The sequence below is a fragment of the Pempheris klunzingeri genome, chromosome 7 (genome assembly GCF_042242105.1).
Source record: "Pempheris klunzingeri isolate RE-2024b chromosome 7, fPemKlu1.hap1, whole genome shotgun sequence".
Classification (NCBI taxonomy): Eukaryota; Metazoa; Chordata; class Actinopteri; order Acropomatiformes; family Pempheridae; genus Pempheris; species Pempheris klunzingeri.
In genome coordinates this window covers 1330139-1402227 of record NC_092018.1, presented here as the reverse complement: position 1 = coordinate 1402227, position 72089 = coordinate 1330139, and the positions used below count along the sequence as shown (strand labels likewise).

At 44.6% G+C, this 72089-nt stretch overlaps 3 protein-coding genes across 3 annotated transcripts in view; 2 read left to right on the top strand and 1 right to left on the bottom strand.

The window, feature by feature from the left end:
• Nucleotides 1–22849, top strand: part of cfap299 (cilia and flagella associated protein 299) — an 80745-nt gene extending 57896 nt beyond the window's left edge. Inside the window, exons 4-6 of the mRNA XM_070833901.1 lie at nt 7854–7996; nt 20133–20262; nt 22757–22849. Coding sequence (XP_070690002.1) covers nt 7854–7996; nt 20133–20262; nt 22757–22849 — 366 coding nt within the window. The remainder of the gene's footprint in view (nt 1–7853; nt 7997–20132; nt 20263–22756) is intronic.
• An 8939-nt stretch (nt 22850–31788) lies between these two features.
• Nucleotides 31789–37385, top strand: bmp3 (bone morphogenetic protein 3). The gene is made up of 3 exons (XM_070834369.1): nt 31789–32065; nt 33037–33962; nt 37194–37385. Exons 1-3 carry the CDS (start codon nt 31789–31791, stop codon nt 37383–37385), a joined length of 1395 nt encoding a protein of 464 aa, XP_070690470.1.
• A 6353-nt stretch (nt 37386–43738) lies between these two features.
• Nucleotides 43739–71763, bottom strand: prkg2 (protein kinase cGMP-dependent 2). The gene is made up of 18 exons (XM_070834458.1): nt 71240–71763; nt 66877–67043; nt 63267–63380; nt 59151–59256; nt 57850–57913; nt 53284–53361; nt 51777–51871; nt 50534–50602; nt 49495–49593; nt 49259–49409; nt 48322–48458; nt 47034–47123; nt 46701–46842; nt 45709–45872; nt 45464–45586; nt 44598–44660; nt 44242–44308; nt 43739–43838 (listed from the first exon to the last, which is right to left on the bottom strand). Exons 1-18 carry the CDS (start codon nt 71761–71763, stop codon nt 43743–43745), a joined length of 2349 nt encoding a protein of 782 aa, XP_070690559.1. The 3' UTR covers nt 43739–43742.
• Between the last annotated feature and the right edge of the window lie 326 nt (nt 71764–72089).

Below are 72089 nucleotides of genomic sequence, written 5' to 3'. Positions count from 1 at the left end.
AAGGATTAAAGACACACGTTTAGGGTGAAAATACATTACATCTTAGTATGTCTCCTCTAAAACCAAGTCTTAACCCTCACGGTGCAGGTAAATCCTCACAACACAGGTGTCAAATCAGGATTATAATACACAATGATCATGTGTTGGTTAAAGGACAGAGTACCATAAAAGGAGGTTAAGAATAGCTCACTGTAGTCTGAGGAACAAAATACAGGATATTTCAGGCCCCCCAGAACAATAAATAAAATATAAAATATAAAAACATAAAAATAAGTAGTTCAAAGTAGTCCTTGTTTTTTCTCCTGGAGATCCAAGTCCTGGAATTTAATGAATTATTATTTAATAAAGTCCTGGAAAATCAGGGAAATAACAATGTGTTTGTCCATCACACCAATATTCTTCTTCATGTTACTCATTATTTATCTCTTCAGGTTGTTTTGGCGTCCGCCCGTCTCTCGTCCTCAGCTCCCGCTCTAACGTCGGCGATCTAACGGCCGCCGAATCGAGACAAAGTTAGCAAGGAGTCAGGAAAACTTCAAACTTCAGTACAGTCTGTTACAAAATGAGAAGACGACAGAAACGCTGAAGAATGAATGAATTGGATCTAAAGGGGGTTTAACAGGTTGTATTTATAGGTCACGGTTAGAGATAAAACGCTTTAGTCATGGAAAGTCAGGGAATTTTAAGTGGGAGCCCTGAAAACATCATGTGGACCCCAGGAACACTATCCACTGGTGTTGTTACAGCAGCTAACGGGGATCTGAACACACACACACACACACACACACACACACACACACACACACACCTCTCAGGATATCCAGAAAGGGGACATGGGTAAAGCCTGCCAGAAAAAGGGCTCCCACCTAAAAACATTCCTGCAGTACAGGCCATGTTTTCCTTACCCCAACAAATTTACACAGTTGTTAGTGATGGCCTGGGATTCCTCCTAAAGCACAGCCCACCAATAATAAACAGTTTGGCAGCTGACACCGCAAGACACCTGCACAGCTCCCTGACACTGCAGGATTGTTCCCAGGGACCGGGGGGGCAGAGGTGGGCAGGAGGGGGGCTGACAGACAGGTTGGTGGTGTTGGTGAGTGTGTGTGTGTGTGTGTGTGTGTGTGTGTGTGTGTGTGTGTGTGAGGGGGGGGCAGTGAAACTAAAGGTGTCACTGACCTGATGCCTTTTCTGCTGCCCCCACTTCACTGTCTCACTCTGTAATGTCTGGATTTATGATAAATATAAAGGAGAACTCCACTATTCTTGAGCCTGGCATGATTTATACTGACATGATCCGCTGCAGTTACAGGCTAACACTGTCCCATCATGCAACTGTTCTATGAGTCTCAGTGTCTCCTCATCCTGGTGAAGAGACACTAAAACCTTTAAATTAAGAACCAGCAGACTTTAATAGGCGTGTCTGTTGTTTAATAAATGTGTGTCCACATGCATATAATGTACAAACGTGTTCAGTTTATATCTGACCCATCTGATCGATTGATTGATTAATGTTTACATAACGTAAGTTGTGGTCAAGCTAACCGGAGCTAACAGCAGTCTAGCTATTGGAGTGTGGAGTTGTCTTTGTAAATTATTACCCAGGTAGCTCAAATCCAAGTCCAAGTCTGAGTGACTGGTAGGTAGTAAAAGTGTTGGAACTGGTCCAGTAGATCACCTCAGCCAGCAGACACCAAACGGGCTGCAATGGCTGCAACGTGATCCTTTGGGACAACTGCACCTGATCACAGTAGGTCCACTAAAAGAGCTTGTTTGATCCACTGACAGGCTCAGAGTGTTATTCTAAGTGTGTGACAGCATCATGGAAAGGATCCCTACAGAGAGAGACCTGGAAGATCCTTTTGGTTTAACCACAAACAGCACACACACCAGACTACATTCACTAAAACAGGGATTTTAGAGAACAGGACACAGGAGCTGCTGCTCTGCTGCTGCCTCCATCAGATAGTAAATTCCTGTTGTTGTGTGACTCTTGGTCAGTTTGGATCCAAAACAATATTTGTGTAACACACAATAACACAAACAAACCAACTGATCGATGCAGCTATAGACCAGCTGCTACCGTGTTCTGCGGGCTAAAATTTATATTTTTATCAAAGGAGTTTGGTGGCTTTGAAGAAAGTAATATAACAGCTGTTTCTGGTTAAACAAAAAATTTCAGAGTGTTATCCTAAGTGTGTGACAGCATCGTGGAAAGGATCCCTACAAAGAGAGACCTGGAAGATCCTTTTGGTTTAACCACAAACAGCCGTTATATCGCTCTTACTGAACACAGGAGCTGCTGCCTCGACCTGTTGGTGTGTTTGTGTTATTCTGTGGATCCAGACTGAAACACCACAGTCACACAATGAAATGTAGACTTCTACACTCGTAAAACCTTTTGTAAAAATAAGAACTTTTAATTCTTGGTGCTAAAGACACATTTTATTTGTACAAACAGCATGAAAAGCTTCAGCCCTGGAGGTCAGTTCACACTCTGTCTGCGTCATACACACACCACATAAACAAACAAACACCTACAGTCACACACACACACACACACACACACACTCCTCATGCCACAGGATGTCAGGTGGTCCGGCCATTGTGTCCCCACCTGTAGGACATTGTCAAAGCACAAAGGAGGGGCGCAGTACGTGTCAGCCTGCTGTCAGCTCCTGTTTGACTTGAATTTGTAAATCCCTCTCTCTTTCAGCCGCGGGGCTTTGAAAGATTAGCCGAAGGTCTGCGGAGTAATTCACATCTGTGCGGGTTTCACTTATTGTCGGATCCCTCCGCCGCTTTCACACACCACAATAATTATGATTGTCAACACCGATCGAGTTTCACAGCTTGCTTCAGCGCACGTAAACACGCTCATGGTGGGTTTTCTGAGGGCGGGGCGCCCACGTGGATTTGAGTGGCTTTGTTGTGTTTATGAACTGCACGGACGATGGATTTATGGTCTTCTGTTCTTTACCGGTTTATGTAACCTTCATCTTCAGGTCACCGGTGTTTTCCTGAAATCTCAACTCTGTTTAAAAAGAAAAAAAGAGAGTTTCAAAGGGGAGAAAAGGGACTATTGGGTGTCACAGAGCCAGAATCTGTACCTGGGACCTGTGCAGCGCTCAGCTTCTCAGGCACCGAGCAGACCGCCGTAAAGCGGGGGCCTCTCGCTCGCTGCCCTGTGAGGTCACAGCACCTGTTCCTGCTAATTGCTGGCAGGTGACGTAAGGCCTCCACTTGTTTTCCATGGTGTAAGGTGGAGGTCCCCCCGGCTCCCACCCGGGCTCCGAGGTCGGAGAGTCATGTAGGCTCGGTGGTTCCCTCCCCGGTTCTCTGGGGGTGACGTTTACCCGTCAAAAGCGAGGAAGCACAACAGAACCCAGAATCACGGGTTTTTATTTAGTTTCCTGCTTCCACATGTAGGATCGTCTCTCTTATGGTCACTGAAAAACCATGAAGAGGAAGTTTGTCCTGCCTTTCTTTGATAGAGACGGTGAGACTGACCGTGACGTCCTGCCGTCATACGCTGTTAACCACCTCGCTCCAGGACCCTGAAGTTTAAAAAAGAGATTTTTCACTTTCAAGCCATGAGAACAAAGGAACTTAAACACAACCATTAAAATATGGAAAAGGATTTGAAGGGATTAATAGTAAAACGTGTGCATGTAGATAAAAATACACTCTACAATAAAAAGTATTTAACGACAGTAGAAATTCATCCACCATCAGTTTCATCGCAGTAACTTTGTGTTTCGTTTCTCGGCATCGTTGTGTTACACTTTAGATTTTTATCATTTTAGCACTGATGTGATTATTTGGCAGGTATTTAATCAGCTGGAGCCAAACCAAAGGCAGACAGTCTGTTTTATTAGAAATAAAAAGGTTTTACAATTGATTTTCCAGACAGTTTACTGATCAGAGTCTCTTTTGATCTCATTATCGTGGTCAGTTTAGTGTTATCATACTGATAAAACTGATACGCACACATATTGCAGATAAATAAATACTGTTAAATACTCAGACTTTAACCATTAACAGTGATTTTGACCTCGTCCTTTACCTCTGTGGTCCACTGACTGTACTGCTGAGTGAAATAAAGTGTTATCTTTATCTATCTAATCTGCATGCATCAGTTTTGTGATTTTAGTGATTTTATCTACTGTGATTCTTTTCCTGACATTTCTAACATTTTGTTTTAGCGTTAAATATCTTTTTGGGGGAGTTTTTCTTCCAGCAGATCGAGGGTACAAGGACAGACGGAGCTGTTCACTGCACAGACTGTAGAAATGTGTGATTTTGGGCTTTAGAAATAAAATTTGACTTGACTTGAGACTCTAGAAGTTGAGACGCAGAACAACCAGCTGATCTATATAAATCAGGGGTCACCAACCTTTTAGAAACTGAGAGCTACTTCATGGTACTGAGTCAGACGAAGGGCTACCAGTTTGTCACACTGCTCTGAAATAACTAATGAGCTCAGTTTGCCTTTAGTTATATATTATTATTAATGATTAATGATTCTCATCTATGTGAAGACACTGATCACGTTAGTGATTTTTCACAATAATTATCAACAATGACTTAACAAGGTGGGAAACAGATAAAATCAATATTACACATTTAATTTCTATTAATCTCAGCAACTGTTTAAATTTTCAGATGATCACTTCTACAACATTTCATAGAACAAATGTTCCATTTTCACTGCCCACTGACAAAGAGCCTTTAAACACATCATCAACTATGTTTGTAAAAGTTATCAATTATTTAATGTTTAAGAAAAATCAACTTTCATATTTTTAAATAAATCTTACCACATTTTAAATTAATGAACAAATCTGCGGTATTTTTAACAAAATTATATCTGTTTACATTTCATGAAGACACTTTTGAATTGAACACAATTAAAAATCAATATTTTTATTTACCGTTGCCATGACACCGCCATGTTGCCCCTGACAACATCTGGTATCTGTTTGAAAATGTGGAGCTCTAAACGAGGCTTCGGCTGCTTGTTGGGATTTTTCCTCCGGCCTGGTGAAAACAGACTGCTGCTTACCCAAAGCTGCCTTCAGCTCACGGGCTGTTTCTGCCCGTAGCTTCCCGGTGGGCAGTTAGCATGCTAGTTAGCATGGCAGTTAGCATGGCAGTTAGCATGCTAGCTCTGTGACCCGTAGTGAAGTGTCTCTCCACATTGTGCCGCTTTGTCGTCGCCCCGCAAATGAGACACACGCAGTTTTCTTTCACAGTAGTAACAAAGAACTCTTCCTCCCATTCACTGTGAAAATGATGAGCTTTCTTTCTTTTTTCTGCCATGTTTTTTGGGTTAGAAACCGCATTCAGCTCCATCATCTCCGCTGCGCCCGCTAGCTTACTCTGCACGAGCGCCACAGTCTTGTCATGCGCACAACACTGAACTTTGAACTTTGACCTTTGAACTTTGACCTGGAAGAGGTCAAAGTTCACCTAAAACTATCTAAACTAATTCTTTTATTTTTAAGATATTGTCATTTTCAAATCTATATAAATGCAAGTGATTAAAAAAAGAATAGCAACAGAAAAAAATAAATTTTAGACGCAGCTCACTGGTGAGTTGTGCTATTTTTAGAACAGGCCTGCGGGGGGCGACTCATGTGGTCCTTGGGGGCGACCTGGTGCCCGTGGGCACCATGTTGGTGACCCCTGATCTAGAGAGGCCTTTGTTTTATCTTCCCATCGACGGGCACGGGCTCATTAAGCCAACTTATTGATGTCCACGTCCTCCACAGAGGGGCGGAGGTGATGTTTTTATCGCTGCTACCCAGACGCTGCTCCCCGCGTCCACCTGATGATGTCTTTTCAAGGCTGGCTGCAGGAGGACAGGAGCCAGTAGATAGGGTATCTGGCCCAGGCCTGCAGCCAGCTGTGAACCTGATAGCATCTGTTTTAAGCGTTTGAGAGGCGGAGAGAAAGGAGCCCTCTTTTCTTCTGAGCTCTGGAGGGCTAGTTATCTCACGCCTTTTTAGTAAAGGGATCCACAGATGGCCCGTGTCCTGACAGTTATACAAATGCGATAGCGCCGGCTGAGGTATTCCGCTCGGATCCGCTTACTGTGTTACTGTAGGCCGACAAGTGGGGCTCATTCACGCTCAGAGTAAACAAGGCAGGTCGGAGACAAAGAGAGTCGTCCTTTTCTCAAGAGCAGGCAGACGAGGAGGAAAGAAAAGCTTGTTTTATCTGGACGAAGGCAGACAAAACAAGCTCTTCACACCTGAGCGTGTCCTCTGCGTGGAGTCCTTCCCACCCATTGTCATCATGTGTTATCCAAGCCATCAGATGGACATGAAAAGATCATTTCATGTCCTGCCGTCACCTGAGGGCATCTGGACAACACGCCTGGCGTTCGCTTTGTCTGAATCCGGTGACGACACCGTTTGTCATCCTTCCTCCTCCCAGGTTGTGTCTCCTTCAGGCTCACTTCAAAGACGAGCCGCCGTCAGGCCGTCCTCTGATTCATGTGTTTTGTTTGGGTGAACGTTTTGTTCTCACTCGTTCAGCTCTAATCACAAATCAGTGTTTGGATTATAGACAGCCGGCGTGTCGCCCTCACATCCTTATGTCTTCATTAGAGATGCTACTCTCTCTGTTTGGGTCGACTTCAGACCAGACTGACTGTCTGCTGGTCCCTTTTTTTTTAGAAAAGACATCCAAGCATGCAGGGTTTGAATACTGGTCCACTTCAGATCTGGTCCGCAGGCCTCAACATTAAAACTGCACCAAAGTCCTCATTATGATTATAGTTAAAATAACTAGTTTGACGTATTGCATGTCACTTTAATACTGTGTGTCTGTGAGCATCTGAATTTAGTCTGAATCAAACAGCCAATCAGGGTTAGCGAGCACATAACCAGCCAATCACAGCGACCCTGTACAAGCTAGCGGCCCAAACCTGCAGCAGTGTGTGTGAAAACATTTCCACGGCTAGCCTGCTGTTAGCATAGCCTGCTGTTAGCATAGCCTGCTGTTAGCATAGCAAGCTGCTACGATTAGCTTGTGTTGGCTGACCGTGCAGATTCATGCAAAATCATAATGAAATAAGCAGGCAGTTTGTTTTTAGATGGTGTTTATTAAAACCCAACAAAAACATTGAAAAATTATGAAAAATGGCAAAAAAATATGACAACAAGTCCATTTATTTACCACCAAAATCACAAATCACCTTTAACGTAAAAGAAAAGTGAGAAACCTCAAGCTGCACAACAAAAGGGGGGGGGGGCAGGCTCAGATGGACAGACATGCAGTATATATTGAAGAAGCCCTGGTGGCAGAAACAGAATAATTACATTGAGACAGAGTGAGTTTACAGCTGGTTTACAGTCCTGGTTCCGTTGAGGCTAAAACCGTCCTGGAAGCAGATGAACCGAAGAGTTTTTATCACTTTCCTTGTCTTCACTTGATGTTTCCCGCCTCGACTATTCACACAACTTACAGTATGAAGTTTTCACTCGGGACTCCACGTTTCATGTCCTGCCTGCCCGGACTGTAGGTGTGTTGGAACGGAACTGAGACTCTGGTTACTGTACAGTAAGTCGGAGGACTCAGCCGGAGTCCCACGCACCTATCCGAGCAGGATATTGTGTAGACGGCCCACCTCGGCGAGCTCGGCCCTTCGTTCCTGATTTTGGAGCCGATTCAGAAGTTAACACGAGCTTCTGTATTTCAAAGAGGGGAGGATTTGTAACAGAGCCCGTCTATCTGTCCACTTTTAACAAGTGACATTGGCCTTCCCGGCTTTTACCCCGGAGAGGCCTGATGGCCGTGATTATTTACACAGAGCGCTGACTTCTTCTTTTTCTCTCTTTCTACAGTCGGTCATTTTCATAAGGGATCATAATACCCTTGGACAGGAAGTATCTGGCTATATAGACTACGCCCACAGACTCAAGACCCAAGATTTTGAACCATATTTCAGCGGAAAGAAGAGGCTCATGCCAGGACGCTCGGATTTATGGTAAGTCTCCTTCCATTGTAACATGTCCACGTTGGTTGGGGAGGCCTGAACTCGAGTGGGATTTGACAAGAGCTGAAGGGTAAGGAAATCTTATTATCCAGGATGAAAGACTCAGGTTGACGTGAGAGACCAATATAGGGCTGGAAGGAGCTGTGCAGAGGGCCAGTGTTCAGTAGTTAGTATGTACAGCGTAGATGTGGAATAAATGTACCGTTCCCTTCTGAAGTAAAGCGCCGTGGAGCTGCCAAAGTGCTGAAGCTGTCAGAGCAGCACAGACGTGATTAGAGTCTGCAGGACTGAGGCTGAGAGCTCAAAACCACCAGTCACCTTCTTTTAATGTGGAGGAAATGTGTCATCTCAGATAGATGGAAGAGATTTTATGGACTCAAGATCAGATACATAAAACCTTTTTGAACTTAGAGGAACTTTTACAGAGTTAGAGGAACAGTTGGAGGTCCTCCACCCCTTCACTTTTTATTGTGTCCGCACTGGGAATGACTGATCCTACCTCAGAGAAGTTAGTTTCCCAGCTAGGTATTCCCTTTTAAAAACTGGAAATGAAAACAAAAGCACGTAGAAACAGAATGACTGTCAAGACGAGACGAGTTTACAGTTTAGGGAGTTTGAATCTAGAAGTTCTGGTTTCATTTAGGTCAAAACTGTCCCTAAAAAAAATAGATGCATCACAGATAGATGTGATTTTATGACCTCAAGACTTCCCAAACTTCTTCAGAGTTGGAGGAAGGGAAGGAAAACATGGAGGAAAACATGGAGAACGGACTGACAGTGAAGTCCAGGCTTCACTTTGTGTTTCTGTGGTTACGACCACTGATTGACTGATTTATTTTATTATTCACTTAATAAACTAATAATCGATGTAGCGACGTTATACAGTTTCTAAATCTGTGTTTTGTCTGAGCTCCTCCTGCTTTCACCTTGAAGTGGGAATCGTTTGGTGTTTTATATCATTTGAAACATTTTGATTGTTGATCCACCAAAACAAGAACTGTTACAGCATTTCATAGACCAGAGGATGGATGTACAAAGCCACAGGAAGATTAAAACAGTTCGTTGTAGCTCTAGTCAGTTACTCAAAGATGCTAAAACGATGAGCTTAAAGACGCTAAAATGCTGCAAAATTATATAAAAAGCTGCTTTAATTTTGCTTTAAGAACCGAAGGTGCTTTAAATCCGACATCTGTAGCCCTGATAGGACAGGTTCTCTATGATGAACGGCTCCATAGATGAGTGCCAGTCGCTCCGCTCCGGGCCAAGCCACAGGTGAACTGCTGACCTTACAGGTGAAAGCTAAAGTCCAGTGTGTGTCCCTCGGTGTGGCAGGTAACATCTGTATAATTGGGTGTCCATCAGCAGAGCTGTTTCCACAGAGAGCTGTCAGCAAATTACCGGAGCCAAAACCATCCCCACATTCCACATGCTCGTGCATAGTAACATATCACCAACATTTCAGATACGTGTGAGAAATCTGTCGAGGACAAACACAAGTAGACGAGGTGGGGGGGGGGGTCTGTATTACATGGACGCTTTGAGAGTTCAGCCAAATGGCATGCACCCCGCATAACCTCACCGACACTGGGCAGAACATGGCCTCCAGCTGTGGACACGCTCTGATGGTCTGGATGTTATTTTCTCAGGTGTGATCGTCTTACCTGAGCTGTGACTGTCCAGCTGAACCAAATTACAATTCACACTTCACAACAGAGTCCAGTTTGACCTAATGACCTAATGAGAGAATACCTGAAATGACTGTTACCCTTCCTCCTGTCCTTGTAAAACTGCTTCCAGCGCGACTACGGCCAGTGCAGGTCGGTCACAGCTGAGCCAAGAAGCTCTTCAGTAAGTGGTTTAGATGGTGAAACTGGCCCTTTATCCACAAATGGATCATCGTTGGAGCGTCTAAGTAGAAAACTACAGAATTCCCCTTTAAGATTTGACAATAATAACTTACTAGGCTTTTTTTCAGAGCTAGTAAATCATCAGTTTATGTTGTTCTCCAGGACAACTGTGTAAACTCCCTTCACTGATGAAGACTGTGAGATGCAGCTGAAAGCTCCACAAAAAGTGAGAAAGTGGACCTTTATTTTTGTGACTCTGTTATTTCCAGGGTTCACACTTCTCTCCCTCTAAGGCTCTTTTTATTTTAGTGAATCGAGTCTTTGCAGTCTGCGTCTATTCGCCCAAACTGCTGCAGCACTGAGTGTGTTCATGTGTAGTTCCTTAAACTACGGATGATTTTATATTGATTATATGATATTATCTAATATTCACCTCGTCAGTTTGATCTGCAGATCGTTTTTGTTTATTATTATTGAACGTTAACTCACAGACGACGACAAAAACTTTTGATTATAGTTAAAAAGGAACATTTTTATTCATATTTTTGTAATTATTAACATTTTGTAAGTTTAACGTATAGAAAAGGTTTTAACAGAAGACACTCTGAAATCCCCCCCAAACTATATGTTGGTCCTCTTCTGTGACCTTTTTCTGTGCAGGCAGCTTGGATAAAAACATTTTCTTCCTAGAAGATCATTTATTGTAGATGCTTTTCAGGTGGAATACATTATATTATATTAACTTCACGGTGTAAACATTGGATTATATTTGAGTCAGTATGAGTTGGATTTGTTCAGTCTTGTTTTCAATAAGAGGTTTTTTTTTGTATTTTCCACAGTTGGACACAAATATTTCTATTATTTAAACAACTTTAAATAATTAAAGGCATTAAACATTCTTTATCGTATTTAAATAATAATTCATACAACAAAGTGCTGTTAAAGCCTTTAAAACCAGCCGCTGAGGACAAACAGACAAACAGACAAACATCAGAGTTGAACTTTTCTGTCGCTCTAACTTTTCCCTGCGACGTCCCAAAACGGTTTTGTCATTTAGTGCGTTTCATAAGAACAACACGCATGTGAACAATATCAGAACATCACAGTTTCCTGAGGACAACGGCGGCGCTCCTGTCAGTATGAAGTAAACGTCATGTATCTGGTCTGCAGCAGCTGAACGACAACAAGGCTGCGTTTTATTTCTGGAAGTGGTTTCTTTCCTCCCTTTGAGACCAAAGTGTCAGACATGCGAAGCTTTGTTGTTTTATTTATCCATTTCTCACCATGTGTGCCGACACACAGCCTCCGCTCGTGGCCTTGAACTCGGCCTCCTCGCCGGCGAGTGGGAGCCCTAACAAGCTGTAGGTGTGAGTCATTGGGCGAGCACGCCTGGAGGTACGGCCTACTCCCTAATGATGCTTTTATGAGCCCCCCCCACACCCTCACCACTGGGGTCTCCCTGCCCTCCCTCCATCTGACATCTGACTTCACACTCCCTCTTTCTGCCTCGCTAAAACTCGGCTGCACCGGACTCTCACATCTCTCTGACTTTATCCTCAGCGTTTCTAACCTCTCCTTCCTCACTTCTCTCCCCTCCTATGTCATCCTCCTCCTCCCCCCTCTCTCTCTCTCTCTCTCTCCCTCTTTTTTTTTTTCATCTCTGTCGGGAACAATAACACCCAGTGTGGTTGCCGCTAAGAGGGAGCAGATGCTGGAGCTGCTGCCCACTCAGTGCACTAAACCTCCCACCGCAGGACTCTGAATCCTGTCCCTCCTCCTCCTCCACAGCCACAAAGAACACAGAGCAGCGACACCAGCGCCAGCTCCGGCCTCCACCTCCCACCTCCAGCGAGGAAGGGTGGATAGGTTCACGTACGCAGTCTGCAATGCCTCCAGGAAAAAAGAAGAAGAAAAAAAAAAAAGAGCAGGAGCGCAGTATCTCCTGAAGGCACAGTGTGTGAATTTAAAAGACAAGGGGGAGAAATATGAAGCGGCTGGAGGTGTTTAAAGAGAATATCAATTATAGAAAACGCAGTAGGGTGCAAATCATCGCTTTTCCACGTTATATAAATGGGTACAGCACACACACACTGGCTGCTGAGGACTGAACACATCAAACTTTCCTCCTTTGACTTTAACTTTTCAGCTCTTTAAAGTTTAAAACATCTTTTTTTTACTTTTTAAATTTCTTCCACCCTTCAGCTCCATCCTGAAATACAAGAATGATGCTTTTATGGAAGCAAGAACCATAAAAAAAATGGAGTTTATTTCGATTTCATGTCAGTCGATAAAACAAGGAGCACGGCCTGCTGCGATGAGAGAGTTAACTTTGACTTTTTGTCACTGATGCTTCGCTCTGTTTGGTCGTCTGCTGCAGAAGAAACCTGAAGCTAGACGTCCGTCAGGTGGAGTCTCGCTCACACACTTTGAGGATCTGTGCGTCGACTCCATAGGAGCAGCGAGGAGCAGAAATCGGTTGAACGCCGGCCTTGATTTATTTTAGCAGGCACACTGGGTGGGTGGGTCATATAAACATCATTTGTAAAGGCACATGTTGTACGCCTCTGACCTCCTGGGAAACCTGGTTAAAGTAAATCAAGCGCAGCATTTTCCTTATTGCATCTGTAGAAAGTTTACATCCGAGCAGCCGTTAATAACTAACCACAAAACAAAAGAAGCAATATCGGTGGTAATGATAAAACCACACGTTTTCCTCACAGACTTTGATAAATACGGATATTAGGTGATGATAACTGATAGAAACTTGGCTTTATTGGACCGTTAAACGCATGTGAGATGGTCTGTTCTGGCTCCTGTAACCTCAGGGCAAACTCTGGGTGAAGCCTTTAAGTAAACTCCATCAAAATAAATATAAGAGCTGTTTAAAATATACAATAAGACGCGTTGAGAGGCTAAAACTTCATCACGCTTTTGGTGCATCGTTACTGTTTTACTGTGAGCCTCCGACACACACACACACACACACACACACACACACACACACACACACACACACACACACACACACACACACACACACACACACACACACTACAGTCCTGACCCTCATCTAATTATCCCACAGATCTGCAGCACCCAGCTTCCTGCCACTCCAGATGTGCCTACAGCATCTCTGATGTCTATTTAATGTTCCCCAGCAAAGTGACCATCTGTTTATGCGCTCTGGCTGCTCCCCTCCTTCCTCCCTCTATCTGTCTCCCTCCTCCGTCCCGGTGTTTGGTGCACACTTTAAGAGGCTGGGCACCATCTGACATGTATGGGAGTCCTGATTGATTCTTCTCCTCTGTAAATCGTCCCGCTGTGTTTAGCGTGAAGGTGTCAGACTCAACCTGAGAAGTCTCACCGCTCTTTTTCTAACTAATAATGACACGATGCCGTACCTTTATTGAAACACATTAGGCTCTCCTGCACACTCGCTCTCCGTCTGAGAGCTTCAGCTCGGTGCCAAAACCATATTGCCTCCACGCTCGGCCTCTGCAATGCACCTGTGTGTCTGGCTTCGTTCTCTGCTGTAAAAATATTTGCACTGCCGTCCTATTTTATTAACTTTTAATACAAAAGAGAAACTGTTCCAGCTCCGAAGGTGATTCGGCGGCTGAAGCATTGTGTCCAGGCTTAAATAGAGGAGGGTGGCGGGATATTCTATCACAGCAGAGTTTGTCAGCTCGGTTAAATATTGGCTGGTAAACTTCCACGTCATGCGTGTTGATCTTCACACATGGCGCACACACACACACACACACACACACACACACACACACACTCAGAGTTAGATCCTGTTTGGACTGTGTTTGATAGATCGACTCGGCGTTCCACCACCGGAGATGATGATCACCGGAGACCTCCTGTTTAACTTTGATGGGCTGCTCGCCTCACGTTGGTAATTAAGATTTAACGTCTGGATGCCACAAAGTAAAGTAACACAAACTCTCAGCAGTGGCCACCAATCTTATTTCATTTAACCTTCACACCAGACCGATAAGACGGCATTAATGAGCTTAATGAGTGAAGGTGTTGGACCCCAAACCTCCATCAGTCGAGGCACTTGACAGGACAACACCCCGGTTGTGTCACAGCGTTATGTAATGTTAAGACCCACCTGCCCCCCAGTGACTCCACAGACTAAAAGCTCCCCTCAGGTTCGGCCCGGAGGTCTGGACTTTTCTACAGGTGTGGCTGACAAGACGAGGAAGTTATGTGGAGATCTGCAGAGTTCTGGCACGCAGCATGACCTCGTTATCATTATTAAAATATGACTCATAGACGTAGACATAAACTGATTCAGTAGTTCAGCTTGTGTTTTAGCCGCATGCTCAACAAACAAACGGTGTGAAAACTCTAAAGAAATAGTGGATGTTAAGAGGATAAAATGTGCAAAATGATATCACATTGACATGCAGCTCATATGTGAATGTGTCAGTGTAGTAAACATGGAAATAAAAACCTTAACCCTTTAATGTAATATGATGAATAACCACAGTTTTGGTAGGAAGAGTGAATAAAGTACAAACTTTATGTTTTCTGCTTCAACAACACATTTATTCCTCCAGTTTACAGTAAACAAGGTCCCTTTTTAAGGCTGCGACCGACCATGTTGTTGGTAATTAATCTTCTTTGGTTGCTTGATAAGTCTTTGAGAGTTTTAAAGGGAAACATAGAGGCCATGGCGACACCTTCATATGTGGTCGTTTTCAGTTTGCACTGATTTTAAATGAAGAAGCAGAACATTAAGAAGCCGGAGCCACCGAAGATTAAACCAGTGACACATTTAACCGATAACAAAAACTTTGATACACACGTCACCTGTGTTTTAATATTTACAGTAAGCATTCATAAATTCCCAGATGAAATCAGAAGTAATGGAACAGTAACTTGGAGGTGTGTGTGGGCGGCTGTGGGTGGATATGGGTTTGTTAATGGGGTTGTCAACTGGTCACGGCTCATGTGATTTGTCGTTGAGTCAGACCCGTGACACCCCCACAAGGCCGGACGGTAAATCCAGCCCGTTACACTCTGCTTCCCAGCGCCGAAGAGGCTCTCTGTGATTTACACTGGAAACATTAACTTCAGAAACAGTTACCGGACTTGTATTCTTCAGCCGCTGCAGAGAGAAAACTGCTGAACGAATACACATGCTAGGTATTTGCTCTTTTATGATATATATCATCCAGCGCAGAGAGTCCAGCTCCTCTGAGCCCTATAATGAGGCTGTTGACATTACCCTGGAAAATGACTGCCTGGAGATAACAATAGAGCTAAGCACAGTAACTATGGAAAGTGAAAGGACATAGTGCACGTGTCAAACAGCCGTGGTAAATGCATAGGGAACCAGGAACCGGCGCTGAGAGCACCGTCATTGTTTCCACCAAATCCAGGTTCTCACACTTTTACTGGTCCATGTGTCTGGGTGTGGTGCCATCCAGCTGCTGGAGCTTTCTTTGTGACCAAATGTGCGCCGACCGTGCAGTTAGTTGCCCTGGTGACAGTTCATATGGGACAGCGAGGGAGGTGGGTCCAATAAACACAGCCAAGTAACGTACGGACGAGATTCTCGGCATTGCTTCAAAAAATCTGTTTTTTCACACTTTCGTCAGTGCTTTTCATGTTCAGTGTTAAAATATCTCCCATCTGTCCCGTTCCTTCAGCTGAAGTAAGCGGTTCACCATGGAATAAAAGTGGTCGACCAGAAAAATGTTAATTGTTGTATGGCATTTCGGTATAAATAGCCAGTGAAACACTGTCAGATCTAATTTACAAAGAGAGGAAGTAAGCATATGTCTGAAAACAAGTTTCAGACAATGTAATTTTCCTCTGAGTTTTAAGGGAAAAACCTCAATTTGTATTTCGTAATTGGGGCATTGCAGCAGTCAATCCTGTCAGACCAAAAACAGACCTCTCGGCCTATTATACCTTATAATTTTATGCATCAGTGTGTTTCCCCACACAGTTTGGGCCGTTCAGAGGCGTCCGGTTCATGTGTTTCCTTTGCAAACTGGCAGGAGATGGTTGACGGATATCTGAGGCATCGGATGGTTTCCAGTGTCACATGTTTAAGAAGTCGATGGTGTCGTACAGTCGCAGCAGAGCCGAGGTGTTTCTACCACACATTAGAGGCTGTGATGTCGCCATTTTTTGGATCCAGAACTTGTTTTAAGATTATTCTGATCAGTTTAATCAGTGTTTTCACAGCTGTAGTCAGTGTTAGTGGTGTCAATAATCAATAGGACGATAGCAGCAGAAAGAGTTTATTGATCCCGTGACCAGAGTAAAGAGAGTTGATCGATAACGACGGAGGATTTGAGTCAAAGCCAAAAGACGAAGCAGCTGTTTGGCTTTAAGAGGAAGATTTAAAGATCTCATGTTAAAGATCAAAGTAAGCACTCCACAAAAAAAAAACATCAATCTTTTAAAATGTCCGATGATCAGATCTCACCTTGGCGACGCTGAACACGCTCAGGTGTGTTTGCCAGCCTCGATGGGTTCTTTCAGAACAAACTCTGACTCATTCGAAATGACGTCAAGTCACTGGAGCAAAGTTCATGTCAAGACTGAAGCTGAAGTCAGTCGAGACAAGTTCAAGACATTTAAAACAAGTCCAAGTCCAAAGTCCAAGTCCGTTAAGACGAGTTTACATTTAGTGTCAAGTCTAAGTCAAGTCTTTCACAGAGGGTCTGAACTAATGTCATCTGAGACAGAGTCCAAGTCAAGTCTTTAGACAAGTCCACAGTCTGTCGGGACAAGTTACGAGTCTTTATAAGCAAATTATCGGTGAACGTACAAGTAATAAAGTACCACTTTTATGTGTTTAGCAGCCACAGTTGTACTTTTAATGGTTTCCTTCAACAGTTCGTTGTCTTTAAACGTGGTCTACAGACTCACAATAGTTGGATCTGGATGTTGAGCTTCGTTCTTTGTCTTTGTCTCAACACTTTTCCTCGACCTCGATGGAGAATGTCATGATGTGGAGGAATGATGTGAAGGAGGATTCAGAAGGATTTAGGAAAAGACAGTCGCGGCGCTGAAAGAATCCCACTTCACCTTTCCTCAGCGTTTAGAGAAAACAGCCAGCTACTTTAACATTTCTGGGTCATTTCACTCAGTTAGGAACCCAGTCCAGAAAAACACATCACCAGGACACCGGCAGTAAAATCAGGCGCTCCCGTTATTGGCTGGAATACCTGGCCCTTTTCATAGCTACTGAAAAACAGACCATTCTGCAAAAATATGTATTTACATTTCCAAAAATTGCATGGTCGGGGTCTGTGGGTTTTGGAAAGGCCACACGGGAACGTTTTTAAATCGCTTGTACTATATGTTTGCTTGTAATTTGTAGTAAGCATGCTCGATATGTTGCAGTCAGAAAATATTTTTATGGCTCGAATGCAAATGGGGTGTTTGCAAACAGGTTTTATGTGCCACTGGAGATTAGCCCTGAAACAGATCCTGCAGAAAACATCTTGACACCAGCCAACAGACAGAACATTTCAAAGATCGCAGAGGTCTCTCAGTGTAAATGCAAACATTTTGTGATGTATTTTACACAGTGAGGCTCATTAATACTTTATACCTGCTGTTCGTCATGTTTGGCTCCAGTGAAGCATCACAGCAAGTGAAATATAACCTGCAGCACGCTGGCACCACTCCATCATCTTATGGTCTCATATTTATAACTATAGCTGCTGCAACTCAACCCCCCACCCCCCCAACATAACGTACTTCTTCCCAGATTTACACTGAGCCTCCTCCCTGGGGTCCAACTTTGTTCTTGGACCCCAAACTGCTGCTGGGGAAGAGCCGACTGCAACCTACAAGCCTCAGAGTTAAGACACAATAAAACAGTTTCCAAAACAACTGTCTAACTGTGCTCCACAGACAGAAAACAATAAAACAGCTTTAGACAATACAAAGAAAATGTGGTGTGATACATGAAAATGTCAAATTAGTTTGATGGTTTAAAACCTTTCAGGGCACCAACGCTCAGTCCGCCCTCATTTCATATTGATTTTTAACTAAATGAAACCATTTTTTTGAGACCTGCGTCTTTGCTCATTTCCACGTCTGGCTTCTCTCAGCTCAAAGCTTGTGCTGAATCCAAACTTAACATGGGAACAATGCAGCATTCAACGCTACCTTAATGAGATGTTTTCAGCTAACCCTGCCCGCCTCGTATTTCACATCAACACGGAGGAGAGAAGATCTGCCAGTTTTGTGGTCAGCAAATGTCAAGCTGCTGCTGATGTTTTTTCCTTTTCCCAACAAACATGTTGCCTCCAGCGAACTGCTCGAGGAGTGTGACGGCGATCAGCGCTACCTGAGAGCGTCAAACATCAAATATCACATGCTAAACGTATTAATTCAACCCGAAGCTCCAAACATCTTTGTCCCTTTGACTCTCTCACAAAGTTGCACACTTTTGCTCGGCTGTATCAAAAATAACAGAAAACCGAAAGCAGAGCAGGATCCAATCGGATGCTGTAAATTAATCGGTCATTTATTTTGGAATTCAAGCCTTTCTTTGGTTTCCATTGCTTATTAGCCACAGCTTTACTGTAATGCCTTGGCTTGGCGAACTCACCGAGTCCTCACAATCAAATTGGAAACAGACTTTTACCTTCTGCCTGTCTGACTAAAGATACTTCACTCTGCAGGTTGCTTTCCTCTCTTTTCTGCAAAGCAAAGTTCTTCTAGAACCCGCTGTCGAATATTGATACGATAACAATGTGTGTGTAATCCTCTGAAGCCCGTGAAGCTTTCTCTTCCTTCCTCCGTGAAACATGCTAAGTCGTGACCCCAGTATGGTGCTCGTGTGTCGTTTTAAACCCTCCTGCTGTGTGAGTCTATAAAATGTGAATCAATATCAGTTCTGTGGCGCAAAATCACGTAAAGACTTTATGGATTTTTACCATATTTACCTTTTTCATCTTGAAAAAAGACCAAATTCAAAACATTTGTATCCACTGTTTTACTGTGTGCAAACATGTGGAGCTGAACACACATTTCAGGCCAAAAGTCAGCCATTGACTCCCGTTGAAATCCAATAAAACTCACTCAGCCACTTTGACTTGCTGGAAACTAGAACGTGTCCATTCAAGTGAAAGTCAGAGACTAAATCTAAAGGTGAATTCCGCAGTTTTACCTGCTGTGTATTTGGAGCATTTCAGCTACGAATGTGCGCAAGTAGAGTTATTGTCTTTCATTCATTCTACATCCAAACCAAACGGTGGGTAGTAAAGAGTAAAAAAAGGATCATGTACATGAAATCTTCCCTTTTAAAATTGTATTTCTACTTTTCACTTGAGCAAATGTTTGAGGCCGTAGTCTAATTCTTACTGTGCTACATATCCATTAGCCTTTGAACCAACGGTGTTAATGTGCTAAATTACTTTTTTGCCAGTTTTTTATGTCATTTCTTTGTTTGATTGTGTTTATTGATGATATTTCCTGCTTTAGCCTGCAGACAAGATGAACATCTTGTCGTCCATCCAATATGATAAATGAGCGGGAGTCTGCATGGGGTGTTTTATTTTGAAAACCCACTGGATTTTCTATAGGGAGGCGAAGTCCTGCTCCTTCTGTTGGGACCGTATGTCAGAATAAACAACTGTCAACGACAAAAGACACTTTTTTTTTATTTTTTATGGAGTAATTGTAAGTCTGAAGTATAGATTTTCAGGACTTGACCCACCAGTATTTGTACAGCACATGTTGGCACAGTGAGGATCTTATCTACAGGGTCTTAAGAAAATTATCCACAGGGAATTAAGAAAAATCTATTCCAGGCAGGGAAAGTTAGGGAAGTTAATAAATTATTGGGGCAAGTGCAATTTTGTGCATCTTATTTTAAAAATCCATTCATTCACCAAACCTCTGCTTCCAGTTTCTCGTGTGCTCTGACTGGTTATGAAGTGTGAGGACAGCAGTGCGTTTAAAATGAGCTTTTTTGCACTTTATGTTACATTTACAGGTCCTGGAGATTCAGCTTTATACTACTAGTCCTGGAAAAGTTGGGGAATTTTACAGTTGATTTTGAGTCCAAAAGTCCGTCTATTTTCATACATACGTTTCATTTCACAACAAAACAATACAACTATGTCACAAGCCGGCACTCACCCACTGAATGGGTTTCTCTTGAGCAATACGTCTGTGTGGACCCAAAAAACACAAACCAAACAGCCAGGCAGCACATCCAGACTGTCTGAAAGCACCTTAAAGCTTGAAAAATGTCTCCACGTCCTCTAACAATCCCTGTTTTCCTGCAGCTACTACAACTGGAAGACACAGGTGTCCGCGTCCAACCCCAGCCCCAACTTTGAGGTGATTTATGACGACCCCAACGGCCTCCTGTTTAAGAACAAGAGGGACAAAAAGATCCTGAATGTGGACCCCTCGGTAGGTGTTTTGTTGTTCTTGTTGTCCTGCTTTGTTTTTAGGCCCCGGGGAGACAAATGGTGCTGCTAATCACCTGTTACACGGCAGTAAAAGTGTCCCAGGGAAGCGAAAAGGCGACGGGCCAACACAAAAAAACAGCCTCTTTTTGCTGCATCAGGAACTTCCTTTAAAAACTAATTTGGTTGAACCCGTAGCTCAGGTGACTACCGTGCCAACATGCTGTTTGTCTAATGTGGCCTCAGACCTTTTGTTGCATTCCCTGCCTCTGACTCTCTCTGCAACATCTCTAACCGTCGAATGTAGAAACCTTGAAACTCTTGAGACAGTTATTTTTCCACCTCTCTGCCAACTTTTGGCCTCTTTTTTTTAGCGAGTGTTTATTAACCACAGATATCAGCACAGCGTTTTCTTTCTGTCAAAGTAGCAGTCGGAGAAACTGAGAGAGAACGAGGGAGAGAAATCAGTGGGAGGGAGAGATATTTGCTTTCCACCTGCACAAAGAGCGGAGGATCAAGGGGTCGAGACAGGTGCTTCCTCCGCACTCTCAGTCCAGCCGGGGCCCTGCAGGAATAACGACCGACAGACTGTGCTTTTCTCTCTCCAGCTTCCCTCTTCGCTGGGGGGGGTAGGGAAGTAGCTGGTGGGGCTGAACTATTTTGAAATTGCAGACAGAGCTGTGGGGACTGCGTTTTTGAGGCCAAGCGCCAAAATGGCAGCACAGTGTTCTCGCTGCGGTCGAGCACCGCCCCGACCAGGCTGTCTATTAAAAACACAAGAGAAGGCACAGGAAGCCAGACGCAGCAAACCACCCGTGTGCCCGGAGCCCGGCTCGGCTCGGCTCGGCCCAGATTGGCTCGGCACGGAGCTGCACAGGACCGTCCGGCTGTTAACCCACCGTGAGCTCACTAGCTGCTCATGTGGCCACAGATCCACAGGAGGAAGCTTCCAAAATCAAGACTCACGTCGACTCATTTCGGGCGGTTTGTTTGTTTTTTCTGCCGTCGTCGCACCGTGACCGCTCTCCCTGTGAGCCGGGGGGGGACATGATTCAATCTACGTTAAAAAAAACTTAGATTAATGTTAATGACACATGTTGGTGCCTGTAGAAATCGATGCTTACCCCTCACTCCTCCCTCCTTTCCCATTTTCTCTTCATCGTTTTTTTTTTATTGGTCTATTTTTATTGATGCTCTTTTGAACTTGCAAAGGAAGAACCGCCTCACTTATTAGGACACCCACAAGTGTGTTTGAGGTAAAAGTGTAAATTGAGTGTAATGGCTGGCTATGGATCCACTCCCACTAGAAGCTTTTTGACACACTTAGCCTTAAATAAATGTTCCCAGCTGCTGGCGGCTTCACATCACAGTGGTGGGGCCGAGTCGGTCCCGACACTCAGAGCGGCACAAAACATGTTGGAGAATGAACCATGACAGTCGCTGTCCCCTTTAATATACCTGCTGTGGAAGAGATGTGTCTCTGTGGTTAGCCGCCAACACACGTAATCTATGGCAGATTTCTCTTTTTAAAGAGATATATTTTTACATTAACATTGAATCTAGTGATTCTTCATAAAGGGTTCACCAACTCTGAGGCTCTGTGCAGCTTTTAGCTCTTTTTAGCTCATACTTTTGGTTCTCCAGGTAAATAAAGGCTGTATGGTTGAGTTTTTACTTTACGGCACATATTTAACAAAGTTTTATTAATTATTCATCACATAATCTGTGCAGCTTGTTTTATTGTCTTATTTCATTGTCTTTTATTGTTTTATTGTCTTATTATGATTGTTTTAAGCACTGTTGGTCAGGGAACTCACAGATTATGTGGTATTTTGTATTATGTAGTCAGTGTGTAGTATTATGTAGTATTTTTGTGGAGTGTCCAGCTGCTAGTAGCTAAAGGTGCTAAAGTTATGCTTCTCTGAAGAGGTTATTCTAGTGAACCAAAACTAAACTAAAAACTAAATCTAGGTTTGGGAAAAAACGTTTTAGTTAACTGAAATAACAAGAAAACTTTAGAGGAATGTAAACAGTTGTCAGTTTGGTCAGATATGTGGAAACAACCAGCCTGAGGAGGCTGATGAAGACCAAACAAACTAAATATAACACCATGAAATAACACTAGAAATGAACTGAACTGAAAACAAAGTAGTAAAATAAAAACTAGTGAAAAATACAGACTTTTCTGTGTAATAGGAGCTGCTTTAAAACAAAGTATTAATAAAAACATCATCATGGATGTAATGTTTCAGCTGTAAGTGGAGCGTTTGCTAACAAGTCGATCAACTTAAAAACTATAAAAAGTGCTTAATGGTGCTTTAAAATCCTCTCATATCGAGGTGTTTTCAAACATTTATTCAGGCACAATGTGGTGAATGAACACAGACAGCAGAAGACGCTTATTGACGTGAATCTAAGTAAGGTGTAAATTCAGTGGAATGCACCTTTTTAAAGGCTGTGGCTGACTCTAACTGCTCTGACTCTGTGCTGGGTTCCAGTCCGGCCCTGGCGAGGACTCCCGCAGGACGTTCCTGCAGTCGGACCTCTACATCCACGTCGTCCTGTACGACCACGGCGTGCGGACGGTCTGAGCTCCACCGGCCGACACACTCGTACATGTGGCACATTTCAGAGAGAGAGAGCGAGCTGGAAGCCTCTAATTTGACCGAGCTGCTGTTGCACCGTCATTTACAAACTGTTCCCCTCGTATCATGCGTGCCATCTGGGTGGAGGTGCTGCACTGGGGGGGGGGAGAAAAGAAAAAGGGCTTTAAAGTGAGATTTCCCAGGGGAAGAAGTGGATGGACTGGTGTGACAACTATGGAGATTTGTGACATGATCCTCCTTTGAAGCTGCAAAATATTTTGATCGTGACGTCTTTTTGACCTTTAATTTTTCTGTCTTCCACTCGGACTCAGCAGCCTTCGTTAGGAACCTGCTGCTCGGGGACCCGGGGCCGTCCCATCGTTTTGGCCCGGCATGTTTTTGGGCTGTTTATCTAAACAAATTAAAGGCGTAAGAGCTTTGAAAGATGGCGGGGGTTGCTTTTATGTCCTCCCCCAGGCTGCGGTAGCTCCAATTGGACTGGAAGAATGGGTAATGGGCTTAAAGCATTCCTCATGTTCCCAGATGCAAGGCACACTTTACAGGACATCAAAGCGCTCTGTCATTTACATATTAGTCATTCACTATGACATTTTTTAATGGAGGACCACTCTAACCTGCTGTAGGAATTATTCAGGAAGTACACAAGACTTTTAGCAACTTGCTCCCTTTTAATTTCTGGACTCTAATTTTCAGCATTTGTTATTGAAACACATGGCAGGAATCTGTTTCACCCCACAAGTAACATTATCTATGTCTATAAGCTAACAAATTACAGGGCCTTTGTTATTTGTGCATACGTTTTTTTTTTTCCATTTAGTCACAAGGAAACATCCTGCACATGTACCAGCCCTGTGGAGTTCAAACTATGGAGCACACTTCACTCTCTTATGTCCACATCCACTCTTTACTCAGCAATGCATTTTCCCCCCATTGTTTTAAAGAAGACCTCCAGTGTGTTTAAATCTGGGTCCTATTTCTACATATTTTGGTGTCTAAATGAGTAATAGAAAAAAAAAAGTGTTGGAATTAGTCCAGTAGATCTCCTCAGCCAGCAGCCACCAAACGGGCTGCAACATAATCCTGCACCTGATCACAGTAGATCCACTAAAAGAGCTTGTTTGATCCACTGACAGGCTCAGAGTGTTATTCTAAGTGTGTGACAGCATCATGGAAAGGATCCCTACAGAGAGAGACCTGGAAGATCCTTTTGGTTTAACCACAAACAGCCGTTATATCACTCTCTGCACACACACCAGACTCCATTCACTAAAACAGGGATTTTAGCTCAGCAGTTGCTGGTCTACCGCTGCCTCCATCAGTTAGTCTGTTTGTGTTATCATGTGTTTTAAAGGGTTAGTTCAGATCTGCAGTCTTGTGTTCTGTGAGGTAATTGATCCAACACAATATTTGTGTAACACTCCATAACACAAACAAACTAATCGATCAGTGCAGCAGTAGTCCAGCAGCTCCTGTGTTCTGTGAGGTAAAATTACCGTTTTTGTCAATGGAGTCTGGTGGCTTTGAAGACAGCGATATATAACGGCTGTTTCTAGGTCAACCAAAAAGGTCTAACTCTTTAATAAAAACATAAGTCTGTCTCTAATTGCTCCCCAAAAGGCTGTTAATTGGAAATATAGATGTATATAGACATCGTCCTGCATAGATGTGAGAAGAGAGAGAATCACCTTTCACTAAAAAGTCTTTAAAAGGACATTTCTCTGTCTGGGATTTTTTAGGAAATATGTGTATTTGCTTTCTGGGAGTCAGATGAGAAGAGCCCCCTCCCACATCTGTACGGTAAAGATAGAAGCACAGCCAGCAGCCGGTTAACTTAGCTTAGCATAAAGACTGGGAGCAGGGGGAAACAACTAGCCCCTCTAAAGGAAATGAAATCCTCCTACCAGCATCTCTAAGGCTCTAAAGCCAGAGTTGTGGTTTCACAGAGGGGTTTTTAACAAACTCCTTCTTGCCGGGCGGGGGCAATAACCGAGAATATTCTGATTATTTTTTTGCCTTTGGACACAGAAAGCAAATCAACGTATTCCCCAACATGTTGAACTACTCCTTTAAGCTGACGCAGCGACAGCCTTGCACTCATTTCCCCTGCATCCATTCAGCTGAGATTTATTTCTGAAAGTTACGAGTTTAAACAAATTAGTTCAGTCAAACGAGAGGCCTCTAATGTCGCTCTGATACCAGAGCCGCCTTCCACCGGCCGCATCTGTTTGTCTGTTTCCAGCTGAATCGGACCCTGTTGGCCTCATTGGAACAATATGTGTGGTGGCATGGGATGTGGGTTCTGGTTCTGTAAAAGCAGAGGTTTGGGGGTCTGGTTTGGGGTTTTCTTAGTCACTGGTTGTTGTTTTCTGGGCCTGTTTTTCGGGTGATGATGTTTGTGAAGGTCTTCAGGTTTTATAAAAAAAAGAAAAAACACTGTGATTGACTGGGTGGAGAAGAGGTGATGTTTTAATTCACTTCCTCCTTTTCTGCATTTAAAGCTGCGTCTGTTTGTGCTAAGACGGATCTGAAAGAACTGGTTTGTCTCAACAAAACTAACTGGACTGACAAGGATGTGGAGCACATTTAAATTTGGCAGGATTGTGTTGCGAATGTCATTTCCTGTTTGACCTCCTTCTGAAAGGCCAGATTTACCCTCGGGGCGACCGACCGTCCACCTGACTATCTCGCTGTCCGCCCTGCTTTGTTTTTTTTCCACGTGTTGGAAGCAAGAGCTCAAACCGGCCGGGTGGCAAACGATCCGTTCACCCCCATCTCCATCTGTTCGGCTTTACAGGCCGCGGCCCCGAGAGTGGCATCAGCCCCTCCAAACACCTACTAACCAAAACAGCAGATGTGCACATGGGGGGAAAAAAGGGGAGTTTAAAATGTCGGTGGATTAACAAACAAGTTTGGTATCACTAACGAAATGCACAGGCTACTTTTTTATGTGCCTCACCTCAAAAAAAAAACAACCCACAAGTGACTGGATCTCAGACAGATCATGTGTCTGTAAATACTAATGATTTCTCAATAAAGTCTCATTTAAACGCTTATATTCCTCTTCATTTGTTTTATTGGGCTTTTAAGCTGTTGGGGTTTTAACTGAAGCGTGGTTTTATTAGTTTGAGGCCTGACTTGCCCCTAATATACACAACATGAGGTAAAGAGGTGGGTCCAGACTGCGCTGGGCCTCAGATAGTGGAGGCTCTGTTCAGCCTCCTTCATGTCTTTAAGTGACGCTTCATTAGCAGCAACATTTGAGCCAAAGATGGACGTCAACAAAACAGACAAACTGTGAATCAGAAACAAAACGACACGATCGCTCTAAAAACATACGTAAAGCAGGATTAAACCCTCTGAACGCTGCTGTTTCTGCTTATTGTCCTCAGTGAGCCCTCCATAGACCTCCACTACACACTGACACACTTACTAACTAGCACACACACACTATAGACCTCCACTACACACTGACACACTAACACACACCCTATAGACCTCCACTACACACTGACACACTGACTAACTAACACACACACCCTATAGACCTCCACTACACACTGACACACTGACTAACTAGCACACACACTATAGACCTCCACTACACACTGACACACTGACTAACTAACACACACACACTATAGACCTCCACTACACACTGACACACTGACTAACTAGCACACACACACACTATAGACCTCCACTACACACCGACACACTGACTAACTAACACACACACACTATAGACCTCCACTACACACTGACACACTGACTAACTAACACACACACACTATAGACCTCCACTACACACTGACACACTGACTAACTAACACACACACACTATAGACCTCCACTACACACTAACACACTGACTAACTAACACACACCCTATAGACCTCCACTACACACTGACACACTGACTAACTAACACACACACACTATAGACCTCCACTACACACTGACACACTGACTAACTAACACACGCACACTATAGACCTCCACTACACACTAACACACTGACTAACTAACACACACCCTATAGACCTCCACTACACACTAACACACTAACACACACCCTATAGACCTCCACTACACACTAACACACTGACTAACTAACACACGCACACTATAGACCTCCACTACACACTAACACACTGACTAACTAACACACACACACTATAGACCTCCACTACACACTAACACACTAACACACACCCTATAGACCTCCACTACACACTAACACACTGACTAACTAACACACACCCTATAGACCTCCACTACACACTAACACACTAACACACACCCTATAGACCTCCACTACACACTGACACACTTACTAACTAGCACACGCACACTATAGACCTCCACTACACACTGACACACTGACACACTAACACACACACTATAGACCTCCACTACACACTAACACACTAACACACACCCTATAGACCTCCACTACACACTGACACACTGACTAACTAACACACACACACTATAGACCTCCACTACACACTGACACACTGACTAACTAACACACACACACACTATAGACCTCCACTACACACTGACACACTGACTAACTAACACACACACCCTATAGACCTCCACTACACACTGACACACTGACTAACTAGCACACACACTATAGACCTCCACTACACACTGACACACTGACTAACTAACACACACACACTATAGACCTCCACTACACACTGACACACTGACTAACTAACACACACACACTATAGACCTCCACTACACACTGACACACTGACTAACTAACACACACACACTATAGACCTCCACTACACACTGACACACTGACTAACTAGCACACACACACTATAGACCTCCACTACACACTGACACACTGACTAACTAACACACACACACTATAGACCTCCACTACACACTGACACACTGACTAACTAACACACACACACTATAGACCTCCACTACACACTGACACACTGACTAACTAACACACACACACTATAGACCTCCACTACACACTGACACACTGACTAACTAGCACACACACCCTATAGACCTCCACTACACACTAACACACTAACACACACCCTATAGACCTCCACTACACACTGACACACTTACTAACTAGCACACACACACTATAGACCTCCACTACACACTGACACACTGACTAACTAACACACACACACTATAGACCTCCACTACACACTGACACACTGACTAACTAACACACACACCCTATAGACCTCCACTACACACTGACACACTGACTAACTAACACACGCACACTATAGACCTCCACTACACACTAACACACTGACTAACTAACACACACACCCTATAGACCTCCACTACACACTAACACACTGACTAACTAACACACGCACACTATAGACCTCCACTACACACTAACACACTGACTAACTAACACACACACACTATAGACCTCCACTACACACTAACACACTAACACACACCCTATAGACCTCCACTACACACTAACACACTGACTAACTAACACACACCCTATAGACCTCCACTACACACTAACACACTAACACACACCCTATAGACCTCCACTACACACTGACACACTGACTAACTAACACACGCACACTATAGACCTCCACTACACACTGACACACTAACACACACCCTATAGACCTCCACTACACACTGACACACTGACTAACTAACACACGCACACTATAGACCTCCACTACACACTGACACACTGACTAACTAGCACACACACACACTATAGACCTCCACTACACACTAACACACTGACTAACTAACACACACACACTATAGACCTCCACTACACACTGACACACTGACTAACTAGCACACACACACACTATAGACCTCCACTACACACTAACACACTGACTAACTAGCACACACACACACACTATAGACCTCCACTACACACTGACACACTGACTAACTAACACACACACACACTATAGACCTCCACTACACACTGACACACTGACTAACTAACACACACACCCTATAGACCTCCACTACACACTGACACACTGACTAACTAGCACACACACACACACTATAGACCTCCACTACACACTGACACACTGACTAACTAACACACACACACACCCTATAGACCTCCACTGCACACTAACACACTGACTAACTAGCACACACACACACACTATAGACCTCCACTACACACTGACACACTGACTAACTAGCACACACACACACTATAGACCTCCACTACACACTGACACACTGACTAACTAGCACACACACACACTATAGACCTCCACTACACACTGACACACTGACTAACTAGCACACACACACACTATAGACCTCCACTACACACTGACACACTGACTAACTAGCACACACACACACTATAGACCTCCACTGCACACTAACACACTGACTAACTAACACACACACACTATAGACCTCCACTACACACTGACACACTGACTAACTAGCACACACACACACTATAGACCTCCACTACACACTAACACACTGACTAACTAACACACACACACTATAGACCTCCACTACACACTGACACACTGACTAACTAGCACACACACACACTATAGACCTCCACTACACACTAACACACTGACTAACTAGCACACACACACACACTATAGACCTCCACTACACACTGACACACTGACTAACTAACACACACACACACTATAGACCTCCACTACACACTGACACACTGACTAACTAGCACACACACACTATAGACCTCCACTACACACTGACACACTGACTAACTAGCACACACACACACTATAGACCTCCACTACACACTGACACACTGACTAACTAGCACACACACACACACTATAGACCTCCACTACACACTAACACACTGACTAACTAGCACACACACACACACTATAGACCTCCACTACACACTAACACACTGACTAACTAACACACACACACACTATAGACCTCCACTACACACTGACACACTGACTAACTAACACACACACACACTATAGACCTCCACTACACACTAACACACTGACTAACACACACACACACACTATAGACCTCCACTACACACTAACACACTGACTAACTAACACACACACACACTATAGACCTCCACTACACACTAACACACTGACTAACTAACACACACACACTATAGACCTCCACTACACACTAACACACTGACTAACTAACACACACACACTATAGACCTCCACTACACACTAACACACTGACTAACTAACACACACACACACTATAGACCTCCACTACACACTGACTAACTAGTTATATACTAGTATACGTCGGCACACCTGGACACCTTAGCGGTGCCTTAACAGAAGAAGAAGAGCTCTCTCATGGTGCTTCATCACCTCCCACCTGGTGAAGAGTCACCACACGGGGAAGGACTCGGTCCACGTGGTTACATCGGCTCAGAGGATTGTGGGAATGTCGCTCCCAAACCTGGACGCCGAGCAAGTCTGGAGCCACGTTTGCACCCAAAATAGCCAGAAGTTTTACTCCCAGTAAGTTTTCATGGTGGAGCCAGAAGGTTCCTTCAGCCTGTTGGTGTCTGTGTCTCCAAGTCTCTCAGTGAACCTGACGTCACCTCAGGAACCTGCACCTGAAGTTCAGAAGCCGACCCTCTGTTAGAGGAGAGCTTCACGTCTGGCTGGTTGATGGTTTGGACTTTAAGGAGGAGAAAGTACTGGAAGCTGATAAACTCATCAAACAGATGATTTAAAATGTGTCTTTGTTTCTCTGCTTTAATGACCACAGGGCTGAAAAACTGGCTGATTGATTGATTGATTGATGGATCTACTGATCAGCTGACTTGCTGGTCCTGATTCCCTCCCCCCCAGCCGAAGGGGTTAACCCCGTGCTGACTGCTATGAAGGACATGGCATGCTAATATTATTGCCATCAGATGTCCAAGGGCGGGGAAGTGGCCTAATCATTTCCTCCCGAGTGCCCCTGAAAGAGAAGCCCAGTGGCGGGGGGTGGAGGGCGGCTGGATGGGGCGTTTAAACCCCGCCTGGATGGGGCTGCTGTGGGGGACGGGGGACGGTGGGGAGGGAGGGGGTCGCAGTACAGCATCCGGATCGGACCGTGATGGTACAGGATGTGTGTGCTTAACTCCATTGAACTAAACTAAATAGGGGAGAGAGCCTTTAATGCCGCCAATAAGCCGCTTCATTCAGCAGCGCGGCCCAGACGCACAGCTCTGCGGAGCACAGATGACGCACGGAGGGGCTGCTCTGTGGCAGCACTTTACATCCTGAAATCAGTTCAATAAATCGGCGGAATGCCCTTTACTAAAATATTTTTTTAATCCGTCTCGAATCAACAGACAAACCAGACTCCTTCAGCTTCTGGTACCATGAGATAATGTGTCCCCAGGCTGAATGTGCGTAAAAGTATCAAGACCAGGAATCTCTCTCTCTCTCTCTCAGTGTGTGTGTGTGTGTGAGAGAGAGAGGGGGGAGAGAGGGAGGGAGGGAGAGAGAGAGAGAGAGAGAGAGAGAGGAATACCCAGCTGGTCCCACAAGCCCTATAATACCAAGCACAACATGCTTCACCTTCAATGAAAGCTGAGACGGGGGGACGGTTGCCTGCTGCTCCTGAGATCAGCTCTCAGCTCGGATACAAAACCAGCAGCGTCGCAGTCGCGGCAGCTTCACTTCTCCCATCTGCACCTTCAGCAGGAGCTTCTCATCTTCTCCTTCAGACCTGCGACCCATCCAGAGCAGAGACCACTTGGATAGCAGCGCGCCCACCTCCCTCTCTGGTGTCAAAGGTGATGGTGTCATTTTCCCGCAGAGGACTCCTCCTCAGGTGATGGTATGTCTTTTTGGAGATAGGGACCACTTCTGTTTGCCACAACTCTTCATTTTTTCTGCTGCCTCCTTCGCTTTGGCCCCAGCATGGCTCTGTACCCCCGGTGTGCGGTGATACTGCTCTACGGATGGAGTTATCTGTGCGTTGGATACTGTGCCATGCTGAAAACAGACAGTTTCCCCGAGAGGCGAAAGGTGGATTTTACGCATTCGGTGGATAAAAAGCAACCAGCGAAAGACGACCAGGACCTGCTTTTACAGGATACAATGACGGAACACATGCAGATGCTTTACGCGAAGTACAACCGGGCTGGATTTCCCTTCAAGGACGGAAACACCGTCCGCAGTTTCAAAGCGCACTGGGGTAGGTACCCAAACTTTTACGCACAGTCAACACACCGAGGTCTGACACACACACAAAGCCCTCAGTTACACAGACATCTGTTTGCTTGAGTTTGTAAATGTAGACTCTGAAATGCTCAGTTGGACTTTACAAGCGCGTTTTAGACTCATTAAACACACATTTCAGTCCTGTTTTATTACTTAAGATGAAAAAAAGGCACCAAAGTGGTGAAAACGAGCTTCGTCCCGCTGGTTTCTGAGCTGAGGTACACCTGTTGATCCTGTCATGGAAATGTGATCAACCTGTTACCCTCCCCGCGCCAGGAGCAGATCTCTGCGTGCTGAAGGTCTCAGATAGTCTCCGTGGATGTTTCCCTGCCTGAGCCTCCAGCTCCTCTGTCGCTGTTTCCTCCGGGAACTTTTACAGGAGCTTTAATCTCCGTAGGATCTCCGCTGGTTTCAGGCTGTTAGAGTCACTGGGACGTGGGCACTGATACAGACAACCGGTTTCCGTCTGCAGTCAAGAGTTTGTGAGATTATACTGCCTCCTGTCGCCTGGTAGAGGCACGTCACAGCGTATAAAGGGTCAATTCACCCAAATTACTAACACATTTTTTTCACCTCCCCACATCAGTGGTAGTTATCTTGACATTTCTGCCTCCGTCACACTTCAGTGAGTGAGTGCAACTTTAGTTAAGAAGCTAAAATCACTGAAATGTTATATATATATATATATATATATATATATATATATACATATTTAAAACTCAACAGCAGCATCTCCACCCAGACACTCCTGGTCCCTCTGGATGATCCACACAGCTAACAAAGGTTAAATGTGTGTTATCCAGAGTCACAGAGAAAGATACTGCTGCTGAATCTGTGTAAAATATCATTTAAGAAAACAAAGAGAGAGAAACAGACACATTCCTCCATGTTCTCATGTGTTCAGTCAGTTTACTGTGTTAATAACGCTGCTCCCTACACTCACAGGTACCATAAACAAGAAGCAGCTGCAGATTTTCAACCTGACCTCGCTCACCAAGTCGGAGGACGTTCTGTCGGCCACTCTTCATTATTACATCGGAGACCTTCAGAACAGCACCCAGGGGTGCTCCAGGGCCAGAAGCTGTGCCCGCCACGGCCCCCGGAGGCACAGCCACATCCACATGGTCATCTGGAGCTTTGCCTCCGTGGATAACAAGATGAGGACTCTGGGACACTTTCGGATCAACGTGTCCACCCTCTACAGGGACTTCATCTCTTGGCAGTGGAAGGACGTGACTCGTGTGGTCAACCAGGCCAAAAACCACGACGAGCTGCTCATCGGGATCGAGGTGGCTTCACAAGGGCCCCAGCCGTGGAAGAAGCTCCTGTCGGACCGCTCGCCCTACATCCTGGTCTACGCCAATGACTCTGCCATTTCAGAGCCTGAGAGCGTGGTGGCCACCCTCCAGAGACACCACCCGGTGGGGGGGGAGGCCGCCGCTCCTCACGGCTCCAACAAACTGGGCCTGCGTGAGCGAAACAACACCGAACAAGAGCAGCAGCAGCCCAGACACAAGCGCTCGGTCAACGTCCTGCTCCCGCTGCAAAACAACGAGCTTCCCGGGCCCGAGTATCCGTACGAGACCACCGGGTGGGACGAGACGAGTCCGTACGAACCTTTTGAAAACAAGCAGGCCCGCAGGCCGCGAAAAAAGACGCGCAAGAACCAGCGGCACAAGATGCCCCTGCTGCAGTTCGACGAGCAGACAATCAAAAAGGCGCGAAAGAAGCAGTGGAACGAGCCCAGGAACTGCGCTCGGAGGTACCTCAAGGTGGACTTTGCTGACATTGGATGGAGCGAATGGATTATATCTCCAAAGTCGTTTGACGCCTACTACTGCTCAGGGTCCTGCCAGTTCCCCATGCCAAAGGTAAGACTTGGGGTCTCCTCCAACCCGTCTGCAGTGGTTCCCAACCTGAGGATCAGTGACAGGAAAGCAAACAAAGAATAACGCTGCACAAAAATAGACAGGCTTCTTTTCTCCAGTGACTGGATTATCAGGCCTCTAAGTTCTCCTCAAATAAAACAGGAGAAAAACGAGTCTTTGTTTGACGTGCTCACACCACAAAGACCTTTTGAGCCAAAATGGTTGGGAACTGCTGCACCACAGGTTTACAACTCTGCTGATAACCAGGCTTTGCTTCTTTTCTAGGAGTAGAGAACAAATTGTAGGCCAAGTGGTGGAAAGTTGAACCTCAGCACCATCTCTGGGTCGTCTTAATCTGTTCCATCACTGAGTATATATCTATAAATGTAGATCAGTGTGTTTTAGATGCTCAGAATCAGCACAGAGGACTCCACACATCAGGCTGAGCTTGTTTCAGGCTCTCTGGTATATATTATCTACAGGCTACGTTGAGCTATCAGTACATCTAGCCATAAAGCCTTCAGTCCCCTGTTTACGCTTGCTGTTACTGCTCTGTATTAAGTTCACTTGGGTAACATTAACATCAGAAGCCCCTGAAGCCTTTCTGTCTTATATTATAGATGATAATGCTGAAGAAACGTATACCATCTGCTTTAATCTTCAACTACCAGGATGAACTAGTTACAGAGCTGCAAGTTCTCCTTCACGCTTTTATCTTCTGCAGCAACTCTTCTGCAGGAATCACGATCGTGAGGTCTTTGAAGATACATTTGTAGAGTAAAAAGAGTCCAACTGTACTAAACACACAGTAAAACTACAGATGAGGTGAAAACAGGTGTGGAGGAGCAGGTGGCTCACCTGCACGTTCAAATCCATAACTTTAGAACCACCACCGACGGCCTGGAAGGATAGTTCACGTCGTTCTTGGAGTTTCAGGCGAGGTGACGTACGGTTTTACCCACGTGAGAGAACATACGAAGGAGTGAGAGTCGCAAAGAAACTCGTGCTTCAGCTGATGTCAAACATCAGCTCCCCCCCCGCGGCTCGTGGCCCCGGTGACAAGATAACATCACAGGTATTTTAAACATGGCCGGAATGCTGCAGGTCCGTCCACTTAATTCATTACTCCGGAGTCGCCGGCCTTTGTAGTCGGATGTAATTAGTCCCAGAAGTAGTGCCTGGGGCGTAAGGTGACCCCCTCCCTGTGCAGTCAGACGGGCCTGTGATCCTGTGATGTTGTTCCTCCTTTGTCAGGCCAAAGCTTTAGAAGCTGCTAAAGAGCTGCTATCAAAAGCTGCTCGCCTGAGTTATTATGATGTGTGGGGAGAGGCCTGTCAGCGGCCGGGCTCTGCTGCCCAGACACTGCATCAGGTGTGAGAACTGGACCTCAGACCCACTGGACGATATCCTGTGTGATCCAGAAGACGGAGGCTGCAGAGAGCCTCTCCGGGACTCTCAGGTCTTATTCTCATAGATCAAATAACATCAGCACAGTCCGATGATCCGCAAACAGTTTATTAAGATTATCTAAACTACAGTTGGGTCAGTTTCTGGTTTTTCTGGTCTGGTCTGGTGTGCGAGCTTAAACCGGTTTGATTTTATGTGAACCAACTGAACTGGCATGGCGTCATTATGAGACATCCTGGCAAATGGAAAAGTCCCCTCATCAGCACCAAGTCTAACTCACAGTTCATCAGTAATATGTTAATGTGATGAACGTAATATTTTGAGACACTAGTTTTACATTTTTTGATCAAAGCTGACGAGAGAAGTGAGCAGAAAACCGGAGACAGAAACACCTGACTGTCACTCCTACCTCAGAAAATATGGCGCCTGCGTTGCTGCGTTGCTGCATCGCTCCGTTCAGTCGTCCTGATTGTGGCGACGCTTCACTCTCGTTCATGTTCCTTATTATGTTCCACTCGGGAGCACCTGCGCCACCTGGTGGTCATTTACATCATATTTTTTACATCAGATCTGAACCACTTTATTCTGAGGCTAAAACAAAGGTGAGCACACCTGAACTGTCGGCCGTCAGTTTCAAAGTAGAACCAGGAACTCAGTCTGCAAACTGTGAAGGAGATTTTGGCTAATAATTATACATAATAATATAATATAATAAATACCATCCACTTTCTTTTTCTCTTCCACATGAGTTTGGTGAATGAGCTAAAAAAAAAAACACGCTGCTTTCTGTGATCTTGCAGGATTACTGAGAGAAAAGACGGTTATAAAACTATGAGAATAAGACCCAGGTGGTGGGAAACATTCGCATCTGGACAGAGAAAGATGCTTTTGTTTTCATCTACAGAGTGATTAGGATGCATTCATGAGTTCAGCAGCTCTACAGCTCGCTCTGCTGGTCTCCTTTGGCAGCCACAGCTTTCACCCTAGGTGGCAGACGTTTGCCATAGAGGTAGACAGGCATGCATTTCATTGGTGGAGGTTTGCCCCTCCCCCTACATATTGACCACACCCCCGTCCAGTAAGTGAAACGACTTTGAACATCAGAATTTGATCCATTCAGTCCAATAATGTGGAAAGAAGAGCCTAATGATTAGATCGTCTTATCCCCGTTCAAGTTAGCGGAGGGCTAACAGGAAGTTAGTGGAGCGCGACCAGGAAGTTAGCGGAGGGCTAACAGGAAGTTAGTGGAGGGCTAACAGGAAGTTAGTGGAGCGCGACCAGGAAGTTAGTGGAGGGCTAACAGGAAGTTAGTGGAGGGCTAACAGGAAGTTAGTGGAGCGCGACCAGGAAGTTAGTGGAGGGCTAACAGGAAGTTAGTGGAGCGCGACCAGGAAGTTAGCGGAGGGCTACCAGGAAGTTAGCGGAGGGCTACCAGGAAGTTAGTGGAGCGCTAACAGGAAGTTAGGCCCAGATTGCTAGTCCTCCATGCTCTGTGGGTCCAAGGATGAGGAAGATCTTGGTAAAGATCTGGAAGTCAAACCTTTTTGAGGACAAAACAGATCACAATCACATGCACTCAGCATTTTTGGCCAAACATAGAGTAAAGAAAAATGTTCACATTTAAACTAGAACACAGTATTTTGCATCACAACAATACACCTTAATTTAGTCAAAGACATTAAATGTCTTCGATGTTTTGTGTGCACAGCAAATGAACACACTGTTTTAAATGTTCAACGTCAAGCTTTAACCACAAGCGGAGGTCAGGAGTGTGTGGCTGCATTAAGTTTCCATGAATTGTTAATCTTGTTTGCCCCTCTGCTTTAGGCTCTGAAGCCCTCCAACCACGCCACCATCCAGAGCATAGTGCGGGCCGTGGGCGTCGTCCCGGGCATCCCCGAGCCGTGCTGCGTCCCGGAGAAGATGTCCTCCCTCAGCATCCTCTTCTTCGACGAGGACAAGAACGTGGTGCTGAAAGTCTACCCCAACATGACTGTAGACTCTTGCGCCTGTAGATAGTTGTGTTTCATTATTATTTTTCTCATTCAGCGCAGCCTGTTCACGTCAAACTCCTGTCGTACAGAAAAGAAGAAACAAACCAACACACGCAGCCAGAACGACTCTCTCTCTCCTCCTGCTTCTGTCAGTCACGCTCTCGTTCGCCCACAAACAAACACAACAACTTCCCTTTTGCACTGGAGGAGAGCACTTCCTGTTGTTTCAGGTGAGGAGGACGCTGGTCCGTTCGCGGGAAGGAACGGATCGAGTGCGTTACCCTCGTTGAAGATAACTGGAACGGAAAGTCAAGTCTCCAAAGTCACCACCTGTCGCCACCTGCCGCCGCCGCTGCTGCTTATCTTCACGTCTTTATCACCGCCGCTCAGAACGCAACCATGAACTCAACTACCAAGATACAGAAAGACGAACGGAGGCGCAAGAGACACAAAAACTGAAGGAACAAAAAAAAAAATTCACTTTTCAGGAAAAACGGACCTCAGTTTGAACTGGTGCCTCTGAGGGGGGGTGGGGTGGGGGGGTCATTCTCATCTTTCTCTCATTCATAGCTTGAAGTCTTTGGTCGTTACCACAAAGTCAGACTCGCACTTGCATGGTTTTTGTCACTATGTGTATGTATTTATGTCTGTACTATCACTGTGTTATTCACTATACGAGACGTTATTGTATGATTATTGGCTTGGCTGCTATAGAGAGATATATTAGATTCCAAAGCCAGAGTTCCGACGTAGGCGGTACAGTAGATAGCCGTGCGTTTCTGTGTTTAGATCACTGCTCCATCGTTGTACAGAGCCCACGTCTTAAGAGTTTATTATATGCGGAGGAGTAAGCTACTTTTCATTTGTGGTCTTCATGAACAGTTGGAGCGGTGGGGGTGGGGGTTTGAGGAGACCCGTTACACCAAAGCTTTGCCAAGAAAATGTACAAGCAAACTTCAGATAGATGAAGGGATAAAGCATATCAAAAGGAGAAAACTACTACAGCGCACAGAGGCTGTCAGCACGTGTTTATTACAAGTGTAAAAACCACACGACTCTAAAAGCCACTTGATGCTTGAGTGGGATTTTGAAACCTTTGTTGGACCCGATAAGTCCAGAAAGAAAAATCAAACAAGCGGAGGGACTTGGCAGGCATGGAGGGTTAAACTGGTGGTGTTAATGAGCCTGATATCAGGCCCAACCTGTTTGTTTTTGGCATTGTTAAAGTTCAGAACATGCTGCCGCTAGACGATGTATTATAAACTGCCAGAATGCTTCTAGAAATCTGTTTTTGTCAGCTAATATATCGAGTCAGTATCAAGTCAATATACTGTACACTGCTGGTCTGGAATCAGTTTTGCTTTACATATCCTCAAGGCTCATTATTTTTGGGTTTTTACCAAATACCAGGATTTTTGTTTTAAGGTTGAGATGGGTTGGAAATCTGGGTTTTATCTTCTTAAACATCTAAAAACTCAAAAGACAAAACTACTGACTGTAGTTTAGATCAGTCCAGTTTTCTCCCAGATGTTTTCATCTGATTTTCCAAATTCCCAAGTTTTGAAAATAAAACCAAAAATGATGAGCAATACATAGAATATATTGAATGATCAGGAAGTGCTGATCGTTTTTTTTTCTGGTCCCAGAAGTCTTTAATATTACTGTATAGAGTAGATTTTACATGCACGAGGTGTTGAAGGTGAACTTCAGTGTTTTTATCCCTGGGTCCTATCTGAACACATCCTGGTGTCTGAGTGACTGGTAGGTAGTAAAAGTGTTGGAACTGGTCCAGTAGATCACCAAACGGGCTGCAATGGCTGCAACGTGATCCTTTGGGACAAGGGAGGTGATCTACTGGACCAGTTCCAACACTATTACTACCTACCAGTCTTTTCAAACCCAAAATATATAAAGATAAGACCCAGGTTTAAAAACACCATAGTTACCCTTTAATTGATCACGTGTACTTTGCGTCAGGTCAACATTGAACAGTTAACATGTCGTAACGTAGCTTCAGTTGTGCTTTAATATCAGAGTTCATAAAACCAAATATTTATTCAGAGCAAATAGACTGAAATATAGCAGCAGATGTTTTTCTATAGACTTGTACATTGTTTTTGTATATAGCTCACTGTATGTGGATGACACTCTGATGTCTCTCTGAGACAGAAGTGCCTTTTGAATGGGTGGATTTCTACTTTTCATCGAGTTTGAATCGGCCGTTCTGAGGACTGAGCTCAGTTTGCAATGAAGCTGAAGTCAAAGCAAGCGGCTGAGAATAGTTTCTTTATGGTACAAAATAGTCTACAATGAGTGAACATAGTGCATATTCTTTTGATAAGTATGATCGCCAGTGGAATTTATTCTAAAATGTATTTCAAATAATTCACTATTTTGATATTTCAGAGACATTTATTTTGTGTCAATAGCTAAGGGCAGATTTTTTTTAACTTTATATATTTTGTACTGACACTTTTTCCAGTTTGTGCTTCCTCATCTTCATCAGCCGATGCAGATTTCGTGCCGTACAATCGGAGGGAGCCTCCTCCGGCTGTGCCAGTGCAGCACTGCAGACACGACGATCGCTGACGGGTCGTTTCTGGGACCTTTTTGCTTTTGCTGCGACTCATTTTCTAAACTTCACTAATGTCTTTTGCAGTGCAAGTATCAAAGACACTTATATGCAGTACAGTTTATATCAGCAGTTTATGAGAGCTTACTCGACTTCACTGTCCAATCCTATCTTGTAAATGTTATGCTGTAGGTAAGAAAAAGAAAAGCCTGTACAATAAGCTTCATAAAATATATTTGTATATGGAAATGACCTTTAACATGCATCTATTTATTTTCTGTATGTTGCATATCTTGTAGAGGTGTGGTCTGGGGAGGGGGGACCGAAGCTCGGACATGTCGACGGTCTTTATATCTGTGATGGACATTTGTCACTACTGATTGACAGTGTTTAAAGGTCTTTCCCTCTGAGCTCTGGCCATCCTTTCAAAGCATTCAAAGACATGAATAAAAGTATGCAAGACTCACATCTATCAGGGGGTTTTTTTGGTTTCTAAAGCTGGAGGTTTTGGCGGCACGAACCAACAAAGCAAAATACTCTCTTGGTGTCGTTCTGCATGAAATAGCTCCATATTTCTGAACTTTAACAGCAAACTCAGAGGAATCCTTCAACGTAAGATATAACTGCTGGTCTACAACTTTAACTTACTGCCCCCAGAACATTTTTAACAACTGGCACAGGATATATTTTGTATTAATGCGCCACCCAGCGTAGCTCTAATCGCCACGCCCCTTTTTGGGGGGAAACAATCCCTTGTCCCACGTAGACGGCAAAAATGTCCACACATAAACGAGCCAGTTTAAATTAATAATGCTCTGCCAAAGAAATGCTGTGTAGTCTGTGCCTCCAGGATTTAATCCCACATCGCTGATCTCTGATTTGTTCCCGGCAGGTCCTGAAAAAGACCCTGACAAAGACTTTTACGGCTCCAAGCTACATGCTAATGCTAACGCTACATGCTCATTAGCCAGTGTGTGACCCTGCACTAGCTCAGTTCGTTTAAGGGACGCAAAGCCGAACCAATTTTCACAGAATGATGAATTTAATATTTATAGCTGGAGCCTGATGTGAAGCAGCACAGATGCTTTCAGTCACACACAGGACAAAAGACGCTAGCACACACATGCTAAACAGAAATTGCCAAACATGAGAGCATGGTGTCATGATGAATGCATGTTAATGTGATTAGCCTGCTGAAGAACTGAATGAACATTGACAATAATAAGAAGAAGACTCAACTGAGGCATAGAGTGACATTTAAATTGACCGATCTGAGACTTTTAATTCAGTTGCAAAAATTCATCATTTTAAAAAACAGAAACTCTCTTAAATATGAACAAACACATCCTGAAATCAGTAGTCGTTATCTTAAGGCCACAGCTTCTCCGAGAATCTCAGCCGCTTCCATACAACTACATTATCACACACTGTACACACACATTCACCGGTCAGTGTACACACACACACACACCAATGTGATATTTACAAAGTCAGTCAGGTTTTCAGGTGTACGTAAAGGAACAAGTGGCCTGGATTGTAGAAACGGTTTGTGTTTGTGCTTTACAGTGGACAGAATATGATCCAGAAGCTGCATCACCTCAACATCCCCACCCGGCTGATCCATCTCATCCACAATTTCCTCAGCAACAGGCGACAGGTGGTACAGCAGGGCTCAACTACATCTCCTGCTCTCTCCACCAACACAGGAGCACCGCAGGGCTGCGTGCTAAGTCCACTCCTGTACACACTCTACACAAATGACAGCATCAGTCCATCACGTATCTAAAATATTCTGATGACACAGCCATTCTTGCCCTACTCAAAGATAATAACTCCGTCATGGACTACCACACTACTGCCACACACTTCACCCAGTGGTGCAAGGACAACCACCTGGACCTCAATATCAGCAAGACAAAAGAGCTGATAGTCAGTCCCCCTTCACCCCAGCACCCCACTGTCATTCATTTAAATACCTGGAGTAACTCTAGACAACACACTCACCTTTGATCAGCACATTATGGACATTCAGAAAAGACGCCACCAAAGACTGTCAGTCATCCGTAAACTTAAAGGACTCCACGTTACTCCTCATCTTCTACTGCTACTCTATCAAAGCATCATTCAGCCAGTTTTACTGTATTGTTCCACCTGTTTCTTCACCACGATCACTACCAAAAACTGGACCACACTCACAAGGGTATTTCACTGAACTCAGTAACAGAGCCATAACACGCATTGCAAACTCATCCTCTGAATGAACATCTCACCCCACTGCCCTCAGGGTGCAGGTACAGGGCTCTGTACCTGGCTGTCTGCTTTGTTGGTGTTTTTCTATGTGTAAAGGTAGTGGGAAGTGTTGTCTTGTGAAGTATTGTTAAGTCTGCTGTTGTGGTGTTGTCATGTCTACTGTCTACTGTCTGACTGTCAGTTTGTCAAACAGAATCAGTGCTGTGAAAAAGAATTTCCTAGAAGAAGTCTAATAATAATAATAATAATATACAGACGTGTGGTAGACAGTCGCTTTACTGTGAACCTCAAGTGGTTCAAAATGGAAAATCTTTTTTTTTTTAACCCTAAGCTCTCTGGAAACGCCCTCATGAAGCCTGAAGGCTTTCTGCTCTCTGCTGTTCCTCCTCACGGCAGCAGCTCGGCCGGGAGCCGCAGACTGACTGAGCTTCACTTAAAGGTGAATGTTTCTCTGTGTTTTTATGGGCTGGACGCTCTGTAACATCAGTGGAGAAGGTGTTTGTGTTTGTGTGAGTCCAGAGGAGGGAGTGTGAGGAGAACACTGCTGCCACAACAAACTCTTACTGCTAAAAATCCTTCTCCAGGTCTCTGTGTGTTCTCACATCGCTCGGCTTTTCTGCAGCAGCAGCATCATCATCTCCACTCGCACCTCCTCCCCACACACCTCCAAACCTCCACCGCCACGAACAAACCTCTCCCGAACATACGTGGGGCCGTCGTGGAGGTGGAGGAGTCTGAAGACAGTATTCTGGGGGTGTCTGTAGCGGTTATTACTTGGCCGTAGATCGATTAAGGAACATAAAACACTCTGATCTGTTTGAAGGCCGACTCTCTCCAAAGCACTGTGAGATGAAGCAGGACACGCCGTTGCCTGCAGGCTAATTCAGCAAAGCTAAAGCTGTGAGCGACAACTTTACAAACTCTGAAGCTACAACAAAGACAGCAAAGCATCGAGGGTTGTTTCTTGAAGTTGCCTCCCTCCGTTGTGCGGCGCAGTATGTGGCGAGAAGGTTGTGGACGAGACGTTTCTTAGTTTACGTGATTTAATTGGACAGCATTGACCTTCTGAGCTGTTGCAGTCTGGCGCATTGTGTGTGAGTGTTAAACACAGACGGCCTCTGAGTTTGAGAAGGGAAGTCAATGCTGAAGAGCCTTAAACCTGCATTCTCTCTCAAGGCCAGTGGGGGGGGGGCGCCATTTTGACGCCTCGAGATTGGCTTTGTGGGCGTCGCCATCTTGTTTTTTTGGAGCCAGAAGTGACGTTCGCTCCATGAGGACGCCTCTGATTGGTCAGTGAGCAGGTAGCCCCGCCCTAAATACACTGTGATACCGACCAATCAGAGGACACCTCTTTATACAGACTGTGGTCCATAACAAACAAACTTTAAACTTCACAATCACACTTTAAATCCTCCTGTAGCTGTTTATTCCTAAGGTCCAGATCCTGAGGACCTCCACCGCGGCTGCCGGCGGTGACGTGAGGTCACCTGAAAAACCTTAAGCTGTGGTCCATAAAGTGCCTAATGAACAGAAAGTGATGGAAAGATGGAGCAGAGGGTCTCAGAAGTCCATGTCCCAGCCGGAGAGCTCGTCAGGAGGACTGTCCTCATCGGGGGGGTAGTTATCGAAGTAGCTGTGGTCAGTCGGTCCTGTGAGCTGTGGAGGAGGAGGAGAAGAAGAAGATACGGGGGGAAAGGTGAGACGGCTCTTTTGGAGCAAAGAAGAACTGATTTTATCCAGATGAAAGGAAAATAAATTACGTGATATCTGATCAGTAATCATAGATTTGCATACTGGCTGATCGATCAGTGTGGTAGCAACTCTAAACCCAATAATAACATGAACAAGGACAAAAGTTATTAATTAAAAGTCAACACAAGCTTTCAATCACTTTTAAAGGTTTAAATTCACACGCACAAAGTATATTAGTGTTTTTCACTAATATACTATTATACTATACTATTTGGTGAGTAACAAAAGTCAAATCTGTCACTAGAATCATCTTTAATTATGAGGAAGACTTCTCGTTCTACTACTTTGGGTAACGTTCTACACTTACTTCTCTTTTCAGTGGAGACGGTACAGTCCTCGCCTTCAGTCCCTCCCAGTTGAAGCCGTTAAACCACCTTCAGTCACATCACAGAGAGCCAGAAGAACATGTCTGTAAGTACATCTGTGCCTCCTCCTGTCTGCACTGAGTATTTATCATCTGAGAACAAACAGGAACTCAAAGCCTGGACCAGGACTTTCCCCGACCTCAGAAGTTACAGTAGGACTGTTAAGAGCAGCTTTGTGAACGTTTGCCTTGATCTTGAATCTTGACCCCCTTCTTCCAGAGGATGTGCTCGGCTCAGAGGAGGCCCAGGACGAAGAGCGAGAGCCTCACATTTAAAGATAACATTTAAAGAATCTTACCTGTGCTTCTTGATATCTGTTATTCCATTTTTGAGGTTTCCCAGGCGCTCCGAGGGATTCCGCCTGTGAAGTAGATCAGGGTGGGAAGTTACTGTTCTGACTTGGAGTCTCAGTAATCTAATAATCTAACTTGCTTTGTTAAGATACTGGACAACACTGCTCAATATTTAGGACGTTTTGTTGTTTGGGTAAATTCCTTAGAGTGCTTCGACATGTGACGACACTGCTTCTCTCTCTGGCTTTTAATTGAACTTAAAAGAGCACAAATATTGTTAACCCTGGGTCCTCTCTGTTTGTATCCTGGTGTCTGAATGACTGGTAGGTAGTAAAAGTGTTGGAACTGGTCCACAAACAGCCGTTATATCGCTCTCTGCACACACACCAGACTGCATTGAAAAAAGCACTAAATTTATCTCAAATCACACAGGGGTTGCTGGTCTGCTGCTGCCTCAATCAGTTAGTTTATTTGTGTGATTGTGTGTTATACAGCTATTGTGTTGGATCTGAACTGATTCTTTAAAACACCAAAGTCTCACAATAACACAAACAAACCAACTGATTTAGGCAGCAGTGGTAGACCAGCAACCTCTGTGTTTTGTGAGGTAAAATTACTACTTTTGTGAATGGAGTCTGGTGTGTTTGCAGAGCGCAATATAATGGCTGTTTGTGTAACCTTGGACCATTACGTGGTTCAGACCCAGACTGGATTGCTAGCCTAAAGTTTGTCTTCTGCGCTACACGATTTGTCAGGTCATCAACCGTCCTCAGAAGTTGTTCTGGGAAACTTGGTGTCTGAGTAAAAGTAGTTGAAGTGGTGGATTGGAGGATTTCCTAGCCTGACGTTGCCTGTGTGATCTCGTACCTACCTGCATAGCTTGCGTATGAGGTCGTCAGGTCTCTTGGTGATCTTCTTGGGGAAGTCCATCTTCTCGATGCCTTTCAAGATGAAGGTGTACGTCATCATCTGGTCACTGCCTGAGAACGGAGGACTGTGGAGCGGAGGGAAACCAGAGGAGCTCTTTAATTCCTTCGAGCCGTTCATGAAGCAGAAGGATGATTGTGCGGTGCTTCATGCCGACAAAGCCTCGCCGCAGACTGGAGGTGCACTAACCTGCCAGTGAGGAGCTCAAAGACGAGGATGCCCAGAGACCAGAAGTCCACGCTGAAGTTGTGGCCTTTGTTGAGGATGATCTCAGGGGCCACGTACTCCGGCGTCCCGCAGAAGGTCCATGTCTTCTGGCCACATCTGATCTTCTTGGCAAAACCAAAGTCAACCTGGAAAAGTAGAGTTGATCAGTTAACTCTCGTAAAACACGCTGATGAGTTCAGTGTTTTAACTCCATATTTTAGTACCAAAAATGTTTTGGGTTCAAAATGACTGGTGGGTAGTAAAAGTGTTGGAACTGGTCCAGTAGATCACCTCAGCCAGCAGCCACCAAACGGGCTGCAATGGCTGCAACGTGATCCTTTGGGACAACTGCACCTGATCACAGTAGGTCCCACTAAAAGAGCTTGTTTGATCCACTGACAGGCTCAGAGTGTTATTCTAAGTGTGTGACAGCATCATGGAAAGGATCCCTACAGAGAGAGACCTGGAAGATCCTTTTGGTTTAACCACAAACAGCACACACACCAGACTACATTCACTAAAACAGGGATTTTAGCTCACAGAGCACAGGAGCTGCTGGTCTGCTGCTGCCTCCATCAGGTAGTTTATTTATGTTATTGTGAGACTTTGGTGTTTTAAAGTGACAGTTTGGATCCAACACAATATTTGTGTAACACACAATAACACAAACAAACTAACCAATCACGGCAGCGGTAAGCCAGTGTTTGTGCATGCTTGAGGCGAGGTAAAATTACTGTTTTTGTGAATGTAGTCTGGTATGTTTGCAGAGAGCGATATAACGGCTGTATGTGGTGATCTACTGGACCAATTCCAACACTTTTAGTACCTACCAGTCATTCAGACACCAGGATGTGATCAGAGAGAACACAGGGGTTAAAAGTACAGACATTATCCTTTACTTGATGTGACTACAGGTCACCACAGAGGGTTTCCACAGATACTTCATGTTGTTAAGTCAGATTATGTCCAGTCACCAGTTTGATGTATCCTTCAGTATCCAGCATGAGATTCTCTGGCTTCAGGTCTCTGTAGAGGACGCCCTTACGATGGAGGTAATCGAAAGCCTCTGTGACACAGCCGACGCAGAATTTGGCAGTGGGCTCATCAAAACTCCCCCTAAAGGCAAGAAGGGAAAAACTTATTCAGTGATTTTAGACAGCTGGACCTGAGCTTCCTCATTAGACGGTAGCCCAACAGTAACACGGTCACGTAACAAGCCAGCAGCAAACTCTGGTGACAGGCTGTTAGCTCACAGACAGGAAGTGAAATGTGTTGATCGGTTTTTCAGACGTGTCTCGGCGTCGTACCTGTCTCTGAGCAGGCTCCAAATCTCCCCACCCAGACAGGCCTCCAGCAGCATGTACACGTATTTGTTATCCTTAAATGTGCGATAGAGCCTGTAGTGAGAGAGAGACAGGCAGGTTACAGGGTGGCTGGGATATGTTCGAACCAGTCAGTGACCCCCCCAGTGGTCAGAGGGTCCTACCGACACCCGTTTACCTCACTGAGTCTGCAGATCAGCAGATCACCAGGAAACATTTCACTGTTCAGTCCTGCTCTGCTAGCACTATGCTAGCTAGCATTAGCACTGTGCTCTGACAGCTCACCTAGCTAACGTTAGCTTATAGCCTATAAGTTAGCTTACGTTAGCCCGGTCAGTGCAGCCTGAGCTCCAACCAGCAGTTAACTGTTAGTAGATCCTTTTGGTTTAACCACAAAGAGCTGTTATATCGCTCTCTGCACACACACCAGACTACATTCACTAAAACAGGGATTTTACGTGGCAGTTGCTGGTACACTGCTGTGTCAGTCAGTTAGTTTCTTTGCATTATTCTGTGATTTTGGTGTCTTAAAGGGTTGGTTTGGATCCAATACAACATTTCTATATCACACCATGACACAAACAAACTAACTGATGGAGGCAGCAGCAGACCAGCAGCTCCTGTGTTCTGTGAGCTTAAATCCCTGTTTTAGTGAATGTAGTCTGGTGTGTGTGCAGAGAGCGATATAACGGCTGTTTGTGGTTAAACCAAAAGGATCTTCCAGGTCTCTCTCTGTAGGGATCCTTTCCATGATGCTGTCACACACTTAGAATAACACTCTGAGCCTGTCAGTGGATCAAACAAGCTCTTTTAGTGGACCTACATTAATTCAAACAATCTATTTGACCAATTGCAAAAGGTTTTGTACCCATCAGTCATTTAGACACAGGAGTTATCCTGTAAATCTTAGATCAGTTTTGAAAACATATGCAAAAGGTCACACATATACATGCAGCGTGTGAAGAGAAGGTGAGCAGCAGGATGAAGAATGGCTTTAATATCTGAGTCTGTTCCGCTGCTCACTGTGAAATTGGATCATCGTAATCTCACAAAAGGCAAAGAAAAGCTCCTTCTGCAATATTTCATCACAAATAACTACATTCTCCTGGCAGACGTCTCAATATCCCCTGCCACTCCACCCCGTCGACTAAATGTAATCTGCTTGAGGCCTCAACTGTGATCTCATCAAAAACTAATAAGCGCTGCACTGTTTTCCCCGACTGAAGCAGCACAGCTTCATCATGTGGGATGAAAAATGGAAATGAGGACTGACTTGACGACGAAAGGCGAGCGAGCCTCGGCGAGGATCCTCCTCTCCGAGTGGATGTGCTCCTCCTGCCTGTTGTCCACCACGTGCTTCTTCTTGATGACCTTCAGCGCGAAGGTGACGTCCTGGCTCCGCACCTTCACCTGCACACGGGAACAACAGGACGCCACATTGAGTCAATAACTAATAAAGTTAGTCACAACTTTTCAAGTCTGTCCTCAAAAAACAATATGAGCGTTAAAACAGGTCGTCGTTCATTTTGGCCCTTAAAATAATTAGTTTTAATTACTTTTATTTACTTATTTCATTTAACTTCTAATGTATTTTTATTTTATTTTACTTTTTATTTGACTTTTGTAGACAAGATTGGTTTAGTCAACCTTCTGCTCTCTAAACGCTTCTTCTTGTGACGTCGTTTCTTGGAGGACCTTCTTCTTCTTCATGTCCCTAAAATGTGTCCAACCTCAGCTAGAAGGTTCCAGAAGTCAATAAAGCAGAATGAGTGAGAAAGCTACGATTTACAAAATATTGATTCTGAATGTTCCCTAATTACTGTTTTACCTTCTGAAAGGTAATTTAAAGAGCAAAACAACTACATTGCTGAGATTAAAGACATAAATTTACCAGAAAACAACAGTTGTTTTCATCAGGGCACCACACGACTTCACACCTCTTCAGATTTTACTTTGCAATCAGATTTAGCAATGAGGAAATACTCTATACTATATTCTTCTTTCGTACATTTTTGTTTATCTCTTGTTTTGTGAACAAAATCTGAAAAAAGTTCTAGGTTTTTTTCTGGTAAATTTCCAACTTTAATCTTGGCAATCCAGAGTTTTTTTCCTCAGATTATCACCTCCCCCACTGGGCTTCATTTCTTTTTTATTTATTTTAAATTGTGCTAATACGTCGACTAAATCAATAATCATTAAGAACTCTTCACCAGTTCTACTCGTCCAAAGCCGCCGACCCCGAGAGTGGCGATGACCTCCAGGTGGTCGAAGGGCCTGGACGACGTGAACGCCGACACCATGTCCTTCAGATGGATGACGTCTGGCGACAGCGGCTGGCTCTGGTGGCGCGACAACGACCTTCTGGATGGAGACACGGCCGGTGATGAGGATGAGATTTCACAACACGTTTATGTTTTCTGAGCTGCCGGCGCTGCATCGACCGTACCTGGCATGTCTCTTCTTGTCGTCTCGGTCGAGCGTTGCCACGTAGCCTTGGAGGTACTTCTGCAGCTCGTTGAAGGTGCCCACCGTCTGATCAAATGTCCTGGAAAAACAACAACCGCACGTCAGCGGTGCGACCTCAGGAATGTTGGCTGATAGGCCTCTAAACCTCCACTTTGATTTAACTCAGGCGAGATAAAGAGCAGCCTTGTGGAGGAGAACTCTCTCAGTGTTTGCTTCAGAATGATAATTTAGGGAACTAAGTTTGTAGAATAATTCAATTTAAGGATAACTTTTTAAACCTGGGCCCTATTTGTACACATTTTGGGTTAGACATGACTGATAGGTAGATCGACTCAGCTGGCAGGTGTGAACTGCTGCAATGGTGGCACCTGATCACAGTAGGTCCACTAAAAGAGCTTGTTTTAGCCACTGACAGGCTCAGAGTGTTATTCTAAGTGTGTGACAGCATCATGGAAAGGATCCCTACAGAGAGAGACCTGGAAGATTCAGTTTTTTAACCAGAAACAGCTGATATATCGCTCAGTTCAAAGCTACCAGACTCCATTGACAAAAACACTAATTTTACCTCACAGAACATGGGTGTTGCTGGTCTGCTGCTGCCTTGATCACTAAGTTTGTTTGGCTTGTTGTGTGTTACACAAATATTGTGTTGGAACAAAACTGACCCTTTAAAACACCAAAGTCACATAATAACACAAACAAACTAACTGATGGAGGCAGCAGCTCCTGTGTCCTGTTCTCTAAAATCCCTGTTTTAGTGAATGTAGTCTGGTGTGTGTGCTGTTTGTGGTTAAACCAAAAGGATCTTCCAGGTCTCTCTCTGTAGGGATCCTTTCCATGATGCTGTCACACACTTAGAATAACACTCTGAGCCTGTCAGTGGATCAAACAAGCTCTTTTAGAAGACCCCATTTATCCTTTAATTGCTATAAAACCTTCTGTGACAGAAGCAACAATCTCTCTGGGTGATTGGTGTTAATTTCCCTGCCAGCAAACACTTGAAATGTCAGAATACTCACTCTCTGTCGATGACGAGGCACTCCACCCCGTTCTCATCAGCGATGATATTAGCCGACCTGACATCATCACTGAAACACACACAGATGTTCATCACACACAGAAACACGCACATCTCTGACTCCTCCCGCTGCCTCGGTAATGATTTCAGGATTAGGAGGCACATTTTGTCCATCCAGGCGGGCTGTGTGGGACAGTCACGGCTGTGCTGCCTCCAAAAGAATCAACACATGAAATATTTTGTATCCCCAAAATACTCAGTACAGCTGTAAACAAGGCAGCGAAGACACAACCAAAAACATCAAGCATTAAAATAGAATTTAACAGTTAATGATTGACAGGTCAGATTAGATGTATAATATAGTTAGGAAACTGTACAAGTCCTTATTTACAGATCCACCTGAAGCTTTTTTCCACCCTGCTCATTATTATCAACACAGACAGCAGGAACTGTAACTGTGTTTTTGTGGACTTTGTCCCCGTCTGAATCAAGGGCCTGAGGATGGAGGGTGTCCTGAAGCTGTCTGAGACAAATCTGTGATTTTGGGCAGCATAAATAAAAAGACTTTAAGGATAACGGTGGTGTTTGACTGGTGGGAATTGGTCCAGTAGAGATTCAGCTGGCAGAAACATCGCTCTCTGCAAAGCTACCAGACTCCATTCACAAAAACAGTAACTTTACCTCACAGAACACAGGAGTTTTCTGGTCTACAGCTGCCTCCATCGGTCTGCTTGTTTGTGTTATTGTGAGACTTTGGAGTCTTAAAAGGTTAGTTTGGATCCAAGCTAATGCTTTAAGACTCCAGAGCCACAGAAAGTCCCAAACAACCTTCCTTGTCCTGTTCTCTAAAATCCCTGTTTTAGTGAATGTAGTCTGGTGTGTGTGCTGTTTGTGGTTAAACCAAAAGGATCTTCCAGGTCTCTCTCTGTAGGGATCCTTTCCATGATGCTGTCACACACTTAGAATAACACTCTGAGCCTGTCAGTGGATCAAACAAGCTCTTTTAGTGGACCTACTGTGATCAGGTGCAGTTGTCCCAAAGGATCACGTTGCAGCCATTGCAGCCCGTTTGGTGTCTGCTGGCTGAGGTGATCTACTGGACCAGTTCCAACACTTTTACTACCTACCAGTCACTCAGACACCAGGATGAGGACACAGAGGATCCAATTTTAAAAATACCAGTTACCCTTTAACATAGATTGGCTATTAAAACAGTCTGTGGGGTTTTTAATGTTTCTTTTCACCTTATAAGTGCTTTCTCTCCGAAGTAGTCTCCCTTCTGCAGCGTGTTGATGATCTGCGGCACCTTGTGGGCCTCGGTGCTCTGGGTCACCTTCACCTGCACGACACAGTGAGCTTCATCTTTAAAACACATCCAACTCGTTCACACCGATCTCTCCGGTTCACTGCCGGAGCTTTCACTGGTGCTTTCATATTTCTCTGCATGTTTTTACTTGCATTGTAAAAAGTTAAAATCCTGAAAAGAAGCTGAAATAGTTGACACATTGAATGATAGTAATCGGGACGTGATGGGCTGGTGATTAAGACGTGCTGTGTTTCTTTGACGTGCTGTCGAGAGTCTGAACCAGCAGCCTTTTGTTTGTTCGCTCCTCAAACTGCTTCTCTCAGAGCAGCACTTTTCTAACGTAGAAGCAGAAGTCTGGATGCTGTGAAGCTTCCTCTCAATTTGAGGCTTTAAAACCCAGTGTGCCCCCACCCACCCCACCCTGGTGAGGTCAAGCCTGACCTGAGCAACCTTCACTTCCCCTGTTGTTCCTGATGGTGGACGCTCCCAGAGTTTACCCCCTCCCTGGTCATGGGGTGGGGGGTGCAGTAGAGCCATTTCCTGTATCAGCGCCCTTCCTCCCAAACAACATGTGTCTCTCTGGTTTAGTTAGCTTAGCGCTGAGGAGCTGCTGTCTCACATGGGCTCATAATGGCATTTTGAACGTCCCCTGTGGACGGCGCTGGCCCCCCCATCTCCCCTCCCCGGTGTCAGGTTGCCGACTTATCGGACAGACGGGCGGGTGAGTCATAGTCCCCCCCCCCCACAGACTCACATACAGACTGACCAACGTGTTGTTTTGTTGCAGCACTGACTAAAAACTGGTCTGTTATTGAAGGAAAATCCATTTATTTTGTATTTAACTCGTCTTTTTTTCTCCTGGTTACAATAAGTTGAGTGAAGAAGTGAGATTTACTCACTTAAGTTTGTGCGTTTGTGCGTATTTTTGCTTAAACTGATGTTGAAGCCGAGCAGAAAAGGTCTTTGGGAGTCTGCCAGCGTCTCTGTAGCCTGATGGGAAAAGAGCGGAGCTGCATCCTGATCAGTGCTGCAGAAGATTTACTTTACAGGATCAACACTCGTGTCTCTGGCTCTAATCGTGGTCATTGTTTCGTTGCTGCAGAGTCAGAAAACGTCTCAGAAATCTCTGCTGGTTCTTCAGACATATGAGGAAGCTCGTCAGTCTACACTTCAGTCTGATTGGTCAGGTTTAGACAGGACCCTCCTCTGATTGGTCAGTGAGCAGGTAGCCCCGCCCCCCTCTTCCTGGTGTATCTTCCTCTAAATGGACCATCACTGACTACATGAACGTCCTGCTGTGCTGAAGAAGACAGTAAACTAGAGACTGAGAGCAGAAACTGTTCACTGAGCTGATGAATCATTTCCTCATTGACTTCCATCCAGTCAGACTTCAGTTTGAGGGTCCTCACATTGATTAGGTGATTAGTGTGATGTGTGTCTGTTACCTTTCCCTGCGCGATGATGTAGAAGGTGCTGCCCTCCTCCCCCTCCCGGATCACGTACTCTCCTTTGTCATAGTACTCCTAATGGGACATGTGGGGGGGGGGAGAGGGGAGGAGAGGGGAGGAGAGGGGAGGAGAGGGGGGGGACAACAGTCAGACCTGAAGCGTGGTATTGATTTAAGCATCGACCCGGCTGGTCTGATTCCTGGTAGCCGGCCCCCCTGCGGGAGGAGAGCTGGAGTTCATCCATCAGTGATGCTCAACCTGCCGATGGGGACGGAGAGTTTGGGGCTCGTGGGATTAATGAGACCCGAAGTAGGTCAACGGTGTGTGTTAATTATGATGCGTTTAATGTCCGTCATGAGGCCTTCACTGCCCCGGACGGATCAGTGTTTATGGTCGACACGGGGTGGGGGGGGGGGGCATGTTACCATTAATCTAACCGAGCATTAAAACCAGGTTAGTGTCATGTGATCAGGTTTTGGTTTAATCTGATTAATTTGATCATTACAGTAGCACACACACACACACACACACACACACACACACACACACACACACACACCTCATTCTCTGTCAATAAGATTCACCTCTATCAGAAACACACACATGCCCCCCCCCATATTTATCTCTGTGCCCCCCCCCCCTTTAACATAAAATAAACAGATAAATTAAAAACCAGCTAAATGGCAGAGAGAGTTAACAACAACAGATTTACATCAAATGTTCAAAATATAAGAAGAAAAAACCGACCAATCACAGCGTAGAGTCGGCTGTCAATCACGACGCCACGCCCACTTTTATAGCCTCGAATATGTGATCAGAAAAATGAATCCATTAGGTGGAATATTTAAATCTCAGACTCAGTCAGGAGCCGACGTTCATCTGTAATTCTGAGAAAAATGAAGAGTGTGATTATCAATACAATAACAGAAGGGATCAATACTCATTTTATCGTATCTATCTATTTTCTTTGTCCCGTCACCGCATCCTCACACGTCTGTTAGGGGGCCTCTGAGGCCTCACTGCCGTCGCCATGGTTACAGATGACTCTCATCCTCAGCCGACTTGTTCGACGCCGAGCCGAGATCGCACCAATCAACCAATCAATCAATCAATCAGTCTTAATTCATGTAGAGCCGATTCATGACAGCGTTATCTCCAGACTCTTTCCATAAAGACCAAACTCTCTGATTAGGAGACAGGACGGTTAGTTTGGCTCAGTCTGAGTGTGACGGACACCTCGAGGTGCTCTGGAGCTAAACATGTGTTCCCTCAGACAGACTCCTCGTCTTCACTGTCACTCGCTCTCTCCTTCCTCGCCAACACACCCCAAACCCCCCCCCCCCCCCGCCGGCCCTGCCGAGTCAGCGAGCTGCCACCTCCATCTCGGAGCTCTCAGGTGAAGACGGGGAAGGTGACCCGGGGGGCGAACTGCTCTCTGGGACGGATGCCAGAGTCCGGCCACAGTCCGGCTGACTACAGGAGGACTTTGGCGAAAAGTGAACAAACAAATCAGAGCAACCACGCGTGAACATTCCCTGGTGTTTACTGTCAAAACTCTTGACACAAGTGGCGTCTTCCTCCAGCGTCCGAGCTTGTTTACGTCCCGTTTACGCTTCAGGAGAGCCGAGTTTAACAGCCGTCCGTGACAGCGGAGACAACATGCCAGGGCCGTGTTTGGAGAGGCTGTCTGGATGATACAGTGGCTGTTCAGGGAGGGAGGGGGGAGCCACACCGTCTGAACCCCGGCTGGGATCCTCAACATTCACCCTCTCAGGAGAGGAAGAGGAAGAGGAGGATGATGTTGTTACTAAAAAAAAAGCTGAAAGTATCTCCTCATTAGATATGCAGGACACAAGTTCGGCTTTACAGGGAAATAAAAACACAATAAAGGCAACACACACACACAAACATTAACCCATAAGAATATTCTGGAAATGTCCCTTTACAGCTTCATCCTTGAATTTAACGCCCTCAGTAACAGCTACTGCACTTCCTGGTGCAGTCATGTGACCCAGTGACCTTTTCCAAGATGGCTGCCTGCCTGATTGACACCTGAGACACAACCAGCTGATTTTAAGCAGCTTGTTTTTGTCATTAAAAGGTGAGTTTCAGACACTTTAATGATTCTAATCCTGTCCTAGATTATATGAAGCTGTCCTGACCGTATTTTAGGGGAAAGTTGATATGAAATAAAGCTGTGACATATTTAACATTTCAGATAGTAGCAGGTAGTATCTCATAAATAAGTTCAGAAGTCTGTTCCTTGTGCTGCTTTTAGTCTGTTTCATGTCCCCCATAGTTTTACTTAAAGGAGAAAAGGGTTCTTTAGGGATAAAATTGCACGTAAAAGCACATAAATAGTAAAAGCTTGAGGCAAGATGCATTTAAAAGACGATAAAATCATGTGGATTCATAGCTACAGATTACTGTTAGCTCATGTATCGGTCAACAGGTTGATGTTTTATGGCGTGGTTTAAATGAGCCGACCGTTTTCAGCAGCGCTCAGGTGTTCGGGAGGCTTGTTCCACAGGTGGGGAGCACCAGGTCACCTGAGCGCTCTGGAAATCAGAAATATTAGCAAATAACTTTAAGGAGAGGATTTAAGGAGACGAGCTGCACCTTCGAGCTGCAGTTCACTAATCGATCTTTTAATCAATCAGACAATCAGGGTCGTTGGGCTTCAGATGTTTAAAGCCCCCCCTCCTGCCCTCGGCCTGTGTGTGTGTGTGTGTGTGAGTGAGAGTGTGTGTGTGTGTGTGTGTGTGTGTGTGTGCGTGCGTGCGTGCGTGCGTGTGTGCGTGTGTGTGTGAGTGTGTGTGTGTGTGTGTGTTGGCTGCAGTCGTCCTATTTTTGGCGACTCTCGATCGCCCGCTCTCAGCACACATTCATCTGCACGTCTCTCTCTCTCTCTCTGCCGCCCGAGACAGAAACACAAAAACAAGCTGAGGGATGGGACCTATTTTTAAGACCCCCCCCCCCCCCCCAGTGTCCAGGTGGACAGGCCGTCCCATGAAGCTCCTTGAAAGCATCGTGCTGCCTTCAAGGAGCTGCTGAAATATCTGTCATGACATGAGCCTGAACGATGAATGATTTAAAACAGCTGGTTCCTTCAGTTGTTACACCGACACTGAACTCTTGTTGTGTTTGTGACCTGATTCGTGACAAACTTTGTGAATACGAAGAGCGAAAACTCTGCAGCACATCAGATCGCACACGTTACATGTTCCATAAAACTGAACCATGACGGGATTAACCCAGGACGGTCATTTAACGTCTAGTCTGAACTGATTTCAAGATTAAATGTGCAGGGATTTAGGTCCTGGAGTGAATTTTAGACCATTCAATACAAATATATTTACTATTTAAGACTTTTAGTAGTTAATGTGAATTTAAGACTATTTAAGACTTTTTAAGATGAACTGGTTTTGATCTTTAACTCACAAATAAAGGAACTAAATTCTTTAATTTTCATCTGGTGACAATCACCTTCTTATTTTTAGCGAAGTTCAAACAGCTCCCCTGAGATTTGCTTTGAGTCCCACGAAACTCACCGGTTCAAGTGCTTTTGCTGCATTGTTTTAAGAAAATGTACACATTTTTTACCAGATTATTAGATTATTAGATTATTAGACAGCGACAGTGACGAGGCAGACAGGAAATGGTGGAGAGAGGCGGGTATGAGATTCAAAAAGGCTGGAATCAGACTCATGTGACCGTGTGAGGAACCACGCTGAGATCATAAATAAATGAAAATACATCTTTTTACTTTCAAAGGAGCTCCTTTTTCTGCTCCAGTTTGAATTCAAATCTGAAAAAACTCACCCAACACACACACACACACACACCAGTTTCCATTCCCCCACTGTTTGACCAGAAGCTTCAGTATTATTATCTGGATGACTCTTAACGAACATCTGCACCACTATTAGGTTTCAGCCACACCCCCACCCTCCCCAGAGGCGACAGAATCGGCTCCATCAGAAACGACTGAACGAGGAAAACTAACGTCCTTGAAGTTTTCACTGCAGAAAGACGCTGAGAAAGGCTGTTTTTGAGCCGAAGCTGACGAGCAGCTCTTCGTTTTCCTCCCTGAAACACAATGCTGACGGAGGAGGAGGAGGAGGAGGAGGAGGAGGAGGAGGAGGAGGAGGAGGCATGTTTCCACACACACACACACACACACACACCTTTACACACTTGTATGTTCTCACACCAAAAGCCTGTCACTCGCACATCTTTAAGAAATCACTCGTCCCCCGTTTGAATAAACACTTTCTGGGGCCTTGGTCAAATAATTATGGTAACAATATACAGCGGCCGGCGATGACAGGAATAATATCGGCTCTGTTCATCAACAAGGTAATTTGCGAGGTCTTGCCAACTGGAGGCAGGAGGAATATGCTGACAGGCAGTAATGGTATATGGCCAAATGGTAATGATATTTTGACAGCAGCTATCTGCAACGGGGGAGCTGCCAGAGGGTTGAGCAACACTGAGGCAATACAATGAAAAGTCTAATTGTCCCTCCAGCAGAAACACAGAGCGTCTGACAGGAACACTTACCACCTCCAGGCAGTCCACTATTTTGCTTAGCTTGTCCTCCGGTAGATTAGCCAGCAGCGAAACACTGGCAGGAAAGACAAAACACACACGACGGACATTATTATCTGCACGTGCATTCAGCATAAAACTACCGACACATGATGCCTCTACAGCTCCCTGAGTGAGGCAGCAGACTGGTAGTTAAGATCAGTAGTTAATATCGTAGTTCACATATTAACCGAACTGTTAAAAGGCCTCTGAACGCTGGTCTGGGTCTTTAAAACGTGTTGCTGTTTCACTTCACTTCAGTCGTGTTATTGTCACATGCACGGATAAAAACAATGAGATTTGAGATTTTAAAGGCTAAAAATAGATAAATAAATAGAAGAAGAAAAGGAGATAAATATCACTAATACTGTGCAGATACAAGAATATATACAGGAGGTAAACTACATACAACTTCAAGTCTAAGAGCAGTAAAATATAGTATATATAAAAGTGGCGTTATATCATGGAAGTGACTTTGTTAATCAATTAACAGTCCAAAATCCAAAGATTTGCAGTTTGCATGATTTATCCAGAAGTTTTTTTGTCATTTCTGTTTGAAAAATAGATCAAACAATTATTCCATTTTCAAAACAGCTGCTAATTAATGTCTTATCAGTCAACTAATCGATTAATCAGTTCATCCTTTCAGCTGTAATCTGTTTTGTTTTTGTTCTCTGCCACCAAGTTCACAGCTTCATTACACCTGATACAGATGTTTTCCTCCGGAGGTGGACAGCTGGAAACATTAGACTTTCCTGACGATATATTTTGCCCACATTTAGATTTAATTACTATTTTTTACATGTTAAAATGTAAAAATAAGTTAATTTACAGGAATTTCTTCTAAACCAGAGCTCAAAGATGTGCAGCTGTGAGTTTGTTTCTGCCCTCTAGAGGTCCAACTTTACTCAGTGCAGCTTTAAATGCAGGTAAAACTGACTTTTTAAGAAAAGAAAAAGGGTCTAGTTAATCCATGCAGAGACACTGTATAGTAATTCAGCTGCCAAAAACACTAAACAGAACTAAACACTCTAAGATACACCTAAATGTATTCTTGTGCCCATTTATCCACATTACTGTGTTGTGTTTTGGTGAAGAATCACTAAATATTTAACTCCACCATTTCCACCACGTCACCTAAAGCTGTTAAAATCATTAATTATGCATCAGATCAGAGAAACAGCCCTTTGCTATACGTCACCCTTCACCTCCATCTCTGTCTTGTTAAAGTTAAAGCTTCAAACAGAAAGCTGATGCTACAGCGTGGTGCTAACCTGCGGAGGAAGTTGCGGTACTGTTCGTGTCGCGTCTCGGCCGTCCTCCTCATGATGTTCTGAAACACCTCCCGGTCCAGAGCCCACGTCCTCACTTTGTTCACCGCTGCAAAATCACATCACATCCATCTCAGAGAGCCGTCTGGTCCTGGTGACTAGCTAACTTCTCATTAATAACTGCAGAGCTTTCTGTAGCTGAGTGAAAACTTCTTCACTGATAATGAACATTTTCTTTCCCTCAGGAGCACAAGAGCTTCTCCTACTGACGGGTTTCAGTTAAACGTTAAATATTTGTTTTGTCTTTTTATTATTGCAGCTAATAGATCATTTTGGCTATTCTGTGAATTGCTACCCGACTTGTGATTGGTCAGTTTCAGCAATAGTCTGTGTCGGTGTCCTCTGATTGGTCGGTATCAGTGTGTGTAAAGAAGCGTCCTCTGATTGGTCGGTATCAGTCTGTAAAGAAGCGTCCTCTGATTGGTCGGTATCAGTCTGTATAAAGAAGCGTCCTCTGATTGGTCGGTATCAGTCTGTATAAAGAAGCGTCCTCTGATTGGTCGGTATCAGTCTGTATAAAGAAGCGTCCTCTGATTGGTCGGTATCAGTCTGTATAAAGAAGCGTCCTCTGATTGGTCGGTATCAGTCTGTATAAAGAAGCGTCCTCTGATTGGTCGGTATCAGTCTGTAAAGAAGCGTCCTCTGATTGGTCGGTATCAGTCTGTATAAAGAAGCGTCCTCTGATTGGTCGGTATCAGTCTGTATAAAGAAGCGTCCTCTGATTGGTCGGTATCAGTCTGTAAAGAAGCGTCCTCTGATTGGTCGGTATCAGTCTGTATAAAGAAGCGTCCTCTGATTGGTCGGTATCAGTCTGTAAAGAAGCGTCCTCTGATTGGTCGGTATCAGTCTGTATAAAGAAGCGTCCTCTGATTGGTCGGTATCAGTCTGTATAAAGAAGCGTCCTCTGATTGGTCGGTATCAGTCTATAAAGAAGCGTCCTCTGATTGGTCGGTATCAGTCTATAAAGAAGCGTCCTCTGATTGGTCGGTATCAGTCTATAAAGAAGCGTCCTCTGATTGGTCGGTATCAGTCTGTATAAAGAAGCGTCCTCTGATTGGTCGGTATCAGTCTGTATAAAGAAGCGTCCTCTGATTGGTCGGTATCAGTCTGTAAAGAAGCGTCCTCTGATTGGTCGGTATCAGTCTATAAAGAAGCGTCCTCTGATTGGTCGGTATCAGTCTGTATAAAGAAGCGTCCTCTGATTGGTCGGTATCAGTCTGTATAAAGAAGCGTCCTCTGATTGGTCGGTATCAGTCTGTAAAGAAGCGTCCTCTGATTGGTCGGTATCAGTCTGTATAAAGAAGCGTCCTCTGATTGGTCGGTATCAGTCTGTAAAGAAGCGTCCTCTGATTGGTCGGTATCAGTCTGTATAAAGAAGCGTCCTCTGATTGGTCGGTATCAGTCTGTATAAAGAAGCGTCCTCTGATTGGTCGGTATCAGTCTATAAAGAAGCGTCCTCTGATTGGTCGGTATCAGTCTATAAAGAAGCGTCCTCTGATTGGTCGGTATCAGTCTATAAAGAAGCGTCCTCTGATTGGTCGGTATCAGTCTGTATAAAGAAGCGTCCTCTGATTGGTCGGTATCAGTCTGTATAAAGAAGCGTCCTCTGATTGGTCGGTATCAGTCTGTAAAGAAGCGTCCTCTGATTGGTCGGTATCAGTCTATAAAGAAGCGTCCTCTGATTGGTCGGTATCAGTCTGTATAAAGAAGCGTCCTCTGATTGGTCGGTATCAGTCTGTATAAAGAAGCGTCCTCTGATTGGTCGGTATCAGTCTGTAAAGAAGCGTCCTCTGATTGGTCGGTATCAGTCTGTATAAAGAAGTGTCCTCTGATTGGTCGGTATCAGTCTATAAAGAAGCGTCCTCTGATTGGTCGGTATCAGTCTGTATAAAGAAGCGTCCTCTGATTGGTCGGTATCAGTCTGTATAAAGAAGCGTCCTCTGATTGGTCGGTATCAGTCTGTATAAAGAAGCGTCCTCTGATTGGTCGGTATCAGTCTATAAAGAAGCGTCCTCTGATTGGTCGGTATCAGTCTGTATAAAGAAGCGTCCTCTGATTGGTCGGTATCAGTCTGTATAAAGAAGCGTCCTCTGATTGGTCGGTATCAGTCTATAAAGAAGCGTCCTCTGATTGGTCGGTATCAGTCTATAAAGAAGCGTCCTCTGATTGGTCGGTATCAGTCTGTATAAAGAAGCTTTAGCTTTAGGGCGGGGCTACCTGCTCACTAGCCAATCAGAGGAGGGTCATTTCTGGCTCTAAAAACCCAAGATGGCGACACCTGTAAAGGCAAACTCGATGGCTGCTAGTTTGGCTTTAATAATCACCGTGACAACCCACCCCTGAGTGAGACAGCCTCTTCCCTCTTTAAGATAAATGTTAATTAGTAACTCAATAATCTAAACCTCAGCTTTGATGTGTGTCACACTTGGGATGAAAACAAAAGCTTCAAACTCAGGCAGCTCAGGCCTTTAATTAAAGTCCTCTATCAGAGATCACATGTCGTTTTGTTTCTTCAGATGTATAAAGGAGGCCAGAAAAACACAGTCATCTGTCCTGTCGCAGTTCCTCCTCATCTGTTCTCCTGTAAAACCCTCCAGTGTTTCCAGTTCACCCTGAATATTGAGGTCAACCCAGTGTTGCCCCCCCACACCCAAAGGGCCACCACTCAATTAGCTGGTTAAATATACAAGCCTGGACAAAGAGCACTCACAGAGCAGTCGGTATGTGCTCTCCAAATGCCACAGAGCTGGAAGCCAATCAGGATGCAAAGCTGTGGATATCACGTAAAGCTTCTGTCAACACGCCGTGCGGAGGCTTGTTTACTTCGGCCTGATGACCCATCGGACTCTCCCGCTCCCGCTATCAGCCGAGTCCTCGGCTTTAAGGAGTCTCACACGAAGGTCAGCGGAGTCGGATTACTTTCAGGAGAATTTCAAGACGACTGAGGCCACAGGACGGTGATTTTCGAATATTCAAATAGTGGTTAAATCAGTTTATGCAGCGATGAAAAATAGATTTTCTTTTGGCAGTAAAGTGGTAGAAAAATTCAGGGGATCTTGGAATAGTTCACTATCGAATGGTATTTTTGCTTGAAATGCACCTCCCTGCTGGACCGGATGGAAAACTCAGGTTCTTTATAGTGATATTTGGGTATTTCAGCTTTATTTGACAGGACAGAGGGAAGAAAAGCAGGGTGGAGACATGCAGCGAAGGGCCACAGCTGCATCAGCTTAGTTTAGGACTAGTCTTGGTCTTAAATTGTCTGGTTAGACTGGACTAATTACATTTCATAAATCTCCACACTTATGAAGACTCAGTCATGAGGCATCACTGTTGTTTTATGATCTGTTAACCGACACCCTGAGGTCATTAACGATGCTGCAGCTCTTCACGGCAGGACGGAGCTATTCTCCGCTTTCTACCAACGCCCAAACGGAGAGGAAGTGAATTAAGGGTGGTGCTGTTAGCTGCCGCCATGTTTTACTTCAGTGGTCCCCGGTGACACCAGTGATCCGTTTCAAATCTCTGAATGTGTTCATTTAACTAAACGGCCGAGTGATGAGTGATAAAACGTGTCGATCTTCCATCGCTAAGTGCCGCAGCCGCCATTTCTTCTCCTCTGTGAAGTGTCTTGTTTGACCCACAATGCATTGCACAACAGGCTGTCTGAGTCGGTCACTTTTAGGGAAGTTGTAAAAGGTGAATCTAAGTGTCTGCAGTTATATTTAAGTCAAAGAGTCATTCAGCCGTCTTTTAAACGTCGCAGCACTTTCCTGCTGCCCGACACAACTTGGTGACACGAGCGCCGCCTTCACTTCACTTTGCCTCCCTGCGGCGCTCACAGCCTGAATTCTTGAGAAGCACCAGCTTCATGTGAGCGCACAGACCGAGTGACCACGTGATGTTTGATCTTTCCTGCCACAAGGTCACAGACTCGGTCCCTGCAGCGGTCGGCGTGTCCGTCATCATCAGCGGACGCACCGACTGCCTGATGCAGAATGATGCGTTCAAGTACAGCGGGAGGTTTAGTGCTTACCGGGCACATGCAGAGACGGTTACCTCGCACTGATGCCGTCCGCGTGCAGTTGTACAGAATGGCCAACTCTCCGAACGTGGTCCACACCGCTATCGACGTGAGCAGCTTGTTGTGTTGAAACACATCCAGCTTCCCATCTGGAAATATGAAACAAGGACAATCAATAGTTTTTATTCTATCCCCACATTTAGGACACAGATGAAAAAGCACAGGAGCCAGACACAGAGCGTCACAGGCTGGAGAGGATTTAAGAGGATCCACTGGCCAAAACACCACAGAATGATCATTCAAAGTCGAACCTGTAAGAAAACCAGCAGGTTTCTGAGGCACAGAGGGAATCATCCACACCTGCAGGGTTCATTTCCTGCTTTTCCTGGTTTTTTACATTAATTCTGGGATGAAACACAAATAATAATAATAATAATAATAATAATAATTCCTCTTGGGAAATCCCTGCTTTAATGTTTGCTATCATCTTAAAGCTAAATTGCTGAGTCCTTCATACAAGACAGGAAAATAAAAAATGCCCCTTCTCCCTTTCATCCTTCCTATTTATCGTCTCTGAAGTGTATTTTTAGTCTTTTGGTCCGTCAGTGACCCTGAGATGAAATCATCTGCAGCTCGAATTATGACTGAAATTAAATGCGTCATTAATGAGATTACGATCACTGGCTCCTGAAGTCTGTGTGGTTATTTTAATGGCTTCATTAGAGAATACTAATCATTAATCATGGGCAGTTTTACTACATTAGCAACAATTCACATCACAAAAAAGGAGAAAGCTGTGTCGGACTCACAGTCAAGACTCTGTTTCATTATTTGAATTTGAAAGAAATCTTCCTTTTGAAACAGGTTATATGTAATTTATGACTTTCTGGGAAAAGCGTTGGTCATATTTCTACATATGTGATGGTGCCAGGAGACCTTACAGTGACAGTGACAGTGACAGTTACATCACTGTGTCGACCTGCTGCAACACAAACAACAAAAACAAAAACTGAACGGAGGATTTTCTTCACCAAACACACACTGGCAGATAACCAGCCACCGTTTAGAGGCCGTGTGGTCGTCTAGAAAATGTTGTTTGATGTTTGGGATGAAGCAGTTAGTAACCAAACACCCATTAAGCAGGGGATGATGCTGAGGTGTCCATTATCAGGAATTGTTCCAGTGCACATGTGTGGAAGTATCTGCTGCCTGTTACCATTACTCCTGCTCGTTTTCTTATTATTTCTTAATTCTAACTATCTTTTTAATTCTTTGTTTTACTTTTTTGCTGGTAATATGTTTTTAAGACCTTCCCTCTCCAATACATGCTGGTGGAGAGAGCTCTGGTCATCTTTTTGCTGTGAAAGTACTACTTTAACTCTGCCGGGTGGCCGTTGGTAGCCGTTTTGTCTACACCAGTGATCAGCTGATCGCTCTGAAACCTGCTGGCATCTTGACCACGAGATCTTCACAAATTCCAGAAGAATTGTGGAAGAAAACACACTGAGGTTGCAGAGGAGAGAGGAACCAGGAGGCGTTTGGAGGAAAAGAAACATAAACCCTGTCTCCCCATCGTTACTATGGGCAACGTGAGATCTCTGGTAAACAAGATGGAGGAGCTAACAGCGTTAGCCAGGAGTCAGGTGGAGCACCGGGAGTGTAGTCTGGTGTGCTTTACGGAGACACGGCTGCATCAGGACATTCCCCACGACGATGTTTCCATCTGTGGCTTCCAAACTGTTCGGGCCGACAGGGACTGCACCAGGAGCGGTGAGCGGAGAGGAGGGGGGCTCTAGTGAACAACAGGTGGTGCAGTCCTGCTCATGTTACTATCAAGGAGCTCATCTGCAGCCCGGACATTGAACTGTTTGCTGTTGGTCTTCGTCCATATTATCTGCCACTGGAGTTTTCACATGTTGTCATGGTGACTGTTTACATTCCTCCTTCTGCCAACCCGACTTCGGCGTGTGACGTCATCCACTCCGCCATAGCCCGGGTACAGACTCTACACCAGAGAGGAGAGGATCCTGGACTCTGGACTCACCTGATTTACTTTTGTGTTTGAAGTTTATTCTTATTCTTTTGGAGCAGTGTGTAACAAAAAGCAATTTCCCCCTGAGGATTATTAAAGGAATTCTGATTCTGATTCTGATTAAAGGAAGACGTGGAGGCAGAGAAACCTCTGAAGGGCTTTACCCTGCTCATACCACGGTCACTTCCAAAGAAAAAGGTTCAGGACCATTCATTTATATTTTCATGTGTTTTGTAACCAAAATCTAACATTTTTCAGTCGCCATAACTTGCCTGAGGGTCTGACTAATTCCTGGAACAATCGCAAAGGTTTGCAAAAGTTTGGATAAAGCGAAGTCTGAGAACATACGAAGACCAAACTAGTCATGAGAGCATCTCAGAAAGCTTCAGGGCACTCCAGCCCTGCAGTCAGCACGATTTTACCTCAATGAGCGGCCAGTTAAAATATAAAACCCAGAGCAGAAACAGACAAAGTCCTCTGGTTCACTCACGTCGCCCAAAACACCAAAACTGTGTTTCCATTCCAGGGGACACAAAGCATCAAGTTTACACCTGCAGTCATTCAGAGGTCGCACACAAAGGGGAATAAAACATTCAGCAAAGACAAATCAAGTTAATTTTCTCCCCGTAGAGACACAGTGGACAAAATGTCAGCCATGCTGTTACAGGCCAAATTCATCACCGCAGAATGTGACCTGGAAACTGACTGTTAATGACGCTGAAGCACCTTTTCCAGGTGAGCAGCAAGGTGAGTCTCTTCACACGTGACTTCAGACTGATTATGGGGTCAGACTTTTAGTGTATCTGCACAGTGAATGAGCCAAATACAGCAGAAACTGGTCTGTTCATAGCTGGAAGCCATTTTTATATGTGACTGCTGTTTGTAAATTTAAAAAGAATGTTATGTGGAGAAAGTATTTCAAGTTAAAGGGTAATTCCATTATTTTCCTGGGTCCTCTGTGTCCACATCCTGGTGTCTGAGTGACTGGTAGGTAGTAAAAGTGTTGGAACTGGTCCAGTAGATCACCTCAGCCAGCAGCCACCAAACGGGCTGCAATGGCTGCAACGTGATCCTTTGGGACAACTGCACCTGATCACAGTAGGTCCACTAAAAGAGCTTGTTTGATCCACTGACAGGCTCAGAGTGTTATTCTAAGTGTGTGACAGCATCATGGAAAGGATCCCTACAGAGAGAGACCTGGAAGATCCTTTTGGTTTAACCACAAACAGCACACACACCAGACTACATTCACTAAAACAGGGATTTTACTTTGCAAAACACTGCACTTTGTTTGATTCTGGTGCTTTAAAAGGGTGAGTTTGGATCCAACTTATTTTCAAGTTTTAACTTTAAAAACACCAAATTTCACACAACAACACAAACTAAGAAACTGAAGGAGGCAGCAGTCGACCACACACTCCGATTTTCTGTTCTCTAAAATCCCTGTTTTAGTGAATGTAGTCTGGTGTGTGTGCTGTTTGTGGTTAAACCAAAAGGATCTTCCAGGTCTCTCTCTGTAGGGATCCTTTCCATGATGCTGTGAAGTGGATGGAGAAAGTTCATTTCCTGGTTCCTCTCCAGAGGAAGAGGAGGAAGAGGAGGAAGAGCCTTACCTGCCAGGACAAACAGGTGGTTCCCAGGCTCCCCCTGCTTGATGACGCACTCTCCCTGCTGGTAGGTGCGCTCGTACATGCACTCCACCATGTCTTTGATCTGCTGCAGCTCCAGACGCTTCAGGTACTGGTTCTTGTTCAGGGCGTCGGTCAGAAGCTTCTTCACACTGTTCACACACAAACAGAGGAGGAAGAGGAGGAGGAGGAAGAAGAGTTAGCGATGTGGCTACAGCTGTGAGGGGAAGAGCAGGGAGGACGTGTCTTTGCTTTTGTGTCTTTTAGTGTGTTTTCATCAGTGAATACGAGAGAAACTTAATTGTGAAATCAACTTGCTTTAATTCCCTCTTTCTAAATCCAAAACAATTAGTCGATTAATCGTGAATTTGTTCATCAAAAATGTTTTTTTTGTTAAGCAAAAATGACCCTAAAGTACCTGCTTCCAGCTTTTTATTTGAGAATATTGGTATATTTTTAATGAATTTTACCCTTCCATGATAGGAAACTTCATATTTTTGTCTTTTTGACATCAGCTTGTTTAGACCAAATTATTCATCATTTAATTAAGAAAATATTTTTTAATATTTTATATTTTTTTAATGAAAAATAATCATTAGTTGCAGCCCTCCTTCATTGCTTTCTTTCAATTCTCTTTCCTTCTGTCCTTCCTACTTTCAGCAGTCTTATAACCTCTTTTCTTCAACGTTTTGTTTTTTCTTTACTTCCTTTTTTTCATTCATTTATTTTATTTTATTATTCATTTTTCTTTCAGTCTCTTCCTTTTCTTTTATCTTTCCTTTCTTATTTATTTTACTACTTTGCTTCTTCCTTCCCTCTTTGTCTATTTCTTCTTTCCCTTTTTTCCTGCAATGGCTGCACAAAGTAGGTCCACTAAAAGAGCTTGCTTGATCCACTGACTGTGATCCTTTTGGTTTAACCACAAACAGCCGTTATATCGCTCTCTGCACACACACCAGACTACATTCACTAAAACAGGGATTTTAGCTCACAGGACACAGGAGCTGCTGGTCTCCTGCTGCCTCCATCAGTTTGTTAGTTTGTGTTGTTGTGTGAAATTCTGTGTTTTTAAAGTTAAAACTTGAAAATAAGTTGGATCCAAACTCACCCTTTTGAAGCACCAGAATCACACAAGGTGCAGCGTTCTGCAAAGTAAAATTACTGTTTTTGTCAATGGAGTCTGGTGGCTTTGTAAGACGCCAAACTGCTGCCTCAATCATTTCGATTTTTGTGTTATTGTGTGACTTTTGCAGGATTTTTGGATCATGTGTTGCACAAACATCGTGTTGGATCCAAATTAAACCTCTAAAAACACCAAACAGCCTATTTTCACAATGAGAACTTTGACTAGATACTTACTAATTACAATTTACTTATAGTACTATTGCGCTACCTAGTGATGGAACATGCTTCTATTTTAGCTTTGAAACTCGATTTCCTTCGGTAAATACTTTTACTTTTTTACTCTCTTTGACACGTTTAAGTACTTCTCCCTCTGTGGTGCGTTGCTGAGCCACCAGGACGCCCACATCCTCATTACTCACCACGTTTTTTAGCCTGCGTGATAAAGATTTTGTCTCCTGTGAAAAGATGACTATTTGCAGCCTCTGGGCTGCTTTCCGACAATGAATCAAAACGAAACGGCGAAAAAAACATAAAATCATCATGAGCTGTCAAACGTCACCGCTGTGCATTTTAACAGCTGCAGCGAGAAGAAGACATCACTTCCTTTGGGGAGTTGTAAACCGCAAAAGGTTAAGAGCCACGGTTGAACGCCGCCAATAGATCATGAGGCTCAGGTGGAGGGTGGTCTGTTTATCCGCCTTATCGTGTGCAGTAAATTATCAGTCTGGGCTTCGTAAAACGAGGGCAGATGACATTCAGGCCTTCATGCTTCAGCCCACATCCTCTTCAGCCTCCCACCTCGCTGAGCCGGAGCTGCGTTGTCACTCACAGACGATGAGTGTCCAGTTTCAAAGGGCCAGGCGGCCTCATTTGCAGTGGTTTTGGTTAAATAATCCACGCCGGGCTTATTAGCGACATGTGTTTTAAACATGAGGATCAGGAGACTCTCTTTTATTCAGACGACCATCACGGCTGGTCCAGCTGAAGTTGGTGCTTTTCAGATCGCCTGAACTCTGTTTTTTTTTTGTTGTTGTTGTTATTGTTGTTAAATGCCGAGTGATTGTGTTTGCACCGAGGCGCCAAAGTGGCTGCATGCCCGGTCGGAGGAGACGTGGGCGGCACGTGTCGCTGGTCTGCAGGGTGTTGAGGGTGAATTAAAAAGCTGTGATGATGTTGTGTTGTTTGCATCCTTCTGCCTCCACGCACCCACCGAGACGCCACCCGTTGGTTTGCTGAACGCCGTTTTGAAGCCTCGACTTTTGGCTTTTATGGTTTTAGTTTTGGAGCCAGAAGTGACACACGTCTCTGATTGGTTAGGTTTAGTTATGACCCTCCTCTGATTGGTTAATCAGCAGACCTTCTTCCTGGTGTATCTTCCTCTAAGTGGGACCATAATTTACTAAAGGAACATCCTGCTGTGCTGAAGAAGACTTGAAATAAATCCAAGTAAGAAGCTCTTAGCTACTGTAGCTAATACTTTCTTAGTGCCATTAGCAGTTGGGTCTATTTGCTGTTTTACCTGCTAGCACTGTTAGCTCCATTAGCTTTATTAGCTCTGTTAGCTTTTAGAGCGGTTAGCTCCCGTTAGCTGTCGGCTTCGCTACTGGTTGGCTCCCTGAACTCCATTAGCCCTTCACTAGGTTTAATTTTAACTCTATTAGCACAGTTAGCTCGATTAGCTGTTACCTCCACTGGCTTTATTAGTTCCATTAGCTGTTAGCTCTTTAATCTGCTAGTATTGTTAGCTCTGTTATATGTTAACTCCATTAGCTTTATTTGCTCAATTAGCTGTTAGCTGTCATCTTTGCTACTTGTTGGCTGCTCCATTAGCCCTTCACTAGATTAGCTGTGACCTCTGTTAGCTCTTAGCACTGTGAGCTCCATTAGCTGTTAGCTCTGTGAGCGGCTACCACTGTTAGTGCCGTTAGCTGTTAACTCCATTAGCTTTAGCAGCTCCATTAGCATTAGTGGCACTGTTAGCTTTATTGACTGTTAGCTCTGTTAGTTGGTAGCTCTGTTAGCTGTTTGTGCTAAGAGCTCCTTTTGCTGTAAACTTTGTTAGCTCCACTGGCTTTATTAGCTCCATTAGCTGTTAGCTCCACTGGCTTTATTAGCTCCATTAGCTGTTAGCTCCGCTGGCTTTATTAGCTCCATTAGCTGTTAGCTCCACTGGCTTTGTTAGCTCCATTAGCTGTTAGCTCCACTGGCTTTGTTAGCTCCATTAGCTGTTAGCTCCACTGGCTTTGTTAGCTCCATTAGCTGTTAGCTCCACTGGCTTTGTTAGCTCCATTAGCTGTTAGCTCTGTAAGTAGCTGCCCAGTGACAGTCATTATTTTCTGAAACCTTTTTTATATGAAACATTTAGTGTTAAGAGTCGAGGTATGTAAAGCGTCTTGAGATAATGCTGTTGTGAATTGGCGCTAAATAAATAAAGATTGATTGATTGATTGATAATAGAATAAAAGGAACCTGCTGGAGATCAGTGTGAGCTCTGAACATGCACCAGCTTAACATTTACCATCTTAATATTTAACATCTAATCTCCTCACAGGGTTTGAATTAAGTTTGAAAATAAAAAACGATCCCTCAGGCAGCAATTTGAGATCAACTTACTTCCTGTTGGGGGGGGACGTACTGTAACACCGGCGGTTGGCTTAAATCAATGAGATAACGGTAACAGAGGTAATTATTTTATCATGGGAGGGAAGGAGGTTTTATTTGATTTATACCTGCTGGTACATTTCGCCATTAATCGTGAATATCAGACAATATCAGGAAGCTTTATTGTCTTTTTTCACGACTGCATTTTATTATTATTATTATTTTAATGCATTTACATTTCATCTATCAATTCATCTTCTCTAATCAGCAATTTTAATGACACTTATTTGCTAATTGCAGTACTGCTTTTTCTCTTTGTAGCTGCTGTTTCTTCCTTTTCTTTGCTTTTGACTCATTATCATTTTAAATGAGGGTCGCGGCTCGATGATCTCTTGAATATAAATAAAGGGTGAATTAATGAATGAAGATAGGAGTCTACCATTTTATCCTCCTCACACTAAACTCTTCGCCTCTTGCCCACCTTCCTCCTCCTCCTCCTCCTCCTCCTCCTCCTCCTCCTGCTGCTTGCATTCTTAACTCTCCTCCACTGGGATGACTGGATGGAGCCTGAAGGCATCGTGGACCCTTCACTGCCTCTAGTCTGCTCTGTTTTGCGTCTCACCTTGCATCCTTGGGTACCCGGGCCTTCTCGAAGGAGAACTTGGGCAGGCTGCTGGAGTCGTAGGTCCTGGACGTGGGCTCGGCCGACACTCCGGCTTTGGCGCCTTTCCTCCTGTTCAGGGTCTCCTTGATGCGAACGCTGAGGTTGGGGCTGCTCTTGCCGCTGGTTTTGATGGAGGGCGGCCTCGACACCAGCCCCGCCGAGGCCCCGCTCTGGTTCCTCATGACGTCCTGCAGCTTGTTGAGCTGGATGCACTTGTTCTGCAGCTCCTCGCTCAGCTCGGCCAGAGCTCGCGTCTGTTTGGCCAGCTGCTCCTGCAGACCTTTGATCTGCTGCTCTTTGGCACAAAGCTCCTCGTCCTTCCTCTTGCCCTCCCGCTCCAGCTCGTCCACCCGGGCCCGCAGGGACTCCAGGGACGCGTTCTTGAACCCGCCGCCGTTATCTTTGTGGGCTCGGCTGTTGGAGGCAGCAGCAGAGCCGTCTGTGTGTTTGTAGCGCTTTGACTTCATCGAACCGTTCCCCATCTTCTCACCTGAGGGCAGGACAGAGATTCAAAGTCAATATGTGCTGCGGTGATTGAAGCAGTGTTGACACAGAACTAGTGCTGAAAACCACATATACATTCAGCAGGAAAGCAGCTTGGACATAAAGGGTAGCTTTAGTATGAACTCATTAAAGGGCTACTCTGGTGTTTTTAAACCTAGGCCGCCAAACGGGGTAAAATTACTGTTTTTGACAATGGAGTCTGGTGTCTTTGAGGAGAGCCATATAATGGTTGTTTCTGGTTGATCAAAAAGAGCTTGTTTGATCCACTGACAGGCTCAGAGTGTTATTCTAAGTGTGTGACAGC

Coding starts and splice junctions, on each gene's coding strand:
- bmp3 (XM_070834369.1), top strand. CDS start 31,789: ATGGCTCTGTACCCCCGGTGTGCGGTGATACTGCTCTACGGATGGAGT. Junction 32,066..33,036: donor CAGTTTCAAAGCGCACTGGG/GTAGGTACCCAA, acceptor CTACACTCACAG/GTACCATAAACAAGAAGCAG. Junction 33,963..37,193: donor GCCAGTTCCCCATGCCAAAG/GTAAGACTTGGG, acceptor CCTCTGCTTTAG/GCTCTGAAGCCCTCCAACCA.
- prkg2 (XM_070834458.1), bottom strand. CDS start 71,763: ATGGGGAACGGTTCGATGAAGTCAAAGCGCTACAAACACACAGACGGC. Junction 57,914..59,150: donor TACCGCAACTTCCTCCGCAG/GTTAGCACCACG, acceptor CTTTCCTGCCAG/TGTTTCGCTGCTGGCTAATC. Junction 50,603..51,776: donor GGAGAGAAAGCACTTATAAG/GTGAAAAGAAAC, acceptor TGTGTGTTTCAG/TGATGATGTCAGGTCGGCTA.